The 65756-nt window shown below is 35.1% G+C and overlaps 2 protein-coding genes and 1 long non-coding RNA gene across 3 annotated transcripts in view; 1 reads left to right on the top strand and 2 right to left on the bottom strand.

The window, feature by feature from the left end:
• Positions 1-15528: 15528 nt before the first annotated feature.
• LOC107942231 (uncharacterized) lies at positions 15529-17538 on the bottom strand. Its single transcript, XM_016875864.1, has 3 exons — positions 16186-17538; positions 16010-16081; positions 15529-15705 (listed from the first exon to the last, which is right to left on the bottom strand). Exons 1-3 carry the CDS (start codon positions 17536-17538, stop codon positions 15529-15531), a joined length of 1602 nt encoding a protein of 533 aa, XP_016731353.1.
• Positions 17539-42303: 24765 nt separating this feature from the next.
• On the bottom strand, positions 42304-43848 carry LOC107942230 (uncharacterized). The gene has a single exon (XM_016875863.1). It carries the CDS (start codon positions 43846-43848, stop codon positions 42304-42306), a length of 1545 nt encoding a protein of 514 aa, XP_016731352.1.
• Positions 43849-63908: 20060 nt separating this feature from the next.
• Positions 63909-65756, top strand: part of LOC107942227 (uncharacterized) — a 2501-nt gene continuing 653 nt past the window's right edge. Inside the window, exon 1 of the long non-coding RNA XR_001695800.2 lies at positions 63909-65722. This is a non-coding gene — a long non-coding RNA (uncharacterized lncRNA). The remainder of the gene's footprint in view (positions 65723-65756) is intronic.

Here is a 65756-nt window from a genome sequence, read left to right as displayed (position 1 = left end):
TCATGAACAGTTGCATATACTTCTGAAAATATCAATACATATAAGACACCCATATAAAATCCCAAAAATTTACTATAATGTACTCAATTATAACAGCTATATTCAAATATTTTTGCAATTTATTCACCAATCCATTGACTAGTATAGTCATCAATAATTTTCACATCATTTAGTTCACTCAGAAGAAATTTTTAGTTAACCATTGTGTAAATACCATATCTGAATAAATCAATTTTCCTATAGATAAGTTCTTTCTTTAGCAGTGGTACTGTATATTCCAAGTAGTTTTCAGAACAATCTAATGTCTCTATTCAGAACCCATCTTTACTTATTAACTCATTCTCAGTTCTAACTGCATTATTAGTTGCTCATTTATTGAACTTTTTCACTTTCACACTTCTGAACTTAATCAATATAAATCTCACGAATTTCATTGCATATAACCGTACTGGTAAGGGGGTAGATATCGTAAAGTCTCATAATTTAATTTTTCATGTATTTACTAATATAACATAATATTTATCATTTTCAAGTACTAATAAACATTTATCTGTATCTTTACAAGTTCTGTTTCATTTAATCAACATTTTTACTCAGAGACAATCCTTTACCTTGTAACAAAAATTATTATTTTTTATTTAGCAGAGGCCCAGTAGACTAGATAATGCTTTTACATGCTTTACAATTTAATATTTGTACCAATAATTCGTACATTTATATCTTCTGTATCTTTAATACGTGTAATATATTTTAAAATTCACTATTCATCCATAATTAACAAATAATCCTTATCATGTACTTCATATATATATATTTATATATAGATAAATCACAGGAAAAGAATTTCTCGATATATGATTTTGAATTGGCAATTATTATAGTTGCATCAGGAATTTGGCAACATTATCTATTTAGTGAAAGACGCTATATAAGTACTGATTACAAAAGTTTAATACAAAAGTTTAAAGTATCTGATGTTACAGAAAGATTTGAGTTTGAGACAGTGTGGGTTGTGAGCTGCTGAAAGAATATGATGTGGTAATTGATCATTATTTGGGAAAAACAATTGTAATTGCTGATACTCTGAGTATAAGATTTCTGTTTGTCTTATAAGCAAAGGACACCCGATTGCAATTGTCTAATAATAGTACAATATTAATAGAACTTAAAGCTAAACCAATGTTTATACAACAGATCTGTGAAACTCAGAGATGTAATAATGAGTTGCAAGTTAAATGAGTACAAAGTGGGTCAACTTCTAATTTAGGATTTCAGATTAGATCTGATGATTGTCTATTATTCTAAGACAAAACTTGTATACTGAAAAATAAAGGTAGCTTTAGTAAAAAAATTTCTGATAATGACATGATACAAAAGAAGCTACCTAAGAATAAAAGAAAACTACAGAAAGTAATATCTTAATTTTTTTTTATTGATAAGATTTTCAAGGACAAAAATTCTTTAATGGGGAGAGAAATGTAATACCCAAAAAATTTCTATAGTAAGATATTGTCCTTGCTATAGAAAAATAAGGAAATAAGTGACAAAAAGGGAAGTTTTGAGTTATGACAACATTGGGAAATAAATTATGATATCTTGATTTAGGAAAGGACTAAATTGCAAAAGTGTGAAAAATTTTGTTGCATAAGAGTAAATACTTAAAAATTGAGGGGTTAAAGTGTAAATATGAAAAAGTTGAATGGTCAATAGTGTAAATATTTTAAGGGTGGAATGATCTAGAAATTAAGGAAAATGGATGAATTAGGACCAAATTGAATAAGTGAAGAATTATGAGGGACTAAATTGCAATTTTATCAAATTAAATGATGACTCAAGGATGGAATTTTAAAAGATAATAAAGGGCAAAATGGTCAATTGGAAGAGAGAGAAATCTAGAAAGTAATGATGATGTTGATGATATTTTATAATTATTTAATTAAGATAAACATTATTTTAATATTTTAATAAGATGTTTTATTATTTATTATTTTATTATTAAATTATTTAATATATATGGAAGGAAATATGAAGAATTTCTATCATCTTTCCATCCATGCATTCATGTTAGAAGAAAAGAGAAGAAAGAAAGTTTTCTTTTCTTTACAATTTGGTCATTCCACAAAAAATCCACCATTTTCACTTAGAAATCAAAAGAATTTTCTTAGCTATCAAGAGAGAAAGATGACAAGGAGACAATGAGGAGCTAGAATATCAAGTTAGATTCAAGAAATAGAAGCTGGAGGAGAGTGAAAATCAAGTTAAAGATTGAAATCAATGAGACAAGGTAAGAACATCAAGATTTCAATATATTTTTAAGTTTGACACTATTGAAAAAGCATGGAAATGATGTTAATGTAGAGTTTTCTTATATAAGGTTTTATGTTCTTAATATGTTAGTGAATAGAAAGTAATGAGAAATAGTGTAGAGAAAGAAAATAAGGGTGTTATAAACATGGTAAATAAGCATCTTGCACTAAAACAGTTTTGGACATCGCAGTAGGCTAACTTTGAAAAATCACCATAAATTGTGGAAATCGAATTAGAGGATGAATAAAATATGGAATTAAATATTATTGAGTCTAGTTTCTTATAGAACAAATGGTATAAGAAATGGAATTGTGGATTATGAGATATAATAAATTTTGTGACACAAGGTCAGAATGATTTTTGGTTCATGGTATTTCTACAATTTAGTCAGGTAGGTTCGTATAACTTGAATGAGCATGTAAATATGTCAATTTAAATATTGTATTGTATTTTATATGATGTTTGAATTGAATATATGAAATGTATGAATGTTGAAACGAAAGAAATAATACATGTTCTGAAACTACTTGAAAGGGATAAAATCTATTTGAACATTGGGTTCCGGGCGGATATAGGTGATTTCCCAAATGAAAGAGTTCTTGCATGTGTTGCAGAAATAGATAATCCTGACGGTTAATCTGACAAAAGCCTTCTTGAGAATATAAAGTGAATAGGATTTGTTCCTGATTCACTATAATACCTCAAAGTGGATAGGATTTGTTCCTGATTCACTATGGTAATTTAAAGTGAATAGGATTTATTCCTGATTCACTACGGTAACTTAAGGCGGATAGGATTTGACCTGAAAAGGTAATCCTAATTCGCTACGGTTACATGATATATGATTCATTATGGTAACCTAAGGTGGGTAGGGTTTGACCTGAAAAGGTAATCTTGATTTGCTACGGTTACACGATATATGATTCCTTATGATAACTTAAAGTGGGTAGGATTTGACCTGAAAAGGTAATCCTGATTCACTACTGTTACATGAGATGTAACTTGAGAGAGTGCTTGATAATTAAACTGTTGAAACCATTTTTAAATCGGGTTTTGAAAAATGGAAATCGACTTTAAGAAAACTGAAAACGGGAGTCGCCACCAACCTTTTTAAGTGTGATTGGATCACCAATAAATCATTTTGTTTAAAATCATTAGTTTTGGTCTACGAAATCAAGAAAATGGGTTTGGGAGTCGGTTACGAACGAGGAAGGATTAGCACCCTCGTAACGCCCAAAAATTGGTACCTAATTGATTATCAAGTGTCTTTAAGGTCGGAAATTTGAAAGTTTTAAGATACAATCCTTTTTTTATTTAGAATGTTTTGATTGAAAAATTTAGGCTCGCTTATTTCAAACGAGTCAAAATATCACATCCAGTAAGTTAAGAAGCAATATTTTAAAACTTTTGAAGCTAAGCTTGTCTTTTGGAAATTTCTATTTCGAAACAACAAAACGCCATATCCAGTGAATTAAGACACAATGCTTTGAAATCTCGAAAATAGTTGTTTATATTTTAAAAACTCAAAACGTTTAGAAGGGTACTTGAATGTTCGAATTCGATGAGAAAAATCGCAACCCAGTAAGTTAGGGCACTATTTTCCCGAAGCTTCCAAACATTAAGTATTGCCTTTATATTTTGGAAAACTTTTTAGTAATTTGGTAAAAATGAATTTCTTTATTTAAAACGTTGACTCATGCAAAAGAATGGCGTTAATACATATCACAAGACAAATATACCAAAGGTAATAAATTACAACATATTACAATTCATAATAATATAGGCAAATAAGAAATAACCTAAAATAATGAAATATACACATCATAAGATGATTATGCTAAAAGATAAACCTATATACAATGTTAGTAAATAAAAATACAAAACAATTCATAATAAATTAAAGAATATAAAAATAGAAGTGGAAATCAAAATTTATAATGTAAAAAGTGACAAAATAACACTTAAAAAAACAAATACGAATTAAAACACCAAATCAATATTGATAAAAAGGTAAAAATAATAATAATAATATTTAAAAAAATATATGTATATAATAATTAACATATTTAAATGAGTAATATATGTAAAAAAAATTTAAAAGAAAAGAATATAATAATATATAACAATTTAATATACATAGGAAAATATTTTAAAAAATATATAAAAAACTTTTATTATTAAAACAATTAAAAATATTATACGTGTTAAATATTTTAAATAAATAATATAAAACATTAAAATTTTTTAAGAGAATAAAAATATATAATAGATAATATTTTTTAAAAAAAGGATTATATGCACAAAAATATATATATAAAATCTTTAAATCCATTTAACATATGATATAATATACATAATTTTAAAACAATTTATAATAGATACAAAATATATAAAAATATGTAATAAATAATTTTTAATAAAAAAGAAGATGAAATATATACACAATATAATAATAATATAATAAATAATACAAATTTAAAAATATAATACTTAATAATAATTTCAAAATAGCATTTACTAAATAATATAATAATAAAACTAATATATATATAAGGATTAATATATAATAAATAACATGTGAAAATAATTGTATAATTATATAATAAAATATATAGGTTTAGAATAAAACAAATAATATATAATATAAAATTAATAAAAAAAACACATAGGATTAAATTTAAAATTTTATAAAATTACAGGGGCGAAATTTAAAAAAAATTAGGGACCCCAAAGAAACGCACGCAAAATGTGAGGGACTCATAGGGTAATTAAACCATCCTCTTTAAAACGACGTCGTTCCTGGGATAAACCTTAAAGAAGCTGTTAGGACTAAATTGAAACAAGCATAAAATATTAGGACCAAATTATAAATGCGAAGGGATCAATTGCACAAATAACCCTTTTGTCAGAAACACGCGGATCCTTCCCGGGTCACTGGTCAACGCGCGGATCTTAGGCCTTGAAACGACACCGTTTTGGTCACTAAACGGTCACCCCAAAACGACGTCGCATCCTTCTCCTATATAATTTGAACTTCAGCTTCAAAAAAACATTTTAACCCCCTAAAAAAAACCTTCTGAAATTTCCCTAGTCCTCTGAGCTCCAGCCCTGGGCCGGTCTGCTCTGTTCATCGGACCTCCGTGTTCAGCCCCATGCGCATCACCAACTCCGTCACACACGGCGGTCGGGATCCGAAAAGCTTCGCTTTTCACTACGAATCTAAAGGTACTTCTTTCTCCTCTATTTTTCAATGTATTATATGCATGAACTTGTGATAAAGAGAATGAAACAGAAATAAAAAAAATATATATCACCTTCGTTTCCTGTAAAAATCTCTGGTGTATTATTGCAAAAATATTCTGTGTACAGTATTTTGGTATATCTCTCTGGTGTTTTTTTTTCTCTATGCGTGTGTAAGTTTTTTTCTCGTCTCCTTTCTACAGATTGAAAAGAAGGCTTTATAGCCTCGATAAACCACTACAAGTTTTGGAAAGAAATCTCTGATTTCTTTTCGTATTCGCTTCGCATGTCTGCTGTGATTTTCTTGCCTTTTCTTGCAGGTGAATCGTAAGGATTTCGTTCGAACACCAATGACTGCGCGCTGATGGGGCCAGTGCTGGATTGTAGTGTATGACAATTCTGGCATGATTCGCGCGTCAATGGTGGCGCGATGCATGATGGCGAAGTCAAGGAGTCGCGGCGCACTGATGAAGGTGACGATTAGGCCATTGGACCTGAAAAGTCGTGACATTTGGAACCTCGAAGCATCTAGAATCCCCCTTTGCGGCGCCTAACTTCTCAGGAAACCCTAGGGTTTCCTAATCCGTTTACTGCTTTGGGCCTTTTGGGCCCCGTGTATCCTTGGGTCAAGGATATTGGATCATCCGGTGTAGATGGGTTTGAGTGTTTAAATCTGGGCTTGGGTGTAATGGGTTGCCGGGTCTGAAGCTTAAATGTTTGGGCCGTAACTGTTTGGGCTCTGTAATGGGTTATGGGGTTAAGTGTTTTTTGGCTTTGTACACGGACTTTTAAAATAAATATTTATTTATTCATTTATTATTTTTGGTTTTAAGGCCCGAGTAGATTTGGGCTATTACATAAACGTCCTAAGGGTTATTTCTGAATATGAATTGATAGAATATGGAAATGTACGCTTTGAGTGTATTGTTGAAAAATCCATTGAAACTCCAATGATTCAACGGATAGAATATTTGATATGATACAAGAATATGAAAAGGATGTTACATGAAACATGAAAATGAATACTAAATGATATAAATTAATTGAAATTATTCTAAAAATTTTGGTAATGCCTTGTATCCTATCTCGGTCTCGGGTACAGGTATGGGGTGTTAAATGATAGTAATTCTGTATGTTGGAAACACTACGAAATGAGATGAATTGGTGTGAGGCAAAGAGATCCTATGTTGAAGTATTTATAGAACTTTCTCAGTATGTGAAAATCTTATATTTACATATACATCTATAAATTGAACAGCAGGGTTCCATAAAAATAAAAATAAAAATTATTAAATTATTAAAAATAAAGATATTAAAAATGAATTATTTGTTGACTTGACATCCAAGTGTATATCCACGTCAGCAAAGTTAATATTTGTTAACTTTTCTATCTATTTTGGGGTGATTTGATAGAAAAAATGTAAATGTGAGGGTTAAAAAGAGGCAAAAAATTAAATGGAGGACTAAAAAGACTTTTTTTAATGTTGGAGGGCTAAATAAATCATTATACCAAATTAATTCAATCAATCAAAAATATAACTAAACTATAAACAAAACAAATTTGATATGAAATTGAATCAAGTGAAGTGATAATATTTTGTATTCAAGTTTTAAGTTGACATTAACATTGTTTTTAGTATATGAGGATGTGGGGTCGAGTGAGTTGAAACGTGTTATCATCCTTTTCAAGGGTTGGGAAGAGATTATGGGTAGTTCTAGGCATTGTGTCAAAAATGAAATTAAATTATAAATAAACAATGCTAAAATATTAAATATCTATATAATCATCATTTAAATTTCATTATTAAGAAACGTTGTAAAACTATGTAAAAATTAGGCATAATGATTTTTTTGGCCTCCAACTTTATAAAAAAAATCATTTTGGCCCTTTTATTTAATTTTTCGTCTATTTTAACCATTGAGCATGATTTTTTGTCAAATTAACCTAAAATGAATGGACAAGTTAACATTTGTTAACTTTGCTGATATGACATATACGTGGATGACATGTCAACACTTAATTAATTTTTTAAAATTTAAAAATTGTCGAGACCATTTTTAAATCGAGTTTTGGAAAATAGGAATCACTTTAAAAAAACGAAAACGGGAGTTGCCACCAATCTCTTGTAGGTGTGATTGGGTCACCTTATAAAATATTTTGTCTTAAAACATTAATTTTGGTCTACGTAAGTTGAGAAAACGGATTCGGGAGTCGGTTACGTACGAGGAAGGGTTAGCAACATCGTAACGCCTAAAAAAAATTGGTACCTAGTTGATTATCAAGCGTCTTTAATGTCGGAAATTTTGAAAGTTGTAAGATACAATCCTCTTTTGAATATTTTAATTTTGAAAATTAGAGTTCACTTGTATCAAATGAATCAAAATATTACATCCAATAAGTTAGGAAGTAATATTTTTAAGTCATTCGAAACTAAGCTAGCCCTCCTTGAAAATCCCTATCTCGAAACGACAAAACGCCATATCCTGTAAGTTAGGATACAATGCTTTGAAATTCCAAGGCAGTTGCTCATATTTTAAAAACTCGAAAACTTAGAAGGGTGCTTGATTATTCTTACATAGCGAGAAAAGTTGCAACCCAGTAAGTTAGGGCACTACTTTTCATGAAGCTTCCAAACACCAAACGTTGCCTTTTTGTTTTTGAAAACTTTGGAATCTTGTTTTTGATTAATGCATGAGGGATCATATTAACATTATGGAATAACATACAAGATTGCATATTATCATAATAGGTTTGTAAAAGTATGAATTTAAACATATCTTAAACAACAAACATGGCACATTTAAAACATGTAAAACATACACACAAAAGACATTTGACATACATTAAAAATGAATAAGTGAGCATATATATATAAGGTATAACTCTATATACATTTTAATAAATTAACAGACAAAAGATGATACATGGCATACAATTTAACATAAACATATCAACATACATATGAATTCTAAAATACAACCTTTAATAATCATAAAACAATATTTAATATATATGTGTGAAAGAATTAATGTATATTAAAATGTAATATAAGGTAAGTAATTATTGATAAAATATACCTAAAATATAAATTAAAAAAAGCTTAAAATAAGTTATGTATAATAATATAATATGAATAAAATAAGGAAATATAAAATAATAATAATAATATAATAAGTATTTTGCATATAAAAGTATTGTAGCATAATTAGAAAAAAAAGGATATATACATAATAAAATATATGTAAAAGAATATATAAGAAAAATAAATATTATAAGGAATATTATATAATAAAATATAGTATGTAATAAAATATAAATAATTATAATGAAATATAATATGGTATACATATAATAATAGTAATAATGTAACAAATAAATAATAAAATAAAAAAATACAACATATAATGAAATTTATGAATGTATATATAATGCTAAAAATAATACAAATAAAACAATATATTATTAAATATAACTAACATTTTAAAAATATATATATAAAAATATAAAATAAAAAGGACTAAAATTGGATTCAATTAAGAAATTTGGGGGTTAATTCGCAAAAAAATAAAAAATTTTGGGCCTGATTGAAATACGCATTAAAATAGAGGGACTCACTGGGCTATTTGCCCTAATCCCAAAACGACACCATTTCCCCTAATACGGTTTTAAATCACTGTGAGGGCCAAATTGAAGCAGAATTAAAACATTAAAGTTAAATTAGAAAATAAATAAAATGAAATTAAAAATATAAAAAATACGAGAGGACCAATTGGGCAATTAACCCATTTTATAAAAAACACGCGGATCCTCCCCTGGTAATCGGGTCAACATGCGGATCCTCAGGTCTTAAAACGAAGTCGTTTTTTAAGCTTATTGACTTAAGCCAAAACTGCACCGTTTCTTTTAGGCTATATAAACCAAATTTTAAGCTTGAAAATCATTTTTACACCGGTAAAAAAAAACTTAAAGAAATCCTCTGCAGGAGGATTCGGGGTTGTCCTCAGAACCTCGTTGGGCCCCCGTTCTCAGGTGCCTATGCCCACACGCCACCGCGAGGACCACCACGCACGATGATCGAAGGGTTAAAAACCCTCGTCCTTTCTAGCGAATTACAGGTGACTCTCTTCCTCTTAATATTTTCGTAGTTTTTTTTAAATGCTTCGTATACCAGTCAGAAAATAATTAACAAAATATGAAATATAAATCACCTTAAGAAACTATTTGCAATCTAAATGTATTCGTATGTCTACTGCTTTTATTTTCTAAAAAAAAATCTAATCCTTTACATCGTATTTGATTCAGGCTTTTATAGCCACTGTTTACAATATACTTTAGGAAGAAATCTTTTATTTCTTCCCATTTTTGTTTGTTTGCTGCTGTTTCTTTCTCTTTTACAGATATTCGCGAGGAAAATCCGGCAATGATTGTGCTGGACGCAGATCTGCCGGTGGCGTTGATCACGGCGTGACCTGGAGCCTAGAATTGTGGCTTTGATGGAGGGTAGCTGGAACGACAGAAACCGAAGGAGCGTGACGTTTTGTTTGGCTTTTGGAATTTTCTATTTACGGTGCCTAGGGTTCCAAAAAAACCTAGGTCTCCCCTCATCTGTTAACACATTTGGGCCTCATGGGCCCCGAGTGTAATGGGTCTACTGGGCTTAAGCTAAAACCGGGTGTAGGCTGTTAGGTCAAATGTAAACGGGTAGTGGGTTTAGGTATTTGGGCTGCTGGGTTATGTATTATTTTTTGTTTTGGGCTCTGTATATAGACTGTTTAAATAAATAAACATTTATTTATTTATTTAACTCTCATCAACTAGTACTATTTTGATATGAACTTTTAGAAGGAATTCATCCGGGCAGATTTGGGCTATTACAGCTGCCCCTCTTGTCTCATTGCTATATATAATAGAAATCGAGCAAAAACTATAAAAGGACCAAATTTGCCCGGCCTTATCGAATCATGGTCTTCAAGATGCTCATTGCAAACTCAAAACTGTCATGCTGATATCTTCGATCTGTTCTCCGTCGAACACAGAGATGCCAAATATGCTTCTTCGATTTGTTCTCTGACAACACAGAGATGCCAAACCATCTTAGATTTGCTTCAGCATAAACATGTGAAAACCAAATCTACTGTGTTTTCGATTTGATCCTTGTGAACACAAGGATGCCAAATCATCTTGTATCTGCTTCAGTAAAATCATCTGAAGGTTAGATCTGCTATGTATCTGCTCTCCGTCGAAATGGAGATGCCAGATCTGTTATCTTGGATCTGCTTTGGTGTGAGAACATCCGAAAGTCAAATCTGCTATGTCTTTGATTTGTTCCTTATAAATACAAGAATGCCAAATCATCTTGGATTTGCTTCAGTATAAACATCTGAAAGTTAGATTTGCTATGTATCTATTCTCTGTCAAAATGGAGATGCCAGATCTGTTATCTTGGATCTGCTTTGGTGTGAGAACATCCGAAAGTCAAATCTACTATGTCTTCGATTTGTTCCTTGTAAACACAAGAATGCCAAATCATCTTGGATCTGCTTCAGTATAAACATCTGAAGGTTAGATTTGCTATGTATCTGCTCTCCGTCGAAATGGAGATGCCAGATCTGTTATCTTGGATCTGCTTTGGTGTGAGAACATCCGAAAGTCAAATCTGCTATGTCTTCAATTTGCTCCTCGTCGAAGATAGAAAAGCCAAATCTTGTTATTTTGGACCTGCTTCAGTGTAAACACATGAAGCCAGATCTGCTATGCTTTGGTCTATTACCCTATCGCTTAGGGGGTTAAGGCACCTCATCCCAGACCTACATTGCCTTTAGAATGCATATGTGCTTATGCTTGATGATTAGGATGCTATAATCGAAGTGAGTCACATGCTCCTAATTAGACATGTTATGATTCAAAAATGTTATGAATATGACTCCTATTTTAGACGTCACCACTCATTCCTTCGTTTATCCTTACTTCTCTCAAAGTATTATTCCTGCTCAGCTTATAGGCCTGTACCACTCTTCAAATGCTACGACTCACTGAGAATATTTGTAAGATGATCTTTTCTTAGAATCGAATCGTTTGATTTGTCCAATCATCATTTCGTACTGGAAGAAAGAAATTCCTCAAGTTCTTTCAACCCTCACTTACGTGAATTTCTCGAACAATTGTCCTATTTTATTTTCCTGTGTCCTCTAGAAATTTCCAGAGTAATGCGCAAAACTTCAGTTGTGAAAATTGTTTAGTTCATCTATCACTATTTCAATGCAACATACTTTAAGAATAATGGAAGATGAATTAATTTTGAGAATAACTAAATTTGAATGAATTTGTCAAAAATACAAGGGAAATTAATCTGAAAGCCTATCTTTGAGAAGAAATAGAATCTAAAGATAGCAAACAGGACAAATGTTAGATGCCCTAGATATCGCCGCCTGAACGTCTATACACCAGCTTGATGAAGTCTTTCTTGAATTCAGCATGTGTTTAAAAGATCCAAAGTACTTTTTTGATGCCCCAATATGCAATGCGCTTCACTCTTCGTTGAATCAGATATAGCAAGATTACCGTGTGTTCTTCAAAGTTTGAGCTGCCCTTTCGGGTTTTCAACTCAAAACCCCTTTGGTCACAAGGCACCCTTTGCGGGTTTTCACCTTGGCCTCTCCATTTTTTTTTCAAAAACTCAAGGCGCCATTTGCGGGTTTTCACCCTGAATGCTTCTCCTTTATACAAAGTAATTTTTGACTGAGTCTGAATTCACTGGATTAGGCAAACTCTTCCCATCTATTTCTGCTAAGATCAATGCACCCCAAGAGAAAGCCTTTTTCACGACATACGGCCCTTCCCAATTCGGCATACATTTTCCTCTAAAGTTCTTCTGAATGGGAAGGATCTTTTTCAACACAAGATTCCCCTCACGGAATTCTCTTGGTCACACTTTCTTGTCATAAGCCCGCATCATTTGCTTCTGATACATCTGACCATGACGAATAGCCCTTAGCCTCTCTTCTTCGATCAAGTTCGACTGATCATATCGTGATTGTATCCATTCAGCCTCATCCAACTTTATTTCTGACAAGACTCAGAGAGACGGTATCTCTACTTCAATGGGTAACACTGCTTCTATCCCATAAACCAATGAGAAGGGAGTTGCCCCTGTAGAAGTTCTAACGGACGTTCGATAAACTAAGAGTGCAAATGGTAATTTCTCATGCCAATCTTTATAAGTCCCAGTCATCTTCCCCATTATCCTCTTAATGTTCTTGTTGGCTGCTTCTACTGCCCCATTCATTTTTGGGCGATACGGAGAAGAGTTATGATGCTTAATTTTGAACTGACTACAAACTTCTGCTATCGTTCTGTTGTTCAAGTTCAATGCATTGTCTGATATGATTCTTTCAGGCATCCCATATCGACAAATGATCTATTTCTTCAAGAATCGACTCACAGCCGACTTAGTAACATTTGCATAAGAAGCGACCTCTACCCATTTTGTGAAGTAGTCAATGACCACGAAGATAAACCGATGTCAATTCAAAGCTTTCGGTGATATTGGCCCAATGACATCCATGCCTACATGGAAAAGGGCCATGGAGAAGTCATGACATGTAAAGGTGAAGGTGGTACATGTATCTTGTCTCCATAAATTTGACATTTATGGCATTTCTTGGCGTAGTTGATACAATCCCCTTCCATGGTAGACCAATAATATCCAAACCTCATGATTTGTCTAGCCATCGTGAAACCATTAGCGTGTGTCCCACAAACACCTTCGTGAACTTCTTCCAAAATTAACTTAGCGTCCACGGCGTCAACACATCTCAACAGTACTTGGTCCTTTCTTCTTTTGTACAAGATGTCCCCGTCCAAAACATAATCGCAAGCTAATCTCCTTAAAGTTCGTTTATCATTTTCAGTTGCTTGTTCTGGGTATTTACAATCTCTCACATATTGCAATATATCCTGATACCAAGGGTTATCATCCTTTTCCTCTTCCTCAATGTTACAACAATGAGTTGGAGCCTCAAAGATACTCATCTGAATGGGTCTCATTTCTTCCTCTTTATTCACTTTAATCATTGAAGCCAAAGTTGCTAGAGCATCTGCCATTTGGTTTTCGTCTCGTGGGATATAGTTGAATGCGATGTCATCGAACTCCTCAAGTAACCCAGAACTACCTTTTGATAATTAATCAATTTAGGATCCCTTATCTCTCATTCTCCTCTAAGCTGGTAAATCAGCAATGCAGAGTCTCCATATACTCCCAAGGTTCTTATTCCTCGCTCTATAGCCACTCGGAGTCCCATGATGCATGCTTCATACTCGGCTATATTGTTTGTGCAATCAAAATCTAGCTTGCATGTGAATGGATAACAATCACCATTTGGGGATTCCAGGACTGCCCAAATTCCATTTCCCACTCATTAAATGCCCCATCAAAGCTCAACTTCCAAGGATGATCCTCTGTAGCTGTTACACACATCAACTCCTCATTTAGGAAATCAAAATTCAATGGCTCGTAGTCTTCTAGCGCTCTGCTAGCTACGAATTCTGCTATCACGCTTCCTTTTATAGCCTTTTGACTCACATAGACTATATCAAATTCTGAAAGTAGTATTTTCCATCTCGCCATTCTCCCATTCAACGTTGCTGACTCCATCATATATTTCAAAGGATCAAGTTTTGAAATAAGCCAAGTAGTATGATATAGCATATACTGTCTTAACCTCCGAGTTGTCCAAATCAGAGTGCAACACAATTTTTCGATAGGCGAGTATCTCATTTCACATTGAGTGAATTTTTTACTGAGGTAATATATCGCCTTCTCCTTCCTTCCTGACTCATCATGTTGGCCAAGCACACATCCCATGGAATTGCTGAATACTGAGAAGTACAGTATTAGTGGTCTATTTGGACTGGGCGGAGATAATACCGGAGCATTCAACAAGTACTGTTTGACCTTTTCAAAAGTGTTTTGGCATTCCTCATCCCAAGTACCTTCGTTGTGCTTTCTAAGGAGGCGAAAGATAGGATCACACTTCTCAGTTAGTTGTGAAATAAATCGAGCAATGTAATTCAGTCTTCCTAGGAATCCTCGAACTTTCCTCTGAGTTTGTGGTAGAGGTAATTCTCGTATGGCTCTGACCTTGTCTGAGTCAACTTCAATTCCCTTTCCATTGACTACAAAGCCTAATAAATTTCCCGATCTAGCTCCAAAGGTACACTTTGCTGGATTGAGCTTCAACTGAAACTTTCTCAATCTCAAAAACAATCTTCTCAAGACTTCAATGTGCTCTTTCTCTGTTCGCGACTTGGCAATCATATCATCAACATACACCTCAATATCCTTATGTATCATGTCGTGGAACAAGTTCACCATGGCCCGCTGGTATGTTGGCCCCACATTCTTCAATCCAAATGGCATTACTTTATAGCAGAAGGTACCCCACAAGGTTATGAAGGTAGTTTTATCCATGTCCTCTGGATGCATTTTTATCTGATTGTACCCTGAGAAACCATCCATGAAAGAGAACAACGAATATCCTGCCGTGTTGTCTACTAAAGTGTCGATGTGTGGCAAAGGAAAATTATCCTTTGAACTAGCTTTGTTCAGATCTCTGTAATCACGCATATTCGTATCTTCCCATCCTTTTTAGGAACAGGCACAATGTTAGCTACCCATTCCGAGTACTTTACCTCTTGTAAGAAACCCGCATCGAACTGCTTCTTAACTTCATCCTTTATTTTCAGAACAATATCTGGCCTCATTCTCTGCAACTTCTGTTGGACAGGCTTACAATCCTGTCTTATTGGAAGACGATGCACCACAATATCAGTATTTAATCCTGGCATAACCTGTTAGGACCATACGAAGAATGTTTCGAGAATTACTCTGAAGAATTCCTAAAGACTACAGGAAATTCCTCTACAGTCCAATTGTTCAGAGAGCTTCCTGATTCGTAAGGGCGAATGCCCTCAAGGTTCCTTTACTCCGATCCTTCATCGTGTGCAACATTAATCTGATGACTCTCTTCTACAAGTAATCCTCTTGATATGAAAGTTTTTGATATAGGAGGGAATGTCATCGATTCCCACCCCACTTCTCTTTCATTTCTCCTTTCTTGGTGCTTCTCGATGTCTTTCCTCCTTTGCTTATAGTCTGGCTTGAAATCCAAACCAAAGCAGTCTTTCTTCTCAATCAACTTTGGGATCTGAGTCCTTTCTTACAGATATTTTCCTAAACTTCTTTCTAGTAAAGCTCCCTTTCCTGCCATCATTTGTAGAGCTATCATTGTAGCTCTTGCTATCCTTAGCACCGGTAGCTCACTCCCTTCTGAAATGAAAGTCACATTTACGAATTCTAAAGAGCGAAAAGAACACTCAATAGATTCTCCATTTGTCTCAACATAAGGGGCCTTACTAGTGACTGCGGCTATAATGTTCTCTTCCGCATTGATGGTTATTAACCATCCATCGGTCACTAATTTCAATTTCTGGTGCAACGACGAGGGCACCACTCCTGCTGAGTGTATCCATGGCCTGCCTAATAAGCAATTGTAGGAAGGCTTGATATCCATTACCAAGAAATCTACTTCATACATGTTCGGCCCGATTTCCAAGGGAATGTTAATTCTTCCAATCACCTTCCTTTCTGTGCCGTCGAAGGCTCTTACCACATTCTGACATGTCTTTATGTGAGAATTGTCAATGGGTAATCTGTTTAATGTAGACAATGGTAGAACATTCAAAGCCGATTCATTATCAATGAGTACGCTTGAGAGTGTGTACCCCTTGCATCGAGTAGTAATATGCAAGGCCTTAGTTGACCCTCTACCCCCCGGTGGGATTTCATCATCATTAAAGTAGATGAAATTATCCGTGCTAATGTTGTTCACCAATCGATCCAGCTTATTAACAGATATGTCATGGGTGACATATGTTTCGTTAAGCACCTTCATCAATGCTTCCCTATGCGCCTCAGAACTTAAAAGTAGAGCCAATACTGATATGCGAGCCGGTTGCTTACACAACTGCTCGACCACGCTATACTCACTATGTTTAAGGAACTTTAGAAATTCCTTAGCCTCCTCCTCCTTTACTGGCTCATTGATGGGTACTTCGGTCTCTTTCTCCTTCTCAACCTCGACACCTTTTGTTTTTGTGGGCTCTATTCTGATGCCCCCCGTATCATAACGCTTCCCACTCCGCATGTGGGAACCTTCCACTTGCACTTCTTCAGATGCGCTGGCTATATTTTCTTCCTCCGGCACTGTCACACTACAGTCATAATTCCATGGCACTCTCTTGCTATCCTTGTAAGGGAAAGGAGTAGGTTTATGGATAATGACCTTGGGCACTGCTGGTGTCCCCACTTCATTATTCCCTGGCAGGGAGATAATGATCCTTGGCCGACTGGTTCCTTTTTGTTCACCTTCCAGTGCACTTATTTCTCTTTTATAAGAGCTACCTTCAAAAATTTGTAACTCTTTATTATCTATAAAGCCTTGCACCAAGGCTCTGAATTCTTCACAATTTTGGGTCTCATGACCCTCTTTTCCATGGAACTCACAGTAGTTCCCTGTTTTTTCTCTTTCTTTCCCAGAGGTTATCATCCCTCTCTTCATCATCTCTTCCCAAATCACCTTCAAAGGCACCCTCACCTCAGCAACATTTTCCTTCATCCTTCTTTCACTAGCCATGCCAATGGCATTCACTCTTTGATTGTCATGATTTGGCAAAGGGTTTTTAGTATTTGGGGTATTATCAAATTTCACAACCTCCATATTGATCAACCTCTCTACGGCCTTCTTGAATCCGGTACAATTTTCAATTGAGTGCCCCGATATTCCGGCGTGGTACTCACATCTGGCATTTCCATCATACCATTTAGGATATGGAGGCTGTAACGGTTTCAAGTGGAAAGGAGCAATAGCATGTGCATCGTATAAGCTTTGATAAAGCTCACAATACGTCACAAGAATAGGTGTGAATTGCATTCTTTCATGCCTTGTGCCTGATTCCTACCTTTGAGAACCCTGTTGCCCACCCGCAGCTACTTTGGGCTGACCAACTATGATCGCCTTTGAATTGAAGCTACTTGTGTTGTTCACCTTATTGTCTTTTCTCTTTGGGGCTAATCTTTTGGCCACTTCCCCCTCAATTTTGCCCCCTCTTATGGCGTTCTCAATCATCTCTCTTGCCATGACTATGTCTGCAAAACTTTTGGTAGTGCTCCTAATCATGTGAGTAATGAATGGAGTCTTCAGAGTGTTGATAAACAACATGGTGATCTCCTTCTCTAATAATGATGGCTGAACTTGCATAGCAACCACTCTCCATCTTTAAGCATATTGCCTAAAATTCTCATTAGGTTTTTTCTCTATGTTTTGTAGCGTAATCCTATCCGGCGTCATGTCAGTCACATGATTGTTCTGTTCCATGAAGGCTTGTGCAAGATCCTTCCACGAATTTATTCTGGCCCGGCTCAACTGATTGTACCACCTGGCTGCTGCTCCCACTAAGCTATCTTGGAAACAATGAATCAACAGTTGATCATTGTTTACGTATCCGGTCATCCTCCTACAGAACATCGTAATGTGGGCCTCTGGGCAATTAGTCCCATAGTACTTTTCAAACTCTGGCATTTTGAATTTATGGGGAGCACCAAGTCTGGGACCAAACTCAAATCTTTGGCATCAACTTCATGATGCCCATCAGCACTCTCTAGAGCCTTAAATTTCTCCTCCAACCATCTACAACGTTCCTCCAACTGCTTTGCAGCTTCGGCTCTCAAATCTTCCTTTTCAGCCACGTCCAAGTCAGGAATGAGAGGATTGGTAGGGTTGTCACCCAAATTGAATCCCGAGCCAGTTGGGTAATCCATATAAATCCCAGTATCAATCGGCCCATGTTGAGGCCTTATATTGACAGATGGTCTTTTGGGAGGTGCCTCAGTTTGTGTAGGCCCGTGAGGTGGAGTAAAGCCTGGAGGATGATCCTCTTTCTCCTCACCAGTGATTGCCATAGGGGCTTTTCCCTTATCCGTGGCCCTCAACAACTGATCCATCTCAGTCATCATATTCTTCTAAGCCTCTAGCATTTGCTCTCTCATGTCGTTTTGGATCTTGGCCAATTGTTCTTGCAATTGGTTTTGCATGTCCTTTTGCAGCTGTTCAAACATTTGATCCATATTCCTAGATTTTGCACGAGTTCCGTACTGATGCGTGGTTTCCAGATTTTCCTTTCTACTTCTATAGTAACTTTAACTAATTAGGGTCTTTCTATAACTTTGAATGCAAATAATGCGATGAAATGCTATGAGATGCAAATGCATGAATGCAAAAAAAGACATCGATTCTGATTCAATCTCATTTAGAAAACTTTATTTAGAAAAAGAATATCTTTACATATAAGAGAATTACAAATACGCTTTCGCCTTAATGCTCAAAGTTTTAACTCTATCTAATAAAAGGGCTAACCCTCGTCCTCTATCCGACGATGACTCGTACGTCAAACTCAATACATCAGCTCGTATTACCAAGTCTTGCACGTGTTCAGCGACTTCTCGAATCTGGGCTACGGCTTATCTAATGACGTGATCCCTTTCTCTGACCTGTCCTCTAGACTGATGAAGCTCTCCCTTCAAATGATCTTCTCGTACCCCAAGCTGCTAGATTAGGAGCTTGCTATCCTGCAATGCTGATTCCAACTCCTCAACTTTGCCTTTTAACTTTTTTACCTCAACAGTAGAATCACGACTTCGATGCAGATGAAGGGGTCGCCCGAGCTCAGTTACTTTAGTCTTTAAACCTTGATTTTCTTTTTCTAAGGTCAAATTCCACGATTGCATCTCTTGGAACTTCTTTTCCGAATATTCGGCTTTAGCTTTTTCCTCTTGGACCTCCTTCTGCCCCTGATCTGAAAACCTTCCTAGTCCTGCTCTTTTCAAAGCTACTTGTGCCCTTTTGTAGTGCTCCTTTAAATTTTCTCGGTCCTTCTCGATCTTCTTTTTTTCTTTCCTCTCTTTTTCGACCTCCATCTTTTGAACATCGACATCTAGGCTCAAGTACATCTTTTCTTCTTCGAGCTTTGCTATCCTCTTCTCGAACTCCAAGTTCTTTCTTTCGAACTCTTGCTTCATGATCTCTAATTTCGAGGGCATCACTTGAAAGTATTCCTCCATCGGTCGAGCTCCTTCCATGCTTGGCCTAGGGATATTGACATTAATCCTTCTACTCTTCCACTCAATGTACTCAGAGGTCGTAGCAGGGTTAATGGCTACTCCTTTCAATCTACAAGTCTGGTTCCAAGCACCAGAGATCTCACTAAATTTCTTCTTGTAATCAGCTCCTCTATACAAGAACTCACTTTGAGCCAGTCCATGAGTTGTTGGTACGAACTGCCTCAATCCATGCTGCCTCAACACCAGCAAAGGGGCATAACTGATGGCACCCCAAATTCCCAATAGAGGGACCCAATCAAAACTGCCACATCGGTAAAGAATCTCACCAGGAATCATCCACGGAGCCCTCCACTCAACATCTTTCGACTGAAGGTTCTGAAGTAGCGCTATCCAATTTTCTTCTGAAACATCAACTCTCCTAGTTGAAGCTGCTATGTCCTTCAATGGAGAGTAATCCTCGAAGAAGACCTGACAAACCACCCTATCTATCAATCGGAAGTGACTGTAGAACCAAGCTAAAAGTAACTGAGCACAACCAACAAACCTGCCCGCGCTGGCCCTCCTACATGCATTCAAGGACCTGAATGTCTCCGCCAAAATATCAGGAACAGAAGTGACCCGTTTGCTTAGTCGATGGAAGAGATCTGTGGTCCCCTCGTCCACATATCCCAAAGCCTTGGGGAAAACCATCAATCCGTATAAGCTTAAGGCAAAAAGTCTACCCTCTTTGCCTCGTCTGGATGTGTCTGGATCAGATCTTTCAGAGCTCCCCACGGAATGCACTTACTCTCACCCTTTTCCTTAATTCTAGCCATGGTCCACTGCTCGCTCATTCCCGTAATAGTCATCAACTTTTTACCAAAGGTTGGGACACAAGCAGCTCGATAATAAATCCTATCACACTAAAATCTAAGACACCGAAGTAAGGTTGTGTACTCCTCCACAGTAGGCACTAAATCTACCTCCCCAAAGGTAAAACAATTGTATGCTGGGTTCCAAAACTAAACGAGAGCTCGAAACAAGTTCTCATCAACCTGAATATCAAACAAATAGGGCAAATCTTCGTACTTACCGTAGAATGATTGCTTGGTCTCATTGCCCCACTGATCTCAAATCGCCTTAAACTCCTGCAGATTATTCTGTGTGACACTGATGCGAGTGTAGTCTGATAGCTCCGACACATATCCCGCAGTTATGCTATCCCTTTTCCTAACTGAGTTTGCTTAGACCATCTATGGACGTTAGCGTTGCCCTCCACTCTATCAAGAAGTCCGTTCTCCATAATAAAACTTTCTAACTTAGAAACTGACTTTGGATCAATACCTTTTAAATACAAAATGACATGCACAAAAGAAAGGAAATAGTCAGTATCATATGATATTAATAAACACAAAGATAACCTAAGTATAATTCTATCTATATTAAACTCTTATGATTTTCTATATGTGGTTTGTTTCTAAAGTTTGAGGTACCCGAACCAGCAGATTCCTCGATCCTCATCCATTATAGGCTTATTTGAATCAAGTTCAGTTCAGGGGAATACATTTCCCTATGGCTATACAGAGATGAAAGTCTCACGAAACCATAGGTACGGATGTATCCCGAAAATGATCCACTATCCTGCACGGAGGTGAAAACCTCAAGAAGGCATAGCATCTCACTCCCACTTAAGGGTGTGACCACAACGGTCATGCAAATGCAATGCGTATCAGAATATAGCAACACATGCAATAATACAAACACATGTAATGCAAAGAGGATTAGATTTTAAAATTTTAATTTCCGACATTAAGACAAGAGATAATCAATTACACGGCTTGACTCTCTTATTATTCCCCAGCGGAGTCGCCAAGCTATCGAGACCATTTTTAAATCGAGTTTTGGAAAATGGGAATTGACTTTAAGAGAAACGAAAACGGGAGTCGCCACCAATCTTTTTAGGTGTGATTGGATCACCTTATAAAATTTTTGTTTTAAAACATTAATTTTGGTCTACATAAGTCGAGAAAATGGATTTGGGAGTCGGTTACGTACGAGGAAGGGTTAGCACCCTCGTAACGCCCAAAAAAATTGGTACCTAGTTGATTATCAAGCATCTTTAATGTCGGAAATTTTGAAAGTTCTAAGATACAATCCTCTTTTGAATATTTTAATTTTGAAAATTAGAGTTCACTTGTATCAAATGAATCAAAATATTACATCCAATAAGTTAGGAAGTAATATTTTTAAGTCATTCGAAACTAAGCTAGCCTTCCTTGAAAATCCCTATCTCGAAACGACAAAACGCCATATCCAGTAAGTTAGGATACAACGCTTTGAAATTCCAAGGCAGTTGCTCGTATTTTGAAAACTCGAAAACTTAGAAGGGTGCTTGATTATTCTAACACAGCGAGAAAAGTTGCAACCCAGTAAGTTAGGGCACTACTTTTCTTGAAGCTTCCAAACACCAAACGTTGCCATTTTATTTTTGAAAACTTTAGAATCTTGTTTTTGATTAATGCATGAGGGATCATATTAACATTATGGAATAACATACAAGATTGCATATTATCATAATAGGTTAGTAAAAGTATGAATTTAAACATATTTTAAACAACAAACATGGCACATTTAAAACATGTAAAACATACACACAAAAGACATTTGACATACATTAGAAATGAATAAGTGAGCATATATATAAGGTATAACTCTATATACATTTTAATAAGTTAACAGACAAAAGATGATACATGGCATAAAATTTAACATAAACATATCAACATACATATCAATTCTAAAATACAACCTTTAATAATCATAAAATAGTATTTAATATATAAATGATATGTTCAATATATGTGTGAAAGAATTAATGTATATTAAAATGTAATATAACGTAAGTAATTATTGATAAAATATACCTAAAATATAAATTAAAAAAAAAGCTTAAAATAAGTTATGTATAATAATATAATATGAATAAAATAAGGAAATATAAAATAATAATAATAATAATATAATAAGTATTTTGCATATAAAAGTATGGCAGCATAATTAGAAAAAAAAAGGATATATACATAATAAAATATATGTAAAAGAATATATAAGAAAAATAAATATTATAAGGAATATTATATAATAAAATATAGTATGTAATAAAATATAAATAATTATAATGAAATATAATATGGTATACATATAATAATAGTAATAATGTAACAAATATATAATAAAATAAAAAATACAACATATAATGAAATTTATGAATGTATATATAATGTTAAAAATAATACAAATAAAACAATATATTATTAAATATAACTAATGTTTTTAAAAATATATATATATATAAAATAAAAAGGACTAAAATTGGATTCAATTAAGAAATTTGGGGGTTAATTTGCAAAATAATAAAAATTCTGGGCCTGATTGAAATGCGCATTAAAATAGAGGGACTCACTGGGCTATTTGCCCTAATCCCAAAACGATACCGTTTCCCCTAATACGGTTTTAAATCACTGTGAGGGCCAAATTGAAACAGAATTAAAACATTAAAGCTAAATTAAAAAATAAATAAAATGAAATTAAAAATATAAAAAATGCGAGAGGACCAATTGGGCAATTAACCCATTTTATAAAAAACACGCGGATCCTCCCCGGGTAATCGGGTCAACACGCGAATCCTCAGGTCTTAAAACGAAGTCGTTTTTTAAGCTTATTGACTTAAGCCAAAACGACACCGTTTCTTTTAGGCTATATAAACCAAATTTTAAGCTTGAAAATCATTTTTACACTGGTAAAAAAAAACTTAAAGAAATCCTCTGCAGGAGGATTCGGGGTCGTCCTCAGAACCTTGTTGGGCCCCCATTCTTAGGCTCCTATGCCCACACGCCACCGCGAGGACCACCACGCACGGTGATCGGAGGGTTAAAAACCCTCGTCCTTTCTAGCGAATCACAGGTAACTCTCTTCCTCTTAATATTTCCTTAGTTTTTTTTTAAAAAATGCTTCGTATACCAGTCAGAAAATAATTAACAAAATATGACATATAAATCACCTTAAGAAACTGTTTGCAATCCTGAATGTATTCGTATGTCTGTTGCTTTTATTTTCTAAAAAAAAAATCCGGTCCTTTACATCGTATTTGATTCAGGCTTTTATAGCCACTGTTTACAATACATTTTGGGAAGAAATCTTTTATTTCTTCCCATTTTTTGTTTGTTTGCTGCTGTTTCTTTCTCTTGTGCAGTTATTCGCGAGGAAAATTCGGCGATGATCGTGCTGGACGCAGATCTGCCGGTGGCGTTGATCACGGAGTTACCTGGAGCTTGGAATCGTGGCTTTGATGGAGGGTAGCTGGAACGACAGAAACCGAAGGAACGTGACATTTGGTTTGGCTTCTGGAATTTTCTGTTTACGATGCTTAGGGTTCCAAAAAAACCTAGGTCTCCCCTAATCTGTTAACACATTTGGGCCTCTTGGGCACCGAGTGTAATGGGTCTGCTGGGCTTAAGCTAAAACCGGGTATAGGCAGTTAGGTCAAATGTAAACGGGTAATGGGTTTAGGTATTTGGGCTGCTTGGTTATGTATTATTTTTTGTTTTGGGCTCTGTATATGGACTGTTTAAATAAATAAACATTTATTTATTTTTTTATTTTTTAAGGCCCGGGCATATTTGGGCTATTACAAAAATATTTAAAAGTTTTAAATAATTTCAATAATTTTTAATTTTTTTAAAAAAATATAATATTTTTTTGAAGTTTTTAAAATTTTAAAAATTAGTTAAATGCTAATGTGGTATCCATATGACAATCCATGGGTATAAATATCAGCAAAGTTAAAATATGTTAATCTTTTCTGTCAATTTAGGAGTGATTTGATAAAAAACTCAAGTTTAAAAGTTAAAAAACCAAAAAATAAAATGTGAGGCTGAAATGATTTTTTTTTATTATAAGTTTTTAAAATTTATTTTACCTTTATCACTTTATAAATTTTTTTTAAGGTATAAAGATAAAGTTAATTTCTTACATTTACTAATTTTGTCATTTTAGCTTTTATTTTTCTTTTAGATCACTTTGGTCCTCAATCTTTAAAATGTGAAATTACTTTTCTAGAAAAAATTATCATTGCATCTATTTTTCATCAAATATGTTTAAAACTTTTTTTTTCCAAATATGCTAAGTAGAAAATATTTATATTTATAAATATGTCTTCTATAAAAATATTTATTTTCAAAATTGTTTTAAATAAAAAATATATATAAAAACTATTCAAAACCTTATAGAAATAATTATTTTTAAATTTAAGAAAATTTATACATTACTTTAAAAATTTTAAAACTTCATTATAAAAAGCATAAAATAATTAGATATTTTTTAATTTATAGACACAATCAACCATGCGTCAAAGATAAGCAAATTAGTATATATATTACCGGCCTAAGATTAATGTTGATGTAAAGAATTTAAAATGACGATATTTGACACTCTAAATGAATGTTGCGTGTATTGTCAAAACTATTTTTAATTTAACACACTTTTATTAATATAATTTTAAGTAAAAAGGAAAATCATGTTTTAGACAATTTTCTTACAATTTAAAGTAGTTGTACTTCATATGGTTTACAAAACTACTTTTTAATGAAATTCGTAAAGTTATTCAATTTAAAAAAATTTTATTAGTTTTTAAAAAAAATTTCTAATCGTACATATATATATATATTACAAACCATATATATGTATATTACTATATTATATTATACCATAAGGTCTAAGACCTAAACTTGATACGTACAACTTATTTAATTGACAGATTGATAATTATTATTTTAAAAAGTTTTAAATAAATAAAAGTTAAAATCATAAGTAAAATTTGAAAGAGTTAGATAGATTTTAAAATTTTACATAAATTCTTTAGGTAAGAAAATAAAATTTTATAAAATTATAAAATTTTTCATAAATTTTTTAAAATTTATAAAATAAATCTATATAAATGCCCACAGCTATCGTATGAAATAATAGTATTTTCATTTCTTTATTTTTGACATATCTTTTTCTATATTCTAACTTTCATGTTTATTATGTGTCATCTATACTTTTAAATTTTGTAAAATAACGAATTTCAGCCTGTCTTGTTAAAATTATTTTTACATTTTAATGCATTTTTAATAGTTTCATTTTAAATAAAATTAAAATCATGTTTAATTTTTTTAAAAAAGAAAACATGTCAAAAAAAATTTTTAAAAATTAAAATATTTCTACATGATATAGTTTAATGAAATTCATATAAATTATTCTATTAATAATTATATTAATTAAGCTAATTTCATTTAATTAAAGCCTAATTGAACACGTTACTAGGCTCACAAGTATTCTTAATAATTATTTTTAAACTTATTTCACTAAGATGAAGGCCCTATAACTCACTTTTCCGGTGCCCGTGAATTTTGGGTCATTACAATCTCCTTCTGCATTTGTTCCAATTTTTCCAACCTTTGATCCATAGCTTTGGTTTTTCTACGTGTGTAGTAGTGATGTTCCAGGGTAACTATAATACGATTTCTAATTAATTAGGGTTCTTTTGTGAAATTTAATGCACATGATGCGATGTAATGCAAATACATGAGATGAATGCAAAACTAAAAAGGCGTCAATTCTGATCCAATTCCATTTACAATAACTTTATTAGAAAATTAAATCCTTTACATAAAACAAATCATATATATGACTTTGCCTGGATGCTCAAAGTTTTAACTCTTTTAAGAAGCCAAGCCAGCTCACGACCCCGGTCTGACTCTAACTCATATTTCACACTTAGCACATCAGCTTGAACTGCTAAAGGTCTGTAAATGATTCGGCCACCACTCGTATCTGAGTCAAAGCCTTACCCATAACATAATCCCTATCCCTGACCTGGTTTTGCGATCGACGAAGCTACTCCTTCCACTGTTCATTATTCAACTCAAGGAATTCAATTTGAAGTTCACAGTTCTGTAGTGTAATCTCGAGTTCTTCTACCTTTCCTTTCAAATCCTTGATCCTGCTCAGGTTGGCCCTTAATTCAATGTTAGAGTTACAACCACGACGCTGATGTAGTGCCTTTTCTAACTCCGCTACCCGAGCTACTAACATCTCCTTCTCATTTTGGCTCTCAACCAAGCTCTTTTTTAAAGCGTTTTCTCGTGCTCGAGAATCATGGAACCTTTTCTCCCACTGATCGACTCTAGCCTTTTCTTCTTGGATTTCTTGTCACTACTGCTCTGACGTCTTTCCCAATCCGGCAGTTCTTATCGACATACGCAGCTTCTTGTAATCAGTTTTCAAGCTGTCCAAATCCTTCTCGGTGTTCCTCTTTCCCTTTCTTAATTTCTCGTCCTCGAGTTTCTGAACATCGGCCTCTAACCTGAAATGTATCTTTTCCTCCTCCAATTGTTCTATCTTCTTTCCTAACTCCAAATGTCTCTTTTCGAAGTCCTGTTTTATGATTTCTAGCTCGGAGGGACTATTTGCAGGTATTCTTCCATCGGTCGAGCGCCTTCTTGACTTGGCCCGGGAATATTATCATTGATTCTTCTACTCCACCATGCATCATATTTGAGGGTCATCATTGAATCTACGACAACTCTTTTTATCCGGTGAGTCTGATTCCAAGCATTAGAATCCCCTTAATCCTTTTCTTGTAGTTATCTCCTCCATACGAAAATTCACATTGAGCTAGCCCATGTGTTGTCGGTATGAACTATCTTAATCTGTATTGCCTCAGCACGAGCAAAGGAGCATACCCAACTGCTCCCCAAATTCCCAGCAGAGGGACCCAGTCAAAACTCCCACATTGATAAAGAATTTTGTCATGAACCAACCAAGGAGCTCTCCACTCAACGTCCTCTTCCTGGAGATTTTGAAGGAGCGCGATCCAATTTTCTTCTGGTATGTCATCTCTCCTGGGCACGGCCGCTATCTCCTTTAACGAGGAGTAATTCTCAGAGAAAACCCGATAAGAAACTTTATCCACCTTCCATAAATAACTGTGGAACCAAGCTAACAACAACTGTGCACACCCTATAAATCTGCCATCGCCGACTCTCCTGCATGTATTCAAAGATCTAAATGTCTCGGCCAAGATCGCAGGAACATGTGTGACCCCTTTGTCAAGTCGGTCGAAGAGATCCGAGATCACCTCATCTGCATACCCTAATGCCCTAAGGAAAATCATTAATCCATAGATGCTCAAAGTAAAAATGTCGGCTCTCTTCTTTGTATCAAGATGCACTAGAATCAAATCCCTCAAATTTCTCCATGGGATGCATTTACACTCACCTTTTTACTTGACCCTTGTTGCAATCCACTGTTCACTCATCCCTGTAATATTCATCAATTTCTTCCAAAAGGTCGGGACATAAGCGGCTCTCGAATAGGCCTTATCGACTTGGATCTTTAGACAACGAAGTAAAGCTGTATATTCTTCTACAGTGGGCACCAAATCTACCCTCCCAAAGGTAAAACAACTATAGGCAGGATTCCAATACTAAGCGAGGGCCCGAAATAAATGCTCGTTTACCTTGATGTCAAGTAGGTAAGGCAAATCCCCATAATTACAATAAAACAACTGCTTAGTCTCTTCATCCCACTAGTCCCATATCTCTTTTAATTCCTGAAGATTATTTTGCATCACGCTAATGCAGGTGTAATCCCATAATTTGATGTATACTCCTCAGCTAGACTATCCCCTTTCTCTAATTGCGTTTTCTCTAACAATATATGGACAGTCGCATTATCTTTCACTTTATTAAGAAATTCGTTCTCCATGACAAGCTATTTAAATTAGTAATCGAACGTGAATCGACACCTCATTAAAATGAAATGACATGCTATCATAGCCAAAATAAAACACTACAAGTCAGTATCATATACCAAAAATAAAATTCAAAGCAAATGAAAAATAATCAAGCCCCTATTTGGGTGACTGCTAGGGTTTGGCGTAGTTCTACATAGGGTAAGCTCTTAGGGCTTTCTACATGTGGTTTGGTTCTAAAGTAAAGGTATCCGAACCGGTAGATTCCTCGATCATCACCCATTATAGGCTCATACGGACCGAGTTTAGTCCAGGGGAATACATTTCCCTATAGCTGCACGGAGATGAAAATCTCACGAAGACATAGGTGCGGATGTATCCTAAAAGCGATCCACAATCCTACTCGGAGGTGAAAACCTCACGAAGGAGTAGCTTCTCACTCCTACTTAAAAGGGGTAAAACCAGGCGATCGTTATGTAATATGATGTGAGCGGACTCTAAAGGACTCGAACCACAACAAACATATGAGATGACACAAACAAATGTAATAAAAGGATCGCAGACTTTCAAATCTGATTTTTAATTTCGACAACAGGACAGAAATTAATCAATTTATGGCTTGACTCTCTTGATTTCCCCAGTGGAGTCACCAAGCTATAGAAACCATTTTTATTTTAAAAAAATGGGAGTCGACTTAAAAAAGAAATTGAAGTCTCCACTGATCTTTTTTCGAAGTGTGATCTGTAACGCCCCAATTTTCGCAAATTCTGTGAATGTTGGCATAGGTTTAATTATGTTAGTGGGCCTCTAGAAGGCCCAAGCTTAAGATAGAACCCGGTAATTTTAGTTAATTTTTGTTCCATAAGAAAAAGGGAGTGAAATTATGAAATAGGATCTATGTGAAAATGTTTGAAAATGCTATAGGCTAATTTGTAGTGGCCAAATAAATAGTAGTGAAAAATAGGAGGATTTGCATGTCAAATTCCCCACTTTTAATGTAGTGGCCGGCCAAGGTGATGGATAGTTGATAATGTATGCATTTTAGCATTTTAATAGTTAATGGATGATGGGCATTAGCATTTTAATAGTTAATGGATGATGGGCATGGTAAGCATTATGGGCATATTTTTATTGGAATTATGGCATGAGTATGACACAAATATTAGTATATCATTTATGTGTCATAAAATGTTGAGTGATAAGAATAACAAAAGGAAGTAAAGGAAGGTTTTTGTTCATTCTTTGTTCTTCATAGCCGAACTTGAGAGAGAGCAAATAGGGGAGGAAACCCTTGAATATTCGGTCACTAGGAGGGGGAAAAATTGAAGGTAAGTTCTTGGTTCTTTGCTTCTATCTTGATGTTCATGAGTTCTTCTTGATTCTATCCTAACTCATGAAGCATATTTTGGTTTTTGGTTGTTGTTTCATGTTCTTTTGATGAAAAATGGAAGATAGGTGAAGTTGAGCCAAACAAATGAGCTTGCATGTGCCTTAGATGCTAAGGGGAAAAATCGACTAACATGTGCTTTAAAATGATGAAATGGAGATTATACTTAAGTAAAATCATAGATATGTGATGATTGATTGGTGATATACATGTTTAAATAACAAGCATGCAAGTTAGGTGTGAAAGAGTGATTTGGTAATAAATCTACTTGGGACAGCAGCAGTAATGTGACTTCAGAAAATCACCATAAATTGTGGGAGATGAATTAGAAGCTGAATAAATTATGTAATTAAAGCTTAATGAGTCTAGTTTCAAATGAAATAAACAAGAACATATTTTGAATTCTGTACAATGAGAAATTTGATTTGTAATGAAGAGTGGTCAGATTAGTCAAACAGTGAAACATGGGAAACTTTAAGAAAAATCTGGTATTGATTGGACATACCAAAAATTCTGAAAATTTTATGGATAGAAGATATATGAGTTTATTTTCAAGGAAAATTAACGGCACTTGATTTGGAGTTTCGTAGCTCCAGTTATAAATGATTTAGTGACTGTTGCTCAGGAAGACAGCTTACAGTGAAATTATGATTATGTGGTAAACATTGACAAAAATTTGTTAATGAGTTGCTTATTGATTTCTTATAAGCTTACTATGATCTGTAGGTATGGTTAGCCGAATATTGTGAGGGGTTAATACGTAGTTTGTATTTGAATAGTTAAATTAACGTGTTAGTAATCCAATTGTAGGCGGTTCGTGTGTGGATCTCGTCAGAATATCGTCACAAACAGATGTGTAACTAACACCCTCTTTCTTAGTCTAGATCGGCAAAAGTCGAAAAGCCGAAATGTCAAAAACCGGTATTTTGTAGATTTGTGAGTGTGCGAATGCTCGTGAGGTAAATCGATTAATGTTTTTGCTAAGTTGCAAAATTTGGACTGCAAAGTGCATGATTTCTGTGCCCTCGATATTTTTGGGCTTAATGGGCCAAAATTGGAATGATGGGCCAACGGGCCCAATTCGGTAAGAACCCTCGGTAGTGATTCTGTTAGTACGTGAAAGGTAGGAATATGCATGAAAAACCCTAAAATAGATAAATTATTGAAATACCTTTAAAAGTGGAAAATTTACAGTTTTACCTCTAGGAGATAAATTACCGAAATACCCCTAGGGTTAAATTGACCTAAATGCATGTTTGACTGTTGTTATTTACTTCATGCCATGTTGTTATTATCTGATGCATGGGACTGGGATATTGACGGAGGAAGTACTGAAAGTGGCTTGTCCACGTACTGGAGGCTTTGCCTCAATTTGCTGTTAACTGAGCAACAAGGCTGCAACTGTGGAGTGTTGGGCTGGGTGGGTTGAGCTATTCCCCACATGGAGTGTATGGCTAGTACGGGTGGAGTGTAATGGTTGGTGGGTTGAGTAGTCTCCCCAAATGGGCTTGCATATGTTTACTGATGTTGCATGTATTTTGAAATGGGCCTATGGGCCATACTGTTATCTGAATAAGGGGCTAAGGCCAAGTTTATTGTAATCTGAAAAAGGGCTCTGGCCTAGTACCACTGTTACCTGAATGGGCTTAGGCCCAATGGGCTTGAGCTGACTTGGGCTTTGAATGGGTTTTCCTTACACACTGAGTTTCCCCAAACTCACCCCTTCTTTAACCTTGCAGGTGAGCCTTGATGTGGGTGACTTGGAGCCGGAGGGGATTCAGAGTGGCCATGGTGAATACTTTTGGGTTTGAAAAAGAAACTGGTTTTCTTAAGTTATTTTTAATTACTATTTAATTTTTGGGTTGTAATAAGGCCATTTTAACTTTATTTTCTTTGATTTTTTTGGGATTATATTATTAAAAACAACTTTAAATTGATGGATACTAATTCAATTGGGCTAAACTTAGGGCGTGATTTCAAAACGATACTTGTTTTTTTTTAAATAACACGACGTCACGAATATTCGATTTACCAAAGATAATCACTCAAAGAAATTTCAACTTGTTATAACCAAGTGTGGCAATGGATGTGGGCATGTCTAGGATTGGATCCAATCGGAGAGCTTGGTACTTAAGCAGCCTTCATGGCTCACCTCCTCTATTATGGATACCTACCTGGTGCCCAGCTTCCATTCACTTGGTTAGTTTGACAAAAGTCGGCTTTTTAAAACACTAAAAAGGGAACACAGGTTTTTGACTTCAAAGTGGCACGTCGGATTCGACCTTAACGTCTGGGCCGGGTTTGGGGTGCTACATGATCAGATCACCTTGAGACTGATCATTTTAATAAAACATTTTTGATTTATTAAAACAATAATTTTGGTCTTCAAAACTAAAAAAGGGGTCCGGGAGCCAGTTGCATACGAGGAAGGGTTAGCACCCTCGTAAAGCCCAAAATTGGTACCTAATTGATTAATTAATGTCCTAACATCGAAAATTTGAAAAGATTTTAAAATACGATCCTCTTATTTAAAGAGCACTTGAATAAATCAAATTGGATGCTAAGACCCTCTTATCTCAAAGAAATAAAATGTCATACCGAGTGAGTTAGGATACGACATTTCAAATCCTCGAAATTAAGCCTGTCTTTTGATTTTTAAAACTCTTGCACTTAAGTTTAAAAAAATATATTCAATTATTTGGGTCAAATGAAAAATCGGAACCCAGTAAGTTAGGGCACAATTTCTCAAAATTCCAAACGTAGAATATTCCCTTTGTCGAAACTATCTTTTAAAAGGGGTTTTGAAAAACGGGGATCGACTTTTGAAAAATGAAAACGGGAGTCGCCACCAATTTTTTTAGGTGTAATTGGATCACCTTATAAAATGTTTTGTTTTAAAACATTAATTTTGGTCTACGAAATCATGAGAAAAATAGGTTCGGGAGTCAGTTACGTACGATGAAGGATTAGCACCCTCATAACGCCCAAAATTGGTACCAAATTGAATAATTTTTGTATTAATGTCAGAATTTTGAGAATAAAAAAAAGTTTCTTTATTTTCGTAATAATTTAAATTAAGAGAATTGAGATTCATTCGCTTTGAAGAAATAATAAATATCACATCCAGCATAATTGGACACGATACCTTTAAATTTTCATGGCTAAAATCATCTCATGATTTGTAAAACATGCTTAAAAAGGATATTTTAGATATTTAGATAAACGGAAAATTGCAACCCAGCATGTTAGGGTACTATTTCTCAAATTCTTAAACATCCACAACATTGCCTCGTTCATTTTCTAAAAGTTCCTTTTTAATGACTTTTGGTTTTAAAATGATATGTTTCATATATAAAAAAAAATTAAATACAATATATATATATATATATGCTTTATTATTCCATGCAAATATAGTAAAGGTAACAATGATAGCATAATTTTCACAACTTACAATATCATTTTACACATAAACCATCATAATGTTCATGCAACATTATTCCATGCAAAATATCATACAATGCACAATAAATACAACAAGTGTAAATTGCAGTATACACACGATAATATCTTATACCAACTACCATAAATAATTAACCTAATGCAAATATACAAAAAGAAATATTATACAAAATTTAACCTATTAAACTATATCAAAAATAAAAGAGAATTTCAAAATAATAAGCAAATTAAACGTATGAAATATAAAAGTTAGCTATTTAGAAATACATTAAACGATGTAAGAACAATAAAAAGAAACCCCTTTTTTAAAAAAAATATGTATATATATTATATTATAAGGTATAATAACTTAATATATAAGGAAAATAGTATTCTAGATGTTGTTTATTTTTTAAAAAAATGTATATAATTAATAAGTAATGTATACTTTAGGATAAAATAAAGGTGGTAAAGAAATATAGTAAAATATAATTTACAAATAAAAATATGTAATAATATAAATCATATAATAATAAAATATATGTAATAAAATATATAATATAATATAAGAAGAATATATAAAATAATAATAATCTAATAGGTATTTCATATAAAAATATAGTAAAATAATTGATATATATAGAAAATACATAGTATTTACTAACTTTATAAATAAATATGTAATAATATGAATAATATATAATATATAATATATAAAAATAACATGTACTAAAACATATAATATAGATATAAATAATATATATATAATATATAATAAAAATTAAACATATATAATAATATAATAGATAAAATATAGTAAAATAAATAATATATATAATGAAAATACATACAACATATAGTAAAATGCAAATATAAAAATATATGATGAACAAAATTTTTTTTAAAAAAAATTACAATATATTGGATATATAAAAAAATAATATATTCTATTTAATAATAAAAATTGAATTTAATTGAAAATTTCGGGGTTAATTGTAAAATAATAAAAACATTTGGACTTAATTAAAACACAAGTTGGAACAGAGGGACTCATTGGGTAATTAAACCCTAATCCTCAAAACGGCATTGTTTCCAGAATGAATTTTAAAGGCTGTTTGGACTAAATTAAAACAAATATAAAAGATTAAGGCCAAATTAAAATAAAAATAAAATGCAGTTGGAAAAATTTTAAAAAAACAGAAGGATCAATTGGGCAATTTGCCCATTCTCCAAAAATGCGCGGATCCTCCCCGTGTCATCGGGTCAATGCTCGGATCCTCTTTGGAATGACACCGTTTTAAAGCTTATTGCTTTAAGCTAAACGACATCGTTTTAATAAGGCTATATAAGCCAATTTTAGCTTTAAAAAATCACTTTAACCTGGTTTTCAAAAAAAAAAAAAAGAATCCTCTGAAAGAGGAATGAGGAAGGGGCTCTCAGCGCTCTGTTGAGCTTCCGTCTCCGACCTCTCACGCACTCACGCGCCACCACGCACGGTGGTCGGAGGGTCAAAACCTTCCCCCTTTTCAGCGAAAGTCAGGTAATCTCTTTTCCTTTTTACTATTTGTAATATATGTTAAAATATTCACCTTTGTATTCGATTGGCTACTGGTATTGTAAGTCGATACTACTGTGCTCTGTTGAATTTGTTTGTATATTTCTCTATTCGTAAATTGTGTGTATATTATTCTCTTTGTAAAAAAATCGGGATCCTTTTTACAATGAAGGTATTCGGGCTTTATAGCCACTGTTTACAGTGTATTTACATCTTTATTTTATTTCCTTGCCATATTTGTTGGTTCTGCTCCCTCTTGTTTCTGTTTGCAGGCGATCGAAGAGAAGAAAGGGCACTGATCACGGTGTCGATTTGCATCTCAATGAGATACGAGGCCTGGAATCACGGCACCGATGAAGGGTAGCTGAAATGACGCAAGGTGAAACGGCATGACTGAAGAAACGTTGATGGAGGCATGAATGATGGTGGCCTTGATTCTGGAGCTAGACAGACGCTCCCCGAATCTTCTAGAAGCAGTGACGGCTTAAGGAGGAAAAGGCAGAAACCCTAGGGTTTCCTGCCTTAATGTAATTGTTTGGGCCAATTGGGCCACTTTAGTTCTGGGCTAGGCAGGGTGTAATGGGTATCGGGTAATTTAGCTGGGTTTTGGGTTTGGGTTTAGGCTAGTTGGGTTTTAATTTTTGGGCTGTAAAAGGACTGTTTAATAAATAAACATTTATTTATTATTTTTTGTTTTCAATTCTAAAGCCCGGGCAAATTTTGGTTATTACAGCTACCCCTCTTTGCTCATTGCTATGTAATAGGAATCGAGCAAAGACTATAAAGGACCAAATTTGCCCAGTCTGGCCCAGTCTTTGAGATCTTTTCCTCGCATGGTCTTCAACCTATCTGCTCCCTGCAACCTCAGGAAGGCCATATCTTCAATCTGCTTCTTAAAAACTTGTGACTGTCATGTTGATACCTTCGATTTGCTCTCCGCCGAACACAAAGATGCCAAATCTGCCTCTTCAATTTGTTCTCTGACAATACAGAGATGCCAAATCATCTTAGATTTGCTTCAGTATAAACATTTGAAAGCCAAATCAGCTGTGGTTTCAATTTGTTCCTTGTAAACACAAGAATACCAAATCATCTTGGATTTGTTTGAGAACATCTGAGAGTTAAATCTGCTATGTCCTCGATTTGTTCCTTGTAAACACAAGAATACCAAATCATCTTGGATCTGCTTCAGTATAAACATCTGAAGGTTAGATCTGCTATGTGTCTGCCCTCCGTCGAATATGGAGATGCCAAACTTTGATTTGTTCTCTGACAATGCAGAGATGCCAAATCATCTTAGACTTGCTTCAGCGTAAACACGTGAAAACTAAATCAGCTATGGTTTCGATTTGTTCTTTGTAAACACAAGAACACCAAATCTTCTTGGATTTGCTTGAGAAAATCTGAGAGTCAAATCTGCTATGTCCTCGATTTGTTCCTTGTAAACACAAGAATGCCAAATCATCTTGGATCTGCTTCAGTATAAACATCTGAAGGTTAGATTTGCTATGTGTCTTCCCTTCGTCAAATATGGAGACGCCAAAATTTGATTTGTTCTCTAACAATACAGAGATGCCAAATCATCCTAGACTGGCTTCAACGTAAACACGTGAAAACCAAATCAGCTATAGTTTCGATTTGTTCTTTGTAAACACAAGAATACCAAATCATCTTGGATTTGTTTGAGAACATCTGAGAGTCAAATCTGTTATGTCCTCGATTTGTTCCTTGTAAACACAAGAATGCCAAATCATCTTGGATCTGCTTCAGTATAAACATCTGAAGGTTAGATCTGCTATGTGTCTGCCCTCCATCGAATATGGAGACGCCAAACTTTGATTTGTTCTCTGACAATACAGAGATGCCAAATCATCTTAGACTTGCTTCAACGTAAACACGTGAAAGCCAAATCAGCTATATCTTCGATCTGCTCCTCGTCGAATACAGAGAGATAAGATCTGTCATCTTGGATCTGCCCCGATGAAGGTCAAATCTGCTATGCTGCGGCCTATTACCCTACTGTTTTGGGTTTTAAAGCGTGCTCTAATAACCTTTAAAATGATTATGCTTGATAATTTAGGATGCTATGCTCGAAGTGAGTCGAATGTTCCTAATTAAACATGTTATGATGCAAAATGTCATGAATATGATCCCTATCCTAGACGTCATCATTCATTCCTTCATTTTCCTTTTCTCAAAGTTTCATTCATGCTCAGCCTGTAGGCCGTCCTCCAATGCTACGATCCACTGAGGATGTCTGTAAGAACTGAATTATTGGCTTTGTCTATTTTCCTTTTGGACTGGAAGAAAGGAATTCCTCGAGTTCTTTCATCCCTTACTTACGTGAATTTCTCGAACAATTTTCCTGTTTTAGTTTCTTATATTATCTAAAAATTCCAAAGTAATGCGCAAAACTTCATTGGTAAAGATATTTTAGTTCATTTATCATTATTTCAATGAACCATACTTAAAGAATAATGGGAAATGAATAAATCTTTAGGAACAATTGGATTTGTATGAATTGTCAAAAAATACAAAGGAAATAAATCTGATAGCATATCTTTGAGAAGAAATAGAATCTAAAGATAGCAAACATGATAAAAGTTAGATGCTCTAAATATCGCCGCTTGAGCATTTATACACTAGCTCCATGAATCTTTCTTGAGTTCAACATGTGTTTAAAAGATCCAAAGTACTCTGACGATGCCCAAGTTTGCAACATTCTTCGCTCTTTGTTGTATTAGATATAGGAAGATCACCATATGCCCTTCAATATTTGAGCTGCCCTTTTGGGTTTTCAACTTAAAACCCCTTTGGTCACAAGGTGCCCTTTGCGGGTTTTCACCTTGGCCTCTCTATTTTTTTTACATGAAATCTCAAGGTGCCCTTTGCGGGTTTTCACCTTGGATTCTTTTCTCCTTTAGTCAAAGTATTTTTTTACTGAGTCTGAATTCACCGGGTTGGGTAAACTTTTCCCATCCATTTCCGTTAAGATCAATACACCGCTAGAGAAAGCTTTCTTCACGACATACGACCCTTCCCAATTTAGCATCCATTTCCCTCTAAAGTCCTTTTGAATTGGAAGAATCTTTTTTAGTACAAGGTCTCCCTCGTGGAACTCTCTGGGTCGAACTTTCTTGTCGTAAGCTCGCATCATTCGCTTCTGATACATCTGACCATGTCGAATGGCTCTTAGCCTCTTTTCCTCAATCAAGCTCAACTGGTCATATCGGGATTGAACCCATTCAGCTTCATCTAACCTTATCTCTGTCAAAACTCGAAGATAAGGTATTTCTACCTCAATAGGTAACACTGCTTCCATCCCATAAACTAACGAGAATGGGGTTGCCCCAGTAGAGATTCTAACAGATGTTCGATAGGCCAGTAGTGCAAACGGTAACTTCTCATGCCAATCTCTATAAGTCTCAGTCATTTTTCCCACTATTTTCTTAATGTTCTTGTTGGCAGCCTCTACTGCTCCATTCATTTTTGGACGATAAGGGGAATAATTGTGATGCTTGATCTTGAACTGGTCGCAAACCTCCGCTATCATTTTGTTGTTCAAGTTTAATGCATTGTCGGATATGATCTTCTCAAGCATTCCATACCGACAAATGATCTCTTTCTTCAAGAATCGACTTACTGCTGACTTAGTAACATTAGCATATGAGGCAGCCTATACCCATTTGTAAAGTAGTCAATTACCATGAAGATAAACCGATGTCCATTCGAAGCTTTCGGTGATATTGGTCCAATAACATCCATGCCCTACATGGAGAAGGGCCATGGAGAAGTTATAACATGCAAAGGTGAATGTGGTACATGAATTTTGTCCCCATAAATTTGACACTTATGACATTTCTTAGTATAGTTAATACAGTCCCCTTCCAAGGTGGCCCAATAATAGCCAAACCTCATGATTTGCCTTGCCATCGTGAACCCATTTGCATGCATCCCACATACTCCTTCATGAACTTCTTCTAAAATTAGCTTAGCTTCCACAGCATTGACACATCTCAAAAGTACTTGGTTTTTCCTTCTCCTGTACAGGATATCCCCGTCTAAGACATAGTCACAAGCTAATCTTCTCAAAGTTCGTTTATCACTTTCACTAGCCTATTCAGGGTATTTACAATCCCCCTGATACCAAGGGATATTATCCTTTTCTTCACTCTCAATGTTGCAGCAATGAGCAGGAGCCTCATAGACACTTATTTGAATTGATCTCATTTCTTCTTCTTTATTTACCCTAATCATTGAAGCCAAGGTTCCTAAAGCATCTGTCATCTGATTTTCATCCCGTGGGAGATAATTGAAGGTGATGTCATCAAACTCCTCAAGTAACCCCAAAACTAACTTTTGATAATTGATTAATTTGGGGTCCCGTGTCTCCATTCTCCTCTAAGCTGATAAATTACCAACGCAGAATCTCCATATACTTTTAAGGTTTTTATACCTCGCTCTATAGCTACTTGAAGTCCCATAATGCATGCCTCATACTCAGCCATATTGTTTGTGCAATCAAAGGTCAACTTACACGTGAAAAGGTAATGATCGCCATTTGGGGATACCAAAACTGCCCCAATTCCATTTCCGACTGCATTAGAAGCCCCATCAAAATTGAGTTTCCAAGAAGAATCTTCAGTCGTTGCTATACACATCAACTCCTCATTTGGAAAATCAAAGTTCAATGGTTCATAATCCTCTAGAGCCCTACTAACCAAAAAATCCGCTACCGCACTTCCCTTTATGGCCTTCTGACTTATGTAGACTATATCAAACTCTGAAAGCAAAATTTGCCATCTCGCCATTCTCCTATTTAGAGCCGTTGACTCCATCATGTATTTCAGCGGATCAAGCTTTGAGATAAGCCAAGTGGTATGGTATAGCATGTACTATCTTAATCTCCGAGTGGTCCAAATCAGCGCACAACACAACTTTTTAATTGGTGAATATCTCATCTCACAGTAAGTGAATTTCTTACTGAGATAATAAATTGCCTTCTCCTTTTTCCCTGACTCGTCAGCAAGCATACATCCCATAGAATTATTGAATACTGACAAGTACAATATTAACGGTTTATTTGGGCTAGGTGGAGATAATACCGGAGCATTCAACAAATACTGCTTGACCTTTTCAAAAGCATTCTAGCATTCCTCATCCCAAATACCTTGATTGTGCTTTCTGAGGAGGCGAAAGATGGGATCACATTTCTCTGTTAGTTATGAAATGAACCGAGCGATGTAATTTAACCTTCCTAGGAATCCTCGAACTTCCTTCTGAGTACTTGGTGAAGGTAACTCTCGTATGGCTCTGACCTTGTCTGAGTCGACTTCAATTCCCTTTTCACTGACTAAAAGCCTAATAACTTTCCCGATCTGGCTCCAAAGGTACACTTTACTGGATTGAGCTTCAACTGAAATTTTCTCAACCTCAAGAACAATCTTCTCAAGACCTCAATGTGTTCTTTTTCTGTATGCGACTTGGCAATCATATCATCAACGTATACCTCAATATCCTTATGCATCATGTCGTGGAATAAGTTTACCATGGCCCGTTGGTATGTTGCCCCTGCGTTCTTCAGTCCAAACGTCATTACTTTGTAGCAAAAGGTACCCCATAAGGTTATGAATGTGGTTTTATTCATGTCCTCTAGATGCATCTTTATCTGATTGTATCCCGATAAGCCATCCATAAAGGAAAACAACGAATACCCTGCTATGTTGTCCACCAAAGTGTCTATGTGTGGCAGAAGGAAATTATCTTTTGGGCTAGCTTTATTCAAATCTCTGTAATCAACACACATTCGTACCTTCCCGTGTTTCTTAGGAACTGGTACAATGTTAGCTACCCACTCAGAATATTTCACTTCTTGCAAGAATCCTGCATCGAACTGCTTCTTGACTTCATCCTTTATTTTTAAAACAATATCTGGCCTCATTCTTCGCAACTTCTGTTGAACTGGCTTACAATCCTGTCTTATCAGAAGACGATGTACTACAATGTCAGTACTCAATCTGGGCATATCCTGATACGACCAGGCGAAGATATCCTTGAACGCTCGAAGCAACTCAACCAGACCATGCCTTGTGTCCTCGCTAATTAGGGTTCCAATTTTCAATTCCTTCCCTTCCTCTAGGGCTATATTCTCTATTGCCTCTTTCTCATGTGGCATGTTTTGTTTCTCCTCTTACTTTACCATTCTTAACAGATCGAGAGATACGTCACAATCTTGAACATCTTCAAAATCCTGAGGTTCCTCTAAACACATGTCTTGCTCGCCAGAGAAATTAGGAGCTGCAGTATCAACGCTCATATCATTGATATCTAGGGATCTGAGAAGTATAAAGAATATACAAAGAATGAATGAATTTAAGGATAATTATTTATGTACTATGAATGAAAGAATAAGAATTGTCAAAATTTGATGGAATATTGATCGATAAAAATGAAGCAATACTCGTTTGAATTAATAAAAGTTATGTCTTATTAAAAAATGATAAATGATCATAAGCCCATTTCACAAATGTAATCTTATTACTCCTAGGTTTTAGAGTAACAAAAATGTTTGAGAATTACTCTGAAAAATTCTTAAAGACTACAGGAAGTTTTTCGGCAGTCCAATTGTTCAGAGAGCTTCCCGATTCGTAAGGGCGAATGCCCTCAAGGTTCCTTTGCTCTGGTCTTTCTTCATGCACAGCATTGATTTGATGACTCTCTTTTTCAAGTAATCCTTTTGATATGAAGGTTTTAGATATAGGAGGGAATGTCATCGATTCCCACCCCATTTCTCTTCTATCTAAACGCGCTCTCCTCCTTTCTTGGCGCTTCTCAATGTCCTTCCTCCTTTGCTTATAGTCTGGTTTGAAGCCCAAACCAAAGCGTTTCTTTTTCTCAATCATCTTATGGATCTGAATCGCTCCTTGCAGACGTTTTCCTAAATCTCTTCTTGGTAAGGCTCCTTTTCCTGCCATCTTTGTCGCTTTTGCCATCCTTGGCACCGGTAGCTCACTTCCTTCTAAAATGAAGGTGGCATTTACAAAATCTAAAGAGGGAACTAAACACTCAATAGATTCTTCATTTTCCTCAACATAGGGGGCCTTGCTAGTGACTATCCTCCTCCGCATTGATGGTTATTAACCATCCGTCTGTCACTAACTTTAATTTTTGGTGCAATGAGGAAGGCATCGCCCCTGCCGAGTGTATCCATGGTCTCCCCAATAGATAATTATAGGAGGGCTTGATATCCATCACCAAGAAATCAACTTTATAGGTATTTGGCCTAATTTCTCTCGGTCCTATCGAACGCTCTTACCACATTGCAACATGTTTTCATATGTGAACTATTAATGGGTAATCTATTCAATGTAGATAATGGAAGGACGTTCAAAGCCGACCTGTTATCAATGAGTACACTTGGAAGCGTTTATCCCTTGCATCGAGTAGTGATGTGCAAAGCCTTGGTCGATCCTATACCCCCAGGTGGGATTTCATCATCATTGAAGTAGATGAAATTGTTCGCGCTAATATTATTCACCAACCGGTCTAGCTTGTTAACAGATATGTCATGGGTGACATATGTCTCGTTAAGCACCTTCATTAATGCTTCCCCATGCGCCTCAGAACTTAGAAGTAGAGCCAATACTGATATATGAGCCAGCTGCTTGCGTAACTGCTCGACCACACTATACTCGCTATGCTTAAGGAACTTCAGAAATTCCTTAGCCTCCTCCTCTTTTATCGGCTCCTGGACGGGCATTTCAACTTCTTTTTCTTTCTCCACACTAGCATTCCTTGTTTTTGTGGACTCCTCTCTAATGCCTACAACATCATACCGCTTCCCACTTCGCATATGGGAACCCTCAATTTGTGCATCCTTGGATGCACTGGCTGCATCTTCTTTCTCCGGTAACGACACATGGCAGTTATAACTCCATGGTACCCTTTTGTTATCCTTATAAGGAAAGGATACAGGTTTATGGATTACAACCTTGGGCCTAATTTGTGCCTTCACTTCATCATTCCCCGGTAAGAAAATAATAATTCTTGGCCGGCTGGTTCCTTGTCGTTTATCTTCCAACGCACTTATTTCTCTTTTATAAGAGCTACCTTCAAAAACCTGCAGCTCTTTATTATCAATGAAGCCTTGCACCAAGGCTTTGAATTCTTCATAATTTTGGGTCTCATGACCCTCTTTTCTATGAAACTCACAGTAGTTCATCATTTCTTCTCTTTCTTTCTCCGGGGTTATCATCCCTCTCTTCACCATCTCTTTCCAAATTTCCCTCAATGGCATTCTCACCTCATCAACATTTTCCTTGATTATTCCTTCCCTAGTTTCATCAATGGCATTCACTCCTTGATTGCCATAATCTGGTAATGGATTTTCAGCGTTAGGGGTATTGTCAAATCTCACAATCCCCATCTTGATAAGCCTTTCCACGGCCTTCTTGAATCCAGTGCAATTTTCGATTGAATGCCCCGGTATTCTCGCATGATATTCGCATTTAGCATTTGCGTCATACCATTTAGAGTACGGTGGCTGTAACAGTTTCAAGTGAAATGGAGCAATGGCGTGTGCATCGTATAAGCTTTGATAAGGCTTCCAATACGTCACAGGGATAGGCGTGAATTGCATCCTCTCCGAATTCTGTCTTGATCCCGATTCCTGTCTTTGAGTACTTTGCTGGCCATTCGTAGCCACTTTGGGCTGACTAACTGTGACTGCCTTCGAATTGAAGCTACTTGTGTTGTTCACTTCATTATCTTTTCTTCTTGGGGCCGATCTTTTGGCTGCCTCCCCCTCAATTTTGCCACCCCTTATGGCATTCTCAATCATCTCTCCTGCCATGACTATGTCTACAAAACTTTTGGTAGTGCTTCCAATCATGTGGGTAATGAATGGAGCCTTCAAAGTGTTGATGAACAACATGGTGGTTTCTTTCTCCAATAGTGGTGGTTGAATTTGCATTGCCACCTCTCTCCATCTTTGTCGTATTGTCTAAAATTTTCATTAGGCTTCTTTTCCATGTTTTGCAGAGTGATCCTATCAGGGGTCATGTCAGTCACATGATTGTACTGCTGCATGAAGGCTTGTGCAAGGTCCCTCCATAAACTTATTCTTGCTCGGCTCAACTGATTGTACCACCTAGCTGCCGCTCCTACCAAACTGTCTTGGAAATAATGGATCAATAGCTGATCATTGTTTACGTACCCGGTTATTCTTCTACAGAATATCGTAACGTGAGCCACTGGGCAAATAGTCCTGTTGTATTTTTCAAACTCCAGCATCTTGAATTTATGAGGAAGCACCAAGTCTGGGACCAAACTTAGATCTTTGGCATCGACTCCCTGATGCCCTTCAGCACTTTCTAAGGCCTTAAATTTCTCTTCCAACCATCAGCAACATTCTTCTAACTGTTTTGTAGCTTTGGCTCTCAAATCTTCCTTTTCAACCATATCCAAATCGGGAATGAGAGGATTGGTAGAGTTATCGCCTAAATTGAATCTTGAGCCAGTTGGGAAATTTATAGGAATCCCATCATCAACTTGACCCTGTTGAGGCCTTATTGTGACAGATGGCCCATGAGGATATGCCTTAGGTTGAGTTTGTATGTGAGGTGGAGTGAAACCGGGAGGAGGACCGTCATTCTCTTCTCCAACAATTACTATGGGAGCCTTTCCCTTATCAGTGGCCCTCAATAGTTGAGCCATTTCGGCCATCATATTCCTCTGAGCCTCTAGCATATGCCCTCTCATGTCATTCTGCATCTTGGCCAATTGTTCTTACAATTGGTCCTGCATGTCCTTCTGTAACTGCTCAAATCTTTGGTCCATATTCTTCGACTTAGCGCATGTACCATAGGGATGTGTTGCTTCCAGATTTCCTATTTCTTACTCTCTTTCTTCCTAATAATTTTAACTTAATTAGGGTCTTTCTATAAACTTGAATGCATATGATGTAATGAAATGCAAATGCATGAATGCAAAAAAATGTCGATTCTGACTCAGTTTCATTTTAGAAAATGTTACTTAAGGAACAAAAATCTTTTCATAAAATAGATTACAAATACAATTTTCCAGCAATTGCCATGAGAGCCTTTCCCTTATCAGTGGCCCTCAGTAGTTGAGCCATTTCGACCATTATATTTCTCTGAGCCTCTAGCATATGCTCTCTCATGTCATTTTGCATCTTGGCCAATTGTTCTTGCAATTGGTCCTACATGTCCTTCTGTAACTGCCCAAATCTTTGGTCCATATTCTTCGACTTAGCGCATGTACCGTAGGGATGTGTTGCTTCGAGATTTCCTATTTCTTACTCTTTTTCTTCCTAATAATTTTAACTTAATTAGGGTCTTTCTATAAACTTGAATGCATATGATGTAATGAAATGCAAATGCATGAATGCAAAAAAATGTCGATTCTGACTCAGTTTCATTTTAGAAAATGTTATTTAAGGAACAAAAATCTTTTCATAAAATAGATTACAAATACACTTTTGCCCATAGGCCTAGAATCTTAACCCTATCTAATAACAATGCTAACTCTCGTCCCTTGTCTGACGATGACTCATACATCATACTCAGCGTTCTAGCTTGTGTTGCCAACTCCTGCAAGTGTTCAGCGGCCTCTCGAATCTAAACTAAGGCCTCTCCCATGATATGATCTCTATCTCCCACTTGACTCTGAAGATGGTGAAGTTCTCCCTTCCACTGTTCTTCTCTTGCCTCGAGATGCTCAATCCATGATTCACAGCCCTGTAGTGCTGCTTCTAACTCTCCAATGTTATGCTTCATATTCTCAATCTTGTCCAAGCTTGCCTTTAACTCGATTGTAGAGTTACGACTTCAGTAATAATGAAGGGATCGTCCAAGCTCTGACACCTTAAGTTTTAACCCTTGATTTTCCTTCTCTAGGGCCTGATTACGAGACTGCATTTCTTGGAACTTTTTCTCCCTATACTTGGCCTTGACTCTTTCTTATTTAATCTCTTGCTGCCATTGCTCTGAAGATCTCCCTAACCCGACCCTCTTCAGTGTCATCTGAGCTTTCTTATAATGTGTCTTTAGGTCATCTCGATCTTCCTCGACCTTCCTTTTTTTCTTTTTCATCTTCTCGACTTCTATCTTTTGAACGTCAACATCGAGACTTAAGCACATTTTCTCCTCTTCGAGCTTCTCAATCCTCTTTTCTAGCTTTGAATTCTTCCTCTCGAACTCTTGCTTCATAACCTCCAACTCCGATGGGATCACTCACAAGTTTTCCTCCAATGATCGAGCCTCTCCCAAAATTGGCCTAGGGATATTATCGTTGAATCTCTTACTAAACCAACCCTTATACTCGAGGGTTGACGTCGAACCTTCCGTCAAGATCTTCATACAGAAAGGCTTCTTCCAAGCCTCAGAAATCTCTCACATCCTCTTCTTATAGTGATCTCCTTTGTAAGAAAAATCACTCTGAGCTAGACCCTGTGTAGCCGGTATGAACTGCCTCGCTCGATATTGCCTTAAAACAAGCAATGGTGTATATCCAACAACTCCCCAAATTCCTAGCAAAGGGACCCAATCAAAACTGTTGCATCGGTAAAAGACTTCACTAGGAACCAACCAAGGAGCCTTCCATATAACATCCTCCTCTCAAAGATTCTGAAGAATGTCTAACCATCTCTCCTCCGAAATGTCATCTCTTCTCGGTATGTCCACTGCTTCCTTTAAGGGAGAATAACCCTCAAAGAAAACTCGGCAAGGAACCCTATCGAGCTTCCAAAAGTGACTATGAAACCAAACTAACAGTAACTGTGCACATCCGATGAATCTTCCTTCTCCAACTCTTCGACATGCGCTCAAGGATCTCATCGTCTCAGCTAAGATCGCAGGTACAGGTGTATTCTATTTACTAAGTTGATCAAACAAGTCTGCGACTGACTCATCTATGTGCCCCAACGCCTTCGGGAAGATCACCATACCGTAAATACTCAAAGCCAAGACGTCGACCTTTTTCTTCATATTCGGATGCGTCAATATCAAATCCCTCAAAATGGTCCACGGAATGCACTTACTATCACCCTTTTTCTGCACATGAGCTACAGCCCAGTGCTTACTCATCCCAGTAATCATTACCAATTTCTTCGCAAAAGTTGGAAAACTAGCAGGCCTAACATAAGCCTTGTAACCATGAATCCTTGAACAACGCAATAAAGTCGTATACTCCTCTAAAGTAGGTACAAGATCAACATTACCAAATGTAAAGCAACTATAAGCAGGGTTCCAGAACTGTACAATAGCTCCAAACAAGTGCCTATCTACCTTGACGTCTAGCAAATATGGAAGGTCTCCATAACTCTGATAGAAAAACTGCTTAGCATTATCATCCCACTGCGCCCAAATGTTTCTTAGCTCCTGCAACTCATTCTGTGTCGAATTAACACGAGTGAAGTCTCGTAACTCTGATGTATACCCCTCGGTGACACTATCTCCTTTCTCTAATTGGATTTTCTCTGACCAGGTACAAATAGAAGCATTGTCCTCTTCTTTATTAAGGTATTCGTTCCTCATTATAAAACTTTCTAATCTAGAAATCGAGCCTTGAATCGACACCTTTAAATAAATGAGGAATGACATGTAATGACAACAAAATAAAAATAGTAAGTCAGTATCACATATATAGGAAAGCGGTAAATAAATCCTTATAAGGGCAATTTTCTAAAGGTTATCACTATTATCTTTAGGATAAGCACTTAAAAGTTCACTATATGAGTTTTAGTTCTAAAGAAAAGGTACCTGAACCAGCAGATTCCTCGGTCCTCACTCACTATAGGCTCATATAGATTGAGTTTAGTTCAGGGGAACACTTTTCCCTATGGCCATACAGAGATGAAAATCTCATGAAGACATAGGTAGAGTATCCCGGAAGCAATCCACTAGCTAATACGAAGGTGAAAACCTTACGAAAGCGTAGCTTCTCACTCCCACTTAAAGGTATGACCACAACGGTAGTGCAAATGCAAAGTATAGCAATAAAGTAACAAACATATGCAGCAAACACATGTAAAAAGATTTAAGTGTTCCAAACTTCTGACATTAAAACAAAAATACTCAATTTCTTGGCTTGACTCTCTTATAGTCCCCAGTGGAGTCGCCAAGCTGTCGAAACCATTTTTTAAAAGGGATTTTGAAAAACGGGGATCGACTTTTGAAAAATAAAAATGGGAGCCGCCACCAATTTTTTTAGGTGTAATTGGATCACATTATAAAATATTTTGTTTTAAAACATTAATTTTGGTCTACGAAATCATGAGAAAAATAGGTTCGGGAGTCAGTTACGTACGAGGAAGGATTAGCACCCTCATAACGCCCAAAATTGGTACCAAATTGAATAATTTTTGTATTAATATCAGAATTTTGAGAATAAAAAAAAGTTTCTTTATTTTCGTAATAATTTAAATTAAGAGAATCGAGATTCATTCGCTTTGAAGAAATAATAAATATCACATCCAGCATAATTGGACACGATACCTTTAAATTTTCATGGCTAAAATCATATCATGATTTGTAAAACCTGCTTAAAAAGGATATTTTAGATATTTAGATAAACGGAAAATTGCAACCCAGCATGTTAGGGTACTATTTCTCAAATTCTTAAACATCCACAACATTGCCTCGTTCATTTTCTAAAAGTTCCTTTTTAATGACTTTTGGTTTTAAAATGATATGTTTCATATATAAAAAAATTAAATACAATATATATATGCTTTATTATTCCATGCAAATATAGTAAAGGTAACAATGATAGCATAATTTTCACAACTTACAATATCATTTTACACATAAACCATCATAATGTTCATGCAACATTATTCCATGCAAAATATCATACAATGCACAATAAATACAACAAGTGTAAATTGCAGTATACACACGATAATATCTTATACCAACCACCATAAATAATTAGCCTAATGCAAATATACAAAAAGAAATATTATACAAAATTTAACGTATTAAACTATATCAAAATAAAAGAGAATTTTAAAATAATAAGCAAATTAAATGTATGAAATATAAAAGTTAGCTATTTAGAAATACATTAAACGATGTAAGAACAATAAAAAGAAACCCCTTTTTTTAAAAAATATGTATATATATTATATTATAAGGTATAATAACTTAATATATAAGGAAAATAGTATTCTAGATGTTGTTTATTTTTTTAAAAAAAATATATAATTAATAAGTAATGTATACTTTAGGATAAAATAAAGGTGGTAAAGAAATATAGTAAAATATAATTTACAAATAAAAATATGTAATAAAATATATAATATAATATAAGAAGAATATATAAAATAATAATAATCTAATAGGTATTTCATATAAAAATATAGTAAAATAATTGATATATATAGAAAATACATAGTATTTACTAACTTTATAAATAAATATGTAATAATATGAATAATATATAATATATAATATATAAAAATAACATGTACTAAAACATATAATATAGATATAAATAATATATATATAAAATATAATAAAAATTAAACATATATAATAATATAATAGATAAAATATAGTAAAATAAATAATATATATAATGAAAATACATACAACATATAGTAAAATGCAAATATAAAAATATATGATGAATAAATTTTTTTTAAAAAAATTACAATATATTGGATATATAAAAAATAATATATTCTATTTAATAATAAAAATTGTTAATTGGAAATTTCGGGGTTAATTGTAAAATAATAAAAACATTTGGACTTAATTAAAACACAAGTTGGAACAGAGGAACTCATTGGGTAATTAAACCTTAATCCTCAAAACGACACCATTTCCAAAATGAATTTTAAAGGCTGTTTAGACTAAATTAAAACAAATATAAAAGATTAAGGCCAAATTAAAATAAAAATAAAATGCAGTTGGAAAAATTTAAAAAAACAGAAGGATCAATTGGGCAATTTGCCCATTCTCCAAAAACGCGCGGATCCTCCCCGGGTCATCGGGTCAACACGCGGATCCTCCTTGGAACGATGCCGTTTTAAAGCTTATTGCTTTAAGCTAAACGACATCGTTTTAATAAGGCTATATAAGCCAATTTTAGCTTAAAAAAATCACTTTAACCTGGTTTTTTTTTTAAAAAAAAGGATCCTCTGAAAGAGGAATGAGGAAGGGGCTCTCAGCGCTCTGTTGAGCTTCCGTCTCCGACCTCTCACGCTCTCACGCGCCACCACGCACGGTGGTCGGAGGGTCAAAACCTTCCCCCTTTTCAGCGAAAGTCAGGTAATCTATTTTCCTTTTTACTATTTGTAATATATGTTAAAATATTCACCTTTGTATTCACTTGGCTACTGGTATTGTAAGTCGATACTACTGTGCTCTGTTGAATTTGTTTGTATATTTCTCTCTTCGTAAATCGTGTGTATATTATTGTCTTTGTAAAAAATCGGGATCCTTTTTACAATGAATGTATTTGGGCATTATAGCCACTGTTTACAGTGTATTTACATCTTTATTTTATTTCCTTGCCATATTTGTTGGTTCTGATCCCTCTTGTTTCCTTTTGCAGGTGATCGAAGAGAAGAAAGGGCACTGATCACGGCGTCGATTTGTGTCTCAACGAGATACGGGGCCTGGAATCATGGCACTAATGAAGGGTAGTTGAAACGATGCAAGGTGAAACGGCGTGACTGAAGAAACATTGATGGGGGCACAATCGATGGTGGCCTTGATTCGAGAGCTGGACAGACTGTAACGCCTCAATTTTTGGGAATCCTGTGAATGTTGGCATAGGTTTAATTATGTTAGTGGGCCTCTAGAAAGCCCAAGCTTAAGATAGAACCCGTCAATTTTAGTTAATTTTTGTTCCATAAGAAAAAGGGGGTGAAATTATGAAATAGGACCTATGTGAAAATGTTTGAAAATGCTATAGGCTAAATTGAAGTGGCCAAATAAATAGGAGTGCAAAATAGGAGGATTTGCATGACAAACCTCCCATTTTACATGAAGTGGCCAGCCATCATGTTGTTGTAGACAAAATGTACACTTGATATCTATAATTTATGGTACAAATTGATACAAAATGATAATAGGTTAGGTAAATGTTTCATGATAATAGGTTAGGTAAATGTTCCATGATAATAGGTTAGGTAAATGTTCCATGATAATAGGTTAGGTAAATGTTCCATGATAATGGATTAGGTAAATGTTTCATGATAATGGGTTAGGTAAATGTTTCATGATAAGAATTTCATGTCTTTTGTATTAAAGAATTAAATGGATGAAATATGAAGTTTTATTAAAAGAAAAAGGGGTGAAAAGAACAAAGTTTTGTCCATCTTTGTTCATCATAGCTGAAAGTTAGAGAAGAGAAAGGAGAGGAGAAAGCTCTTGAGTATTCGGTCATTAGGAGGAGGAAAATTGAAGGTAAGTTCTTGGTACCTTGCTTCTATTTTGAGGTTCATGAGTTCTTCTTGATTCTACCTTAACTCTTCAAGTATATTTTGATTTTTAGTTGTGTTGTGAGCATTTAGTCATGAATTAAAATGAAGGAAATGGTTGTTGTTTCATGTTCTTTTGATGAAAAATGGAAGATAGGTGAAGTTGAGCCATACAAATGAGCATGCATGTGCCTTAGATGTTAAAGGGAAAAATCAGCTAACATGTTGTGCTTTAAAATGATGAAATGGAGATTATACTTAAGTAAAATCATAGATATGTGATGATTGATTGGTGATATACATGTTTAAATAACATGCATGCAAGGTATGTGTGAAAGAGTGATTTGGTAATAAATCTGCTTGGGATAGCAGCAGTAACGTGACTTTGGAAAATCACCATAAATTGTGGGAGATGAGTTAGAAGCTGCATAAATTATGTAATTAAATCTTAATGAGTCTAGTTTCAAATGTAATAAACGAGAACATATTTTGAATTCTGTACAATGAGAAATTTGATTCGTAATGAAGAGTGGTCAGATTAGTCAAATAGTGAAACATGGGAAACTTTGAGAAAAATATGGTATTTATTGGCTAAACCAAAAATGCTGAAAATTTTATGGATAGAAGATATATGAGTCTATTTTCAGGTAAAATTAACGGCACTTGATTTGGATTTTCGTAGCTCCAGTTATAAATGATTTAGTGACTGTTGCTCAGGAAGACAGCTTGCAGTGAAATTATGATTATGTGGTAAACATTGACAAAAATTTGTTAATGAGTTGCTTATTGATTTCTTATAAGCTTACTATGACCTGTAGGTGTGGTTTGCCGAATATTGTAAGTGGTTAATACGTAGTTTGTATTTGAATAGTTAGATTAACGTGTTAGTAATCAGATTGTAGGCGGTTCGTGTGTGGATCTCGCCAGCATATCGTCGTAAACAGGTGTGTAACTAACACCCTCTTTCTTAGTCTGGATCGGCAAAAGTCGAAAAGCCGAAATGCCGAAAACCGGTATTTTGTAGATTTGCGAGTGTGCAAATGCTCGTGAGGTAAATCGATTAATGTTTTTGCTAAGCTGTAAAATTTGGACTGCAAAGTGCATGATTTCTGTGCCCTCGATATTTTTGGGCTTAATGGGCCAAAATTGGAATGATGGGCTAACAATCCCAATTCGGTAAGAACCCTCGGTACGTGATTCTGTTAGTACGTGAGAAAGTAGGAATATGCATGAAAAACCCTAAAATAGATAAATTATTGAAATGCCTTTAAAAGTGGAAAATTTACAGTTTTACCCCTAGTAGGTAAATTACCGAAATACCCCTAGGGTTAAATTGACCTAAATGCATGTTTGACTGTTGTTATTTACTGCATGCCATATTGTTATTATCTGATGCATGGGATTGGGATATTGACGGAGGAAGTACTGAAAGTGGCTTGTCCACGTATTGGAGGCTTTACCTCAATTTACTGTTAACTGAGCAGCAATGCTGCAACTGTGGAGTGTTGGGCTGGGTGGGTTGAGCTATCCCCACATGGAGTGTATGGCTGGTACGGGTGGAGTGTAGTGGTTGGTGGGTTGAGTAGTCTCCCCAAATGGGCTTGCATATGTTATTGATGTTGCATGTATTTTGAAATGGGCCTATGGGCCATACTGTTATCTGAATAAGGGGCTAATGCCCAGTTTATTGTAATCTGAAAAGGGCTTTGGCCCAGTATCACTGTTACCTGAATGGGCTTAGGCCCAATAGGCTTGAGCTGACTTGGGCTTTGAATGGGTTTTCCTTACACACCGAGTTTCCCCAAACTCACCCCTTTTATTTTCATCCACGCAGGAAATCCCCAACCATAGTGCGCTTGGAGCTGTGAGGGAATTCGGAGTGGCCACCCATTCTGAAAGTTTGATTTTCTTCTGGTGAACTGGACATCCTTTTAATTACGTTTGAGGTTTTGGGCTTTTAAATGTAATAAGGCCGTTTATTTATTTTTGATGGTTTTTATATGTTTTATTAAGATAGGTAATATTTATATTTTAAATGTTGAAATTAGATAGCTTTAGGCCGCGTTTTCAAAAACAGTAATTGATTTCAAAATAACACGAAAACAGACAAAGCTTCCGCAATGAAGATATTTTCCAAAATTAATCACTTTTCCTAAAAAGGACTTAATCAAATCGGTTTCCTAGAAATATACATGATGTTAAGGTATGGCAATGGCAGTTTGCATGTCTAGGATTGGATCCGAAGGGAGTTTGGTACTTAAGCAGTCTGATGGACTCACCTCCTCTTTCCCGGTTTCTTACCTGGTGCACAGCTTCCATTCACTTTAACCTATAATGAAATCATTTTTTAAAACACTCAGTAAGTTTTCTTTCTGGATCAGAAATGTTTTGAATGCTTCGATGTGGCATATCGGCTCCGACCATAACGTTTGAGCCAGGTTTGGGGTGCTACATTTAGTGGTATCAAAGCCTAGGTTACAACAACTCGGCTGTGGAAGGGGTTTACAAAAACAAAGATTTTTGAAAGCGAAAATTTTATAAAGAATGCGAAAAACTTGATTTTCAAAATTTAGATCTTTAGAAGGTGGCATTTCGAATCTCCGGCTCAAGTCCGTAAGTATTCTGAATTTTTCTGAATATTTTCTTGAATTATCTGTCTGTACTAAAATCCTGCTAGGATACTCTAGATAGGATGATACTGAAACCATAGGAAAATCTGATAAGAGAATGAAACTGTAGCTAGACTTCGATTCTGCGAAAACAAACTCTGAACTACTGTCTGATTCATAAAACATCTGTAATAAACATTGGAGTATTAATTGATGCATAAAAATTCGTAATCAAGATAATACGATATGAGTACAAGAGGCCGTGGAGGGGGCCGAGGAAGTGCTCGAGTGAGATCTTCGTCTTCGAGACATATGCTGGCGGTGGATGCACCGGTACCACTGGCAATAGAGGTAGAGTCTTATGACCGCGGCGCCGAGGATGATGCCCTGTCACAGGCAATGCTTCGTGTTCTAAAAAGGGTTGCCGGAGCAATTTCGGGCAACGAAATTCAGGGATCTATTTCTGAATGACCTCGGGACTAACGGAACGGAGATCTTTAAGGGCGTGTCTGGTATAGCCCCGAATGTGGCGGAATATTGGTTGGAGGCCACAGAACGGATTATGGACAACTTGGACTGCTCTAAGGAGATTGTGAGTGGGGTATCTGTACTAAGTCCCTTGGGTCACTCGGTTAGGGTAGACAAACTGTATAGGAATGTACCCTTAGAAATTCAAGGTAAGATTTTCCCTGGAGATCTGATGGAGTTACCATTCGGAGAGTTTGATCTCATTTGGGAATGGACTGGCTTGTTAAGCATAAAGTGACTCTGGATTGTGCTGCTAAACGAATGGTGTTAAGAACCACAAAGGATGAGGAGGTTATGGTGATAGGTGAGCGAAGGGATTAATTGTCCAATGTGGTGTCGGCTTTAAGAGCCGAAAAGTGGATTTGGAAAGGTTGTGAGGCCTATTTTGCATTTGTAAGTCAGTCAGAAGAGGAGGGACTGACAGTGGATAAGGTTAGGACCGTAAAGGAGTTCCAAGATGTTTTTCCGGAGGAGCTTCCAAGATTGCCTCCGAACCGAGAAGTTGAGTTTGGAAAAGATTTGTTGCCTGGAACGGCGCCCGTGTCCATCTCACCGTGTAGGATGGCACCGAAGGAGTTAGTGGAGTTAAAGACTCAAATTCAAGAGTTGTTGGATAGGGGCTTCGTTAAGCCAAGCGTGTCTCCATGAGGAGTACCGGTGCTATTCATGAAAAAGAAGGATGGTACGATGCAGATGTGCATTGATTATCGCCAGTTGAACAAATTGACGATTAAAAATAAGTATCCACTGCCAAGGATTGACGATCTGTTTGACCAACTTAGAAGAGCTTTTGTATTTTCCAAGATCGACATTCGATCTGGATATCATCAGTTAAGGGTCAAGGAGGTAGATATCCATAAGACAGCATTCAGGACTCGGTATGGTCATTACGAGTTTCTGGTTAAGCCATTTGGACTGACGAACGCTCCTACAGCGTTTATGGATCTGATGAATCATGTGTTCCAACCATTTTTAGATCAATTTGTAGTCGTCTTTATTGACGATATCCTGGTATATTCTGAAACTAAAACGAAACATGATGAGCATCTCCGTATAGTGCTGTAAGTATTAAGGGAGAAGGAACTCTTTGCGAAGTTCAGCAAGTGTGAATTTTGGTTGAGAGAGGTAACTTTCTTAGGACATGTGGTCTCTGCTGAGGAGATTAAAGTGGACCCTCAGAAAATTGAAGCGATTTTGGAATGGAAGCCGCCTAGGTCAGTGTCAGAAATACGGAGTTTCCTAGGACTGGCAAGATACTATAGAAGGTTTGTGGAAGGTTTTTCTGTGATGGCAGCACCTCTGACAAAACACATAAAGAAAGGAGTACCGTTTGTATGGACTAAGAAACAGCAGGAAGCTTTTGAGAAGTTGAAGGAAGTTCTGACTGAAGCACTTGTGTTAATTCAGCCGGAGTCTGGGAATGATTTTACTGTGTACAGCGACGCATCACACGTAGGTTTGGGCTGCGTGTTAATGCAATAGGGTAAGGTGGTTGCATATGCATCACAATAGCTTAAGCCTCATGAGGGAAACTATTTGACTCATGATTTAGAGTTGGCACCAGTGATATTTGCACTTAAGATTTGGAGACATTACTTGTACGGAGAAAGGTGTATTATATACACTGACCATAAGAGTCTTAAGTATTTGTTGACTCAGAAGGAGCTGAACCTTAAGGAAAGGAGATGGATTGAGTTGCTTAAGGATTATGACTGTTCGATCGAGTATCACCCAAGCAAGGCTAATGTGGTAGCCGATGCTCTAAGTCGTAGAGCTGTATCAGATCTGAGAGCAATGTTTGCTCGTCTGAGTCTGTATGATGATGGAAGTCTGTTGGCTGAGTTGCAAGTGAGGCCAACCTGGGTGGATCAGATTAAGGAAAAATAGTTGAACGATGAGTCTTTGGTCGCTCGTTTTCAACAAGTTAAGGAAGGGGAAACTTTCTGAGTTTGGGAGCCAGAAGAGACGATGCAACAGCAATACCCTCATCTGCTTGGATTAGGTAAATTTCGAGGACGAAATTTCTTTAAGGAGGGTAGAGTTGTAACGCCCCAATTTTCGGGAATCCTGTGAATGTTGACATAGGTTTAATTATGTTAGTGGGCCTCTAGAAAGCCCAAGCTTAAGATAGAACCCGGCAATTTTAGTTAATTTTTGTTCCATAAGAAAAAGGGGGTGAAATTATGAAATAGGACCTATGTGAAAATATTTGAAAATGCTATAGGCTAAATTGAAGTGGCCAAATAAATAGGAGTGCAAAATAGGAGGATTTGCATGACAAACCTCCCATTTTACATGAAGTGGCCAGCCATCATGTTGTTGTAGACAAAATGTACACTTGATATCCATAATTTATGGTACAAATTGATACAAATTGATAATAGGTTAGGTAAATGTTTCATGATAATAGGTTAGGTAAATGTTGCATGATAATAGGTTAGGTAAATGTTCCATGATAATGGGTTAGGTAAATGTTTCATGATAATGGGTTAGGTAAATGTTTCATGATAAGAATTTCATGTCTTTTGTATTAAAGAATTAAATGGATGAAATATGAAGTTTTATTAAAAGAAAAAGGGGTGAAAAGAACAAAGTTTTGTCCATCTTTGTTCATCATAGCTGAAAGTTAGAGAAGAGAAAGGAGAGGAGAAAGCTCTTGAGTATTCGGTCATTAGGAGGAGGAAAATTGAAGGTAAGTTCTTGGTACCTTGCTTCTATTTTGAGGTTCATGAGTTCTTCTTGATTCTACCTTAACTCTTCAAGTATATTTTGATTTTTAGTTGTGTTGTGAGCATTTAGTCATGAATTAAAATGAAGGAAATGGTTGTTGTTTCATGTTCTTTTGATGAAAAATGGAAGATAGGTGAAGTTGAGCCATACAAATGAGCATGCATGTGCCTTAGATGTTAAAGGGAAAAATCAGCTAACATGTTGTGCTTTAAAATGATGAAATGGAGATTATACTTAAGTAAAATCATAGATATGTGATGATTGATTGGTGATATACATGTTTAAATAACATGCATGCAAGGTATGTGTGAAAGAGTGATTTGGTAATAAATCTGCTTGGGATAGCAGCAGTAACGTGACTTTGGAAAATCACCATAAATTGTGAGAGATGAGTTAGAAGCTGCATAAATTATGTAATTAAATCTTAATGAGTCTAGTTTCAAATGGAATAAACGAGAACATATTTTGAATTCTGTACAATGAGAAATTTGATTCGTAATGAAGAGTGGTCAGATTAGTCAAATAGTGAAACATGGGAAACTTTGAGAAAAATCTGGTATTGATTGGCTAAACCAAAAATTCTAAAAATTTTATGGATAGAAGATATATTAGTCTATTTTCAGGTAAAATTAACGGCACTTGATTTGGAGTTTCGTAGCTCCAGTTATAAATGATTTAGTGACTGTTGCTCAGGAAGACAGCTTGTAGTGAAATTATGATTATGTGGCAAACATTGACAAAAATTTGTTAATGAGTTGCTTATTGATTTCTTATAAGCTTACTATGACCTGTAGGTGTGGTTGGCTGAATATTGTAAGGGGTTAATACGTAGTTTGTATTTGAATAGTTAGATTAACGTGTTAGTAATCCAATTGTAGACGGTTCGTGTGTGGATCTTGTCAGCATATCGTCGCAAACAGGTGTGTAACTAACACCCTCTTTCTTAGTCTGGATCGGAAAAAGTCGAAAAGTCGAAATGCCAAAAACCGGTATTTTGTAGATTTGCGAGTGTGCGAATGCTCGTGAGGTAAATCGATTAATGTTTTTACTAAGCTGCAAAATTTGGACTGCAAAGTGCATGATTTCTGTGCCCTCGATATTTTTGGGCTTAATGGGCCAAAATTGGAATGATGGGCCAACGGGCCCAATTCGGTAAGAACCCTCGGTACTTGATTATGTTAGTACGTGAAAAGTAGGAATATGCATGAAAAACCCTAAAATAGATAAATTATTGAAATACCTTTAAAAGTGGAAAATTTACAGTTTTACCCCTAGTAGATAAATTACCGAAATACCTCTATGGTTAAATTGACCTAAATGCATGTTTGACTGTTGTTATTTACTGCATGCCATATTGTTATTATCTGATGCATGGGATTGGGATATTGACGGAGGAAGTACTGAAAGTGGCTTGTCCACGTACTGGAGGCTTTACCTCAATTTACTGTTAACTGAGCAGCAATGCTGCAACTGTGGAGTGTTGGGCTGGGTGGGTTGAGTTATCCCCACATGGAGTGTATGGCTGGTACGGGTGGAGTGTAGTGGTTGGTGGGTTGAGTAGTCTCCCCAAATGGGCTTGCATATGTTATTGATGTTGCATGTATTTTGAAATGGGCCTATGGGCCATACTGTTATCTGAATAAGGGGCTAATGCCCAGTTTATTGTAATCTGAAAAGGGCTCTGGCCCAGTATCACTGTTACCTGAATGGGCTTAGGCCCAATAGGCTTGAGCTGACTTGGGCTTTGAATGAGTTTTCCTTACACACTGAGTTTCCCCAAACTCACCCCTTTTATTTTCATCCACGCAGGAAATCCCCAACCATAGTGCGCTTGGAGCTGTGAGGGAATTCGGAGTGGCCACCCGTTCTGAAAGTTTGATTTTCTTCTGGTGAACTGGACATCCTTTTAATTACGATTGAGGTTTTGGGCTTTTAAATGTAATAAGGCCGCTTATTTATTTTTGATGGTTTTTATATGTTTTATTAAGATAGGTAATATTTATATTTTAAATGTTGAAATTAGATAGCTTTAGGCCGCGTTTTCAAAAACAGTAATTGATTTCAAAATAACACGAAAACAGACAAAGCTTCCGCAATGAAGATATTTTCCAAAATTAATCACTTTTCCTAAAAAGGACTTAATCAAATCGGTTTCCTAGAAATATACATGACGTTAAGGTATGGCAATGGCAGTTTGCATGTCTAGGATTGGATCCGAAGGGAGTTTGGTACTTAAGCAGTCCGATGGACTCACCTCCTCTTTCCCGGTTTCCTACCTGGTGCACAGCTTCCATTCACTTTAACCTATAATGAAATCATCTTTTAAAACACTCAGTAAGTTTTCTTTCTGGATCGGAAATGTTTTGAATGCTTCGATGTGGCATGTCGGATCCGGCCATAACGTCTGAGCCGGGTTTGGGGTGCTACACAGACGCTCCCCGAATCTTTTAGAAGCAGTGACGGCTCAAAGAGGAAAAGGCAGAAACCCTAGGGTTTCCTGCCTTAATGTAATAGTTTGGGCCAATTGGGTCACTTTAGTTCTGGGCTAGGCAGGGTGTAATGGGTACCGGGTAATTTAGCTGGGTTTTGGGTTTGGGTTTAGGCTAGTTGGGTTTTAACTTTTGGCCTGTAAAAGGACGGACTGTTTAATAAATAAACATTTATTTATTATTTTTTGTTTTCAATTTTAAAGCCCGGGCAAATTTTGGTTATTACACCCTTGATTTTTAAAAATCCTTATCTCGAGATAACTAAACGTCATATCCAGTGAGTTAGGACACAACTCTTCAAATCCCCGAGAATAAGCTTTTATTTGAAACTTATAAGTTTGGATTGAAGAAGGATATTCGATTATTTAAATTCAACGAGGAAAATTGGAACCCAGTAAGTTAGGGCACAATCTTCTCGAAGATTCCAAATACCGTGTATTGCCTTATTATTTTTTAAAAGTTTTTTAGATTTGGGGGAAAATTGATACAATATTGAAATGATGGATAAAAATCATTGATGAAAAATGACAATATGAAAATATAGATAAATGGCTTATAGAACACAAAATGGCAATAAACACACCATGTACATTATTTAAGAAGCTAACATCACTAATCAAAGACAAATGAATTAAAAGACATATATAACAATTTAAAAAACAAAGCAAGTCGAAATAGAATGTAAAAATAATTTAAAAATGATAATAAATGAATTTATAATATATAATGTGAGAAAAGAATTTAAAAATCAACAAAATACAAAATGAATAAAAAATAGACGATATATCACGAAATTTAAAATAATATATATAAGTTTAAAATAAACAATATATAAAAAAAACTCAAAATAAACAATATATGAAATAATTTGTAATGATATAAAATAATACTTTGTATAAAAAGATATAAAATGAATAATATATAACATAATTTGAAGTAGCAATTGTCGAAACCATTTTTTTAGAGAAAAATGGGAATCGACTTTTTAAAACGAAAATGTGGAGTTGCCACCAATCTTTTGTTTAGGTGTGATTGGATCACCTAATAAAATATTTTAAAACAATTCTGGTCCATGTAAATTTAAAAATGGGTTCGAGAGCCGGTTACGTATGAGGAAGGGTTAGCACCCTCACTACGCCCAAGAATTGGTACCAGATTGATTAAGTGATGTACTTATGTCTAGGATTTTTTCCAAAAAAAAAAATTGAAATATGATTCCTCTTAAAAAATTTGAGTGGTTTAAGCTGGTCGTCAAAACTTTCTCATTTCACATGTATAAAGCATCACATCCAGCACAAATAGGACATGATCTTTTATACTTTTGAGAACACGATTGAGTTTTGATTTCTCAAAAGCTCTTAGGTCAAAAATTACAAAAGGATATTTCGATATTCAGTCCAACGAAAATCGTACCCAACACGGTAGGACACGTTTTTCTGAATTTCTAAATATTGAATATTGCCTTGTTTTTAACAAAGAAGTTTAAATAAATGATTGTAAATTATCTCAAAATGCATTAATTTTATTTGAAACAAAGTAGAATAATTGATTTTGAAGAGTTGAAGACCATAAAGCAACATTTTATAAATCAAAAGAAAAATAACAATCATGGGATAATATAATATAATACAACTGTTACTCTAATGGTTGAGTACTGGGTAATTTTCCTTTGTGTCTCACTAAAAATGATAATTAAATATTTATATATATAGTTACTGTTTATAGAATTAATGTTCTTAGTAGAGTTTATGCATGTAGGACACGTATACTGTTCTGGACTGTCTAATGGACTTTGTGGCCCCCATATGTGAATTTCTTCGGTATATGCGAGCTAAGATCGCGAGCTACCCTTGCGAGCACCCTGTGGCATTGCGAGTTGAGACAAAGAGCTCTCGTTGTTGACTTCTCACTGTAAAGGTTGCACGTATCCATTCAGTAGGGCTTAGCCAAGTCATGAATAGGCGATACGGATCTTATCTGGTTCTCGAGTTGGCGATCATAATACATATGAACACTTTTTATGCTTGGAAAAAGTAATATAAGAAGCTTGAGTTGAAGGCATGAGATGGGCGTGAAAAAGAGGTGGGTTTTCATGGACAAAAAAAATAGGAAGGAAAGCTAAATTGAATGAAAATAATGAAAAAAAGAAAAAAAATCATGGAAACCGAGTTTTGTATAAAGGAAATGAAAACCAAAAAAAGGTGGGATTTAAAAATAAATCTATATTTTTTTTGGGGGGGGGACAGGGGCGTAGCCGGGGGCTGGCATGGGCCTCGACCCCCCCTAAAATGTAAAATTATATTTTAAGCCATTCAATTTTTTTTAAAATTTTAAATTAGTAAAGATATAATTGCACTTTGGCTTCCTAAAATTATAAAAAATTGATTTAATTCTTTACAAATTATAAAGATATAAACTATAAAATAAAATAAAATTTCATCCGGCCTCCCTAAAAAATTTTTCTGGCTTCGCCCTTAGGGGGTTTCTGTTTAATATATACAAGGTGATTTTTCTGAGTTTTTTTTTTCACAAATCAATTATATTTTTTAAGTTTTTAATTAGGCATTTACGATGATACTTATAGGATTTTTCACATATTTTCAGGAAAAAGAAAAGAAGAAGAAAAGAATGTTGATTTACAAATATTTGGAGATGAAATTGTTGCTGCTAAGTGTTTGAAACCTTGGGCTCAAAACCGACATCTATTTGGTGAAGAAATAAGTGAGTAGTTGGTTAGAGGGAATTGATTCTAGGCTTTTAAATGAGTGATGAAGAGAGGAGTCAAAAGATTAAGAAGAGCTAGAAGATGACAGTAATGATTTTTTTTTTGAATTTTTAATAATATTTATAATTTTATAAGTATTGTATTTTTATATTTTTATATTTTATTAAATTAATTATATATAAATTATTTATTTATACATGTGTCACTACAAGGTTGATTGATTCTACCACTAATAACAAAAAGGTTAAACGATATTAGTTGTAGAGGCTGGTCTATGAAATGCTTATTAACTTTTAGGAACTAATATGATCCCAAAAAAATGAAATTGATAACATTATATAATACTATAATATAAACATGCATAAAAAAAAGTTGAGTATATTTAAAGTTTTAATAAATAAAAAATATATAAAAAATAAGTATTATAAAAAGAACTTTGAAAATAATATTATACAAAACAATTTAAACCCAAAATTTATCAATAAAATATAATATAAATTATATTCATAAAAATAGTAATGGATGTCAATATAAAATTTTTAAACCATTGATGTACATGATAGAAAGTTTTAAGATAAATATAACCGTATAAAAATATATAGAAGAATGTATATGAACTACTATTTATATAATACGAAATTAATGATCATACAAAATAATTCGAAACAAGATTGATTTATCCACAATAATTAATATACAAGAAGTGAAAACCCTAGTACAAATAACACATACATAAGAGAATAATAATATAGGAAAATATTTGAAATAAACAAAATATATAATACCAAAATTGGATTTAAAAGAAACAAATAATATATATAAGTAAAAATTTTAAAGAAAAATTATATGAACATGTAGAGGATTTAAATAAGTAATTTGACATAACATATGTATATGTAAATATAAATATCAATGTACGAGGATAAATAATATATAAATCTTTTAAATATAAAATTACATAGAAAAAATTTTAAGGTAATGGATTATATAATAAAATAATTCAAAAATGTACCAAAGAAAATAAAAAAAACTAAAGCAATGTGAGATCAATAGAATAATACATTAAGAATAACATATTTAAAAAATGAATAACAAATAATTCATAAAGAATACAAGACACTAACAAAAAAAAAACTTAATCGTGATAAAAACAAAGTTAGAAGAGTAATTTATAAATAAATTAAATCGTTAAAACAAAATCAAGGACCAAAATTAAATGCGTGCAAATAACCGAAGATTAAAAATGAAAATGAATCAATATTCCAAGGCGAGACATCTAAAACACGGAATAAAATGAGTAAACGCGCAAATTTCGGGGATAATTTAGAAGAATGAAAGAAAACATAAATAAGGCGCGATTGAATGGTTCAGCAAAGTAAAAGGACCACGCGCGTAAATTGACCATTCAAGGTAAAAAAATGCGGATCCGGGCCACAAAATGGGTCAAAGCTCGAATCTTCTTCCCCATAAACGGCGCCGTTTCGTATATTCCCTAAAAAACAAACAAAAAACCCTAAAATGACCCCTAGTCCCCTTAAACAAAATCAAAACAAAGAACCTAAGCTTCCTATCTCTCTCTCATTCCGTCGAACCCAAAAGAAAACCTTCAACTACCATTTTGCCCCCATATTCAGCCGACGGTTATCATACGAAGGCCTAATCCGGCCCCATTCGACCTCGAATCTGAGAGTTTTGCTAGGCTTAACCTTAATCCTCATCTAAGCTTCGACTACCATGAAGCAAATAAGGATTTCGAAGCCTCTTCGAGAAGATAAGTATCTACGCCTTTATTTATTTGTTTTTTACTTACAATAATGAAGATCAAAGAAGAAATAGAAGCAAAATCAAAAGAAAAAAAATGAGATTTAAAATCACCTCTTGGACATTATTTTTGAATTAATTTCTATCCTTTTCATATATGCGTATATTCGAATCTTATTCTCTTTGTAGAAAGCAGGAAAAAAGATCCCATTTACATCATTTTCATTCGGTTTTATAGCCAAAAAATAAAATAAATAAATAAAAGAAAATACAAATTCCTTGCTGTAGTTCGCTGTGATCTGCTATCAATTGCTGCTTGGTTGTTTTCTGTTGCAGGTGTGCATGCCGTGGAGGAGTTATTCATGGGCGTGGAGCGTGGCACGCGTGGAAGAATCGGTTGGAGGATGCGACGGCTGAAGCTTCTAGAGACCTAGGGTTTCTGCTGAAAAAATTCATTAGTGTTTTGGGCCTGGGGTAACGGGTTAGGACTGATCTAGATTTGGGCTTGTAATGGTTGTTGGGTTTTGTACTGGGCTACTACAATTTGGGTTAATGGGTTCTGCAATTTGGGCTGTAAATGGACTGTTAATAAGTTTGGACTTTTATTTTTATTTTAATTTATTTTTGGTTTAGTTTCTGTTAACGGGCCAGGGTCAAATGGGCATATTACAACAATATATAAAACTCAATCAAGATAAAACTGTTTAAAATATGTAATATTAAAAATAATAAAATAAAATTGCTTGAAATCAATACTTCATAAAAAAATTGAAATAAGTAAATAAAATACAAATTTGCAAAAGGGATTAAAATAAAATAAATCTCTATACAGAATGATAAATAAAGCGAATAAATACTAAATATTAAGCAAATTAATTTAACAGTATGATGATAATAATAATAATAATAATAATAGAAGTAATAATAAATAAATAAATAATAATGAAAAATATAACTAATATAATAATATTACAAATAATTAATTAATTTGGAACTGAAACAATAAAAATAACGAAAAAGGACTAAAACAGAACCTAAAATCGAATTTCAGGGCAAATCAGAAATAAATAAATAAGAAAAGGATTAAATCACATGTACGAATAAAGAGGAGGGACTATTCCTGAAAATATCCCTCTCTCCAAAACGCACAACTTGAGGTAGGATCAAAATGCAATTAAAATAAAAAACGGGGTCAAAATTAAAAAAGAAAAAGGAACTCAATCAAATAGCATTGCGAAGAAGAGGGACCATTAGCGAAAATATCCCAAAATTCCTAAATGAACAGCTCCTCCCTTTCTTAAACGACGACATATCAAATTTGGTTTAAACTATCATTCAGTTTTCTTCAAAAAACGTTACAGACCCCATTTTCCTTTTTCCTTCTTTAAAAAAACAAAGATTCTTTCTGTTATTAAAAAGAAAGAACCAAATCCCTAACACCCCCATTTTTACTCTCCTTCAACAGATCATAGAGAGGCCATCCGACCACCCCTTTTTTGGGCCTAATTTCGATGACGGAGAATGACTCTCCGGCGCCGTGACCGCGGGTTCAGGTAAATCTTTCTCCTTTCCCTTTTTGATTTTCAT

The sequence above is a fragment of the Gossypium hirsutum genome, chromosome A11 (assembly GCF_007990345.1).
Source record: "Gossypium hirsutum isolate 1008001.06 chromosome A11, Gossypium_hirsutum_v2.1, whole genome shotgun sequence".
Lineage (NCBI taxonomy): Eukaryota > Viridiplantae > Streptophyta > Magnoliopsida > Malvales > Malvaceae > Gossypium > Gossypium hirsutum.
This window is presented reverse-complemented; position numbering and strand designations above follow the sequence as displayed.

What these genes read in the sequence shown, in the direction of transcription:
- LOC107942231 (XM_016875864.1), bottom strand. Translation starts at nt 17,538, where the DNA reads ATGCAATTCACACCTATTCTTGTGACGTATTGTGAGCTTTATCAAAGC. An exon ending in TCGACGGCACAGAAAGGAAG is followed by an intron (nt 16,082 to 16,185) that starts GTGATTGGAAGA and finishes CTTATTAGGCAG; the next exon opens with GCCATGGATACACTCAGCAG. An exon ending in AAATTAGTGACCGATGGATG is followed by an intron (nt 15,706 to 16,009) that starts GTTAATAACCAT and finishes TTGGATTTCAAG; the next exon opens with CCAGACTATAAGCAAAGGAG.
- LOC107942230 (XM_016875863.1), bottom strand. Translation starts at nt 43,848, where the DNA reads ATGCAAATTCAACCACCACTATTGGAGAAAGAAACCACCATGTTGTTC.